The sequence below is a fragment of the Temnothorax americanus genome, unplaced genomic scaffold, assembly GCF_048541705.1.
Source record: "Temnothorax americanus isolate GAGA-0224 unplaced genomic scaffold, ASM4854170v1 Scaffold36, whole genome shotgun sequence".
Taxonomy (NCBI): Eukaryota; Metazoa; Arthropoda; class Insecta; order Hymenoptera; family Formicidae; genus Temnothorax; species Temnothorax americanus.
The window spans coordinates 314486-371299 of record NW_027509505.1 but is presented as its reverse complement, the minus strand read 5'-3'; the positions used below and the strand labels follow the sequence as shown (position 1 = coordinate 371299).

At 47.7% G+C, this 56814-nt stretch overlaps 1 protein-coding gene across 2 annotated transcripts; it reads left to right on the top strand.

Moving 5' to 3' along the window:
* Nucleotides 1–7122: 7122 nt before the first annotated feature.
* Nucleotides 7123–50179, top strand: LOC143901695 (RNA-binding protein MEX3B-like). 2 transcript variants are annotated; one of them, XM_077414122.1, is made up of 3 exons: nucleotides 7123–7260; nucleotides 8174–8511; nucleotides 39229–50179. In XM_077414122.1, exons 2-3 carry the CDS (start codon nucleotides 8208–8210, stop codon nucleotides 40209–40211), a joined length of 1287 nt encoding a protein of 428 aa, XP_077270248.1. In that variant the 5' UTR covers nucleotides 7123–7260; nucleotides 8174–8207; the 3' UTR covers nucleotides 40212–50179. The 2 variants fall into 2 exon arrangements, with proteins under 2 accessions (XP_077270248.1, XP_077270247.1); XM_077414121.1 differs by having other exon boundaries at nucleotides 7123–8511.
* The last annotated feature ends 6635 nt before the right edge of the window (nucleotides 50180–56814 follow it).

Below are 56814 nucleotides of genomic sequence, written 5' to 3'. Positions count from 1 at the left end.
TTTTAGGATCTTAGACGAGGAGCATGAATGGTTAATCGGGGACTTATTTTCTCGCAGGAGGACTCCTCTCATTTTGAATGATTCTCAAAAACTATTTTCCAAAGATTTTGTTCCACACGAAAGTATTTTCTAATCGTGTCGCATTGAAGTACCGTGCACCGCGGTGTGTTACTAGTGTTCGAGGCGTGCATTGTGCCGAGTGCAGTTGTGTATCGAATGCTGGGCCCAAGGCCCTCTGGGAATCGGTACGTGCCCAGGGCCCCGCACAAAAGAATGCTCAGGGCAGGTATACAGGCAGGCGTCGGTTTTCAGGTAAGCATAAGCGGGGGGGTACCAGGTGGTAACCTCTTTTTTTCTCTCTCCCTGCTTGCCCCCGTCCCCTCCCGCCCTGCCCGGCACCTCGCCACCTTCGACCAACAGCTGTTTCCCTCCGCGCGGGCAAGGGTCGCTCTCTCCCCTATTGTCAACCAGACGAACAGCCGTTCTCGCCCCATCGCCGGCGTGTATACGCGGGCACATGTCCCAGTTTAAATCGTTATAACTCGTCGAACACATGACTCGACCCGACGATCCATCCGGTCTAATCGGCACACGTACGGCGGTATCGTGAGTACGAGACGCCGCCGTGCCCGCCGTGGCATCGTCGACAACGGGAGTTCAACACCGAATGTGTCTCCTGCATCCCGAGCGATCAATAGCGCTATCGCGTGTTCTTTGCAATAATTTATGCACACCGAGACGACGTTCGGCCCACCGAGAAAACGCCGAAAGAGAGGCAACAATGGGAGCGGTGTATATATAAAATCGTGGAGCGAAATCGTAACGCACCAATCGCGAAATAAGCACCCGGCGATTTGAATAATTATAGCTGATTGACATATTTGCGATCGTTACCGAAAAGTCCACGATTCTAAATACACATCGCGGATTTCTCTAATAGGATGTCGCTTGGGATACGTATAGCGTGGAATTTAATTATATATATTGTATATACACTATATACATACATGCGCATTATGTATGTATAATGAACGTCGCGCATGTGAATATATAATGTAATGCGCATATCATGCGACGGATGAGGAATTGAAATCGCTACGGGACACGTCCCGAAATAATCTCACCGCGGCGTCCACGCTCCGCACGCGCGTGTATAATTCACGCAAATTTTTGCATCGCGCTTGAACGTCAAACACGACATTACGCTCAGTTATGCGGGATTTAATTCCGCGTCCCGCGCGCACGATTCTCTCTCTCTCTCTCTATCTCTCGGGGGCTCTCGATAGATTATTTAACGCGTGCTTGATCAGCTTGACGCAACGGCGATCTATGCGGTGGCGGCGACGACGGCGGCGTCGCATCGCGTGTAAAGACCTTATCTGGAGCACCATCGAAGATTACATCCTCCGCTGTCTTGGACGTAATATAGCCGATGTATAAATAGACGCTCCTCTACGGCGCGTTATCGATCTTTCGCGCAGGCAGTATATTCGACCATCGGAAGTTGACCGACTTGACTATACTATTTGTATCGGGGTTACTGGCCGCAAAGTATTTTGGATTTATCTCGTCGCGAAGGGACGCGGACGAGGAGACGACGCGATTTTTAAGTATCGTTCGACAATCGCGCGGCGAAAGCCGACGGCGAGTTAGGAAAACGACGAATAGGTGACTCGGGCTGTGGGCCTCGAAAAGGAGAAGAAGGAGGAGGAGGAGGAGGAGGCGTTTTGGTCCATCCAGCGTGTTTCGCACGGAAGAACAACTGCGGGACCTTCGACTTCCAACAACGGCTGCTATACGTAATCGACGTCGACAGACTTTCTCTCTCGCGGACCCGCGAGAGGAGAGGAGAGCGGGCGTGTGCCTATAACCGATCGTGCTCTTTCCATTTTCAACGGGTGAGAGAAACACACACCTATCTCTCCGTTTCCGTTTTTAACATATCCGATATACCGTTTCAGCACAAAGAGCACAATAATTACGTAAAGTATAAAGGGAGCCATTGTAAGGGAAGGTGAGAAAGAGAAAAATATTTTTAGCTCGTTTCCGCGGATTTAAACTTTCGTCGCAAGTCGCAATCGCCTGAACGGGTGATCGAATCTTTTCTCGTCACGACGCGTAATATAACGATGCAAATTACGTGCATCTCTTTGACTCTTCTGACTTCTGACGCGTTTGCGAATTACGTAATATTTTCTTTACAGCTATATGCTCGCGTGGAACAACGTATGCGAAAAATAACTATATTTTTATCCACCACGAGCCTCTTCTGATAATCGTCAACCGAAATTTTTTTTCGAGCTTCCGTTTCGTATCTGCGCGAGAAGACATGCGGGCACATGGGCCGATAGATCTCTCTTATTCCAGCCTGACTATATTACGGTTTCCGTTCGGCCCATTGTTCGTTTTCATGGAAAAAGAAAGAGGCACAATCGGGTCCGGAATGTATCGAATCGGTCTAAAAAGCTTCGGCTTTCCTTCGTCGCCACGTTTCCCTTTTGTATGAATGGCGCGCTCAGTTATTTTGCAGATTTTACAGCCACCAATGGAAACGTAAGAATGATTTTTCGATATCTACGATAATAACAATAGCTCGCGATAAGATAAATTGTTTCAGATTAATTTTCCCATCTATGCGACAATGCGAGGGAGCTCGATAGCGTATAATAAACAAAGATATGAATCAAGAAAGAGGCACGTGCGCGATGAATAAGAAATATTTATAAACGTTTAATCGGATATTCTAGAATATCGTCTATATTTATAACGTTCATGGCACATCGCGGCAAGTCCGTTATCGAATGATAAATTCGGACGTCTTATTATTTATGGAAAAATTCGAAAGTATCAGCTTCCACCGCAAAGAACACGTTGCCCGCGCATGCTGCATTTCGAGAGAGAGGAAGCGAAAATTCTTCTCCGGCTTCGCCAGGCCAAAGTTTACAAAGGACTTGTACTTTGTCGTCTTTGTCGTTCGACAATACAGCCGTAGGGGGTCCGACAAAGTTGTATTCTCGTAAAATCGAGAAGAGACAGTGAGGAATTTTCCGTTTTGCGGAGAAAGGCTTCGCCACGTCCGGACGCGAGTAAATCTTGCATCGGAAACTCTAAAATACTTCTGTTGCAGCCCCGGCATGCATCCTTTAACGGACCGTGCGATTTTTACGGTTTCCGAGAGCTTGCATTTTGCATTGGACTCTTACGAGACGGGCAAAATGGAGTTCGGGATTTATTATTCAAATCGTAATCTTCGTGTACGCATCTTATTTTTGCGTTCGAGATGAAACGGCCCCGACTGCAAGTCCGCGCGCGCGGGCAGGCTTAAGCGTGCCTCGCAGCTCGCAGGGAACTCTAATAAGCGACAAGTGTTGCGTCCGCGGTGAAGAAAATGAATTTCCGCGAATGGTCCGGGTGCACACCGGGGGGGGGGGCGTATCATCGTTTAACTAGCTATTCGTGTGTGTTTTCGCCGTTGCGCAACGGCCTCTCATAGTCCGCCACCGTCGCGGTCTCTCGGTAGCCAGTAAGGATATATCTCTGCCTGCTTCTGTGCGCGCGGGCGAGCGTGGGCGTCGCGTCCGCCCGCAAGATTTTATGGATAACCAGATATCGAATGGCCGGATCGATACCGGCACATTGCGCGATAATTCGAGCATCGCAGTCCTCCCGGAGTCGCCTCGAGGAACACGGGGCACACAACGCGTGATGGCGTTTAGTCATTCGGTTCGCGAAAGCCTTGTGTAACAGTTATCTATCAATAGTACGTAATTTCAGTACATTTCCCCGTATTCGGACAGAATGTTACAACAGTTTCATTTCATCGCTGCTAAAAGCTTATATCGAGTATAACGTAGATAAGAAATTCTCGTTCAAATGTTTTCGCGACTAATATCGTCGTCGTCGTCGTCCTCGTCGTCGTCATCGTCGCCGACTCAGAGGCCAGCAATGCGGTTCTCCGGCGTTACTGCACCCCGGCGATCGAAATCGAAAGAAATATCCTCTCCGCCGAGTGCTCGAGCGAGGCACCGTCGCGGTCGCTTCGTACTTATACCTTATATACGCACGATACATACACGCACGCATCGCATGGGCCGCGCGGCGCGGCGGTGCGTTTATCCGCGTGTAAGTACATCGGCGAGGACGAGGCGGCGTGGCGCGCCACGGGAGTCGCCGGGTTTCGCCAAAGCAACGACAATGATCGCAACGTGGAAGGCAACCGGTTGCACGCCGTAAAAATGCGACGAGCGACGCGGAACACCGTGGAGAGGAGTCGGTTTAACGCGTCGGAGCGGCCACGGAAAAGCTTCCTTTTCGGCGTCGAGGCCGTAGGTTCGGCCGTATCCTTTGACGCTGGGCATCGAGACGGTTCCATGACTCCCATGGGAGTCGTATTCTAAGTTAGCCTAAGTAGCAACAAGACGCCACGTGTTCGTGCGAAATTTTCCGTCGTTTCTATACCTTTCGTCACATTTTCCTCGTCGTGAAACGTTCCTCGTGGAATTTTTGTAAACTCGGTGCATGATTTTCATAAAATGTTTTTTTACAAGTCAATCAAATTCAATTTATCGGTGCTGCAAGACTCTTTTTCTCCAAAATAATTAGTCCTCGGATCTCTCGGTCGGCGGAGATTATCCGCGATCATCTCTCTCCGTGTTGCCCCGAATTGATCGACGCGACGCGGCGATCGGCAACCGCGAGCGTGACGCGTTTGCGCGAATATAATCCGTCCGTATAACGATTGCGTTTCGCCGTTTCGCGTGCGAGGAAAAAGACGATCGTGGAGGGACGGGAGTTTGTACGATAACGCCGAGGTATTTACGAGCGAGCCGCGAGAGCACGAGCAGTCGGCAGGTGCGATCGTTGGAACAAAAGGTGGTTGGTTGTCTCGAGACTCGAGACAGCCTTGAAGGAGGAGAAAGAAAGATCGGCGGCGACGTGCACACGGGTCGTTGCTTTCGGCATGCGATGAGAAACAAAATTAGTCGCTCGCACTTTGGAGCGAATTCATCGTCAGGTAGGCCGCGATCGACGACTCTCGCGCGAAAGCCGCGTCTCTCCCTCCTTATCGGATTACGCGATTACGTCAGAGCAACGGAGGCGCTCGCAAGGTGCGCTTTAACAAGCCGTCGCGGGTATATCCGGTGGATCCCTGGAATCGCCGTCCCTCGTCTGTCCTCGAGAATGGAGGACACGGGGGCCTCCGGACTAAAAATCGAGCAATCGAGTGCCCGCGAGTGCTCGGTCGGAGAGAGGACGAAGGGTCGTCGGCAGAGAACAATGGATCACGTTTGCGCCTCGGTTCAAGGTCCGCGCGAACGAGCGAGCGAGCGAGCGAGCGAGCTCGCTCCCGCGGGCCGCGTCTAGATCGGTTTTAGAGAGACGGAATCCTCTTTTCACTCTTACTTAACGAAACCGCTAGTCGGGCAGGTGGTCGGTCGGTCGGTCGGTCGGCCAGGCCCGGTCGTGATTCGCGAATTAGGGGGAGGGAAGGGTGGAGGGGGCCGCCGATTATATTGGGCCGCGACGGGCATTCGCTCTCGGCGCTCGGCCTTGTCCACGTCGGCGCGGACCAGGCATGTCGTGTGCGACGTCCCGCCGCGGGCTCGTCACCCGATAAATTCCGATTACTCATAGTTACGCATCTCACATATCGATTCGCGTCCATCTTTGCATGGGAATAGAAACGTATAGCTATAATATCTCTGCCGCGAATATATTTTATATTTTACACATTCCACATTTTACAAAGTGTAGAATTCGGAGGCTGATTTTTCCGATCGTAAGACTGCACGCGTACGCGAAGAGAGTGAAAATTTAGACGGGGAATGGAAATTCCCCCGAATGCGACATATTGTCAAATTTAGGACGGGCGATACGCTGAAATGGGATAACGTTCAAAATCCCGTTAGTTAAACAGCAGCGTTGAAATCGTATATTACGTTGATCGCGAATGGCCAAGAGTGGTAGAGCTGATGGCGGTAACGCCGGTGTCGTCGGCCAAGGTTCAAGGACGATATAATCGAGGGAACTTGGCGCGACCGCTGTCTGCGGAAAAAATCAATCGAGTAAATCGCGGGAGCGATAAACGCGGCGGATTCTCTCCCCGTTACGCTCTCCTGAGGGATATACATTCGACCGCGCGGGATATCCAATTCGCAGTAATACGAACGCGCGATTTACTCAACGCGACTCTCGCGAGTCGCTGTTATTTCGCCGTATTCGTAAACGTCTTTTCCCTCGCGTTCATCCCGCCCGCGCCGCTGAAACGGAGAGATAACCGCGTTAGCGCGGAAAAGTGCGTTGGCGCACCTCGCGCACGGATCGCGCGCGAAGCCCGTCGACGGCCAGCAGGGAGGAGAGAAGAGAAGAAAGAGCGTTATATATACGATCCACCTAGGTCGCTGCACTTTGACCCGTTCGACATTCGCGGGGAAAATCGTACGTATCGCCGCGGACGACGTTTATTTCGCCGGGAGATCTTAACTCTGTACATTCGAGAGTAACGCTCGATCGTGTCGCGCATGTTACAAAATCGGAAGGGAGAATCGATTCGCGATCGCGACGGAGGCGCGTCTCGAGGGTTTCGTCGAGAGGCACCCTCTCGAGTCTCGGGGCCGGCTCTCAGGGGATTCGCACCCCCGGCATCGAGCCAAAAACACGGTCGTGTTTTTTCAGTCAATCCCCTATACGAGTCGGGGATTCGTCCGCCCGCTCCGGGAAAACGGTGTAGAGTCCGGCGCGGAGGGACGCAAACGTTGGCGTTTCCACGGGGAAACTTGGCGAAGGCTCGAGCGGATGCACGAACGGAGGGGGTTGCGCGTGGTGCGTACAATCGAGAACGGGAGTGCACGCATTCGTAGCGTCGAAGGAGCCGAGGCCGAGGAGAACGAGCGCGACGACGCACCGCTCGCTCGCTCGCTCGCTCGCTCCCTCGCCGTTCGGTGTTTGCGTCGCGTTGTCGCGTTTACGTATTGCGGCGCGGTGCCGGTAGGTGCGCCGCGCTCGGTGGTGGGGAGGGGTGGTGCGTCCCACGTGACCCGGCCGGCCAATCGGGCGCGCGCATAGCCGGCGTCCGGCACATGGCGGCGCGCCGGCTTCGACAGCCGCCGCAGTCGCAGTACGTCGCAGTCAGTCGCGGTGGTAACACGAGCGAGAGGGTAGTTGCACGCGCCTGCCTTCGAGAGAGGAAAGATCGCGGTTGAAGAGAGGCGAAGAACGAGAGAGCGAGAGGAGCGTGGGACAGACGGAGGGAGCGAGGCGGTGAGGATCGCGAGCGGGAAAGAGAAAGAAGGGAGCGGACGAGCGCGCGCGCGCGCCCCTTGCCATCGTCGTTTTCAGTGTTTCGGTCTCGCGCCGCGACGGCTCGACCTCTCGAACGGCCAAGTCAGTCGGCCGGTGACAAGGCAGCCGTACAACGCGCGACGCGAATCGTCGTTACGTCGCCCGTCGGTCGTCGGTAGAGTCGGGGAGAGAGAGAGAGAAAGAGAGAAAGATCGCGACGGAGAAGAGGAGGAGGAAGTGGAGGTGGAGAAACGAACGAACGAAAGCATCGGTCGAAGACCAAGCGACTGTACTGTACGAGTAACGCGCGAGAGCGGAGCGGCCACGGGATCGCTCTTCGCGAACGCGAACAACCGCACGAACCACGCGCGCGTTCGGCGGCGGGACGAAGCAGTGGGGATATCGGGAAGGCCATTTTCGTTGCCGGTGCGTGCGTACGTGCGGCATAGACGACGCAGACCGGCGTGTGTGCCTCCCGGGCGAAGAGAACTCGTGCGCGACTGACCACTATTTTTCGCACTCCGCGTCGTCGTACGTCGTCGTAGCTCGAGCTCGAGATACGCGTTGCGAGCGGAAGAGGTAATCGTGCCGACGGCATTCCCGCTTCCGCGCGTCGGTGCGTCGAATTTCCGAGTTTTTTTTTTTTTTACGCGTACGTTACGGTCGCAGCGCAGCGTCGCGACGCCAGTTCCGGTGGAAGTTGTAATCCTTCGTCGCGTCGTTCCCCGCGCGTCTTCGAGGCAGCGCGGAACCGAACCGCTCGTTTGTTCGATAAAAGAGTCCCGGTGAACGGGTGTCCCGGTCGACCGCGGCGCGCGGACTCCTGGTGCAACGTTTTCAACGAACCCACGCCCCACACCGTCGCGTCAACGTCGTCTGTCGTCTTTTCCAGTGTCGCGCGACACGAGAATTTGTAACCGACCGAAATGCCGACGAGTTTGTTCAGCGAGATGGACCGGGGCTCGAACGGCGGCAGCGCCGGCGGCGTCACCTTTGAGGAACAGCGCGCCCTGCAGCTCGCCTTCGAGCTGTCGATGCTCGGCATCCCGGAGGGCTCGTCCGGATGCCCCGGCGCCGGCACCGGCATCAACGGCACCACCAACGACCCGGACCCGCTGCAGGCCGCGCCGGCCGTCTTCGAGGAGGCGCGTTCCAAGAAGAGCCAGAACATGACCGAGTGCGTGCCGGTGCCCAGCAGCGAACACGTGGCGGAGATCGTCGGCCGACAGGGTAAGTGTCCGTGCATATATATCTGTACTATCCGCGTGTGCGTGTGCGCGCGCGCGTATGGCTCGCCTGCGAAATCTTGCGTCTCTCTCCAGTCTCTTCGCGCCTTCTTTCATCCGGGCGAATTCTCTCTCGCGGCGCATTTACCGCCACACCGGAGGACCGTCGTTGTCAATCTCGACACGGCCGCGAGAGGCGCGGGGGGTTACTCGGGAGAATCTCGAAATTCTCCCGGATAAATGATAAAACGATCAAAATGGCGATCCTTGGAAAAAAAAAAGCCTGAGCGTAGACGTTGGATTTATCGCTATCTTCGTAATCGACGTTTTTTCAATCGACGTTTTTTCTCGCCGGTTAAACGACACCGTGAGAAAGGTGTCCCTAGGACGATTCGAGGTCCCATCGGTACTTTTCTCAAAATCGCGTCGCGACGCCGAGCGTCATTTTCTCTCTTTTTTTTCTCCCCCCCCTTTCTATCTCCTTCTTTCTCATCCCTCTCCTCTCGCGCGTCCCGGTCGGCGGAGCCGCGCGCGATTATAGCGCCACTGACAGTTCATTGGCACGGCCGTATAAACGCGACGCGCGACGCCGCGGGAAACTTGATACCGGCCACGATAGAGAGCAATTAAATCCAATTTACGTACGAATTTCGTTTCGCGCGCGCGAGCGCGCGTGCGTGCGACGTGGACCGGGCGGGAGATCCGGTCTTCCCTCTCCCCGTCTCCCCCGCCGTCTCCACCCATCCCGAACCTGTCGTAGGTCGCGGTCGTTACGGCCTCGTGCCTTTTCCTTCTTTTTTCCCCTCGCCCGTTTCTCAACGACCGCGGCGGAATAGTGTGTTTACGATTTCTATCGCGCGATACGATGCGACGCGATACGTCGCGCCTCGCGCGTCGACGCGACTCGTATGAATAAAGACGCGGTTATATTCTTGCGTAGCACGGGGGCCCGGCCCGCCGAGAGACCGATGACTCTCTCTCGGTCTCAACCTTGGAGGAGACCGGTCACCGTTCTGCGAAACGGCTAATTCGTCTCGCCGCGGCTTCTTTTATCCGTGCCGCCGACGAATAGTTCCTTCCCGCCTTTTTGTTCCGCCAACGTTGCTCCGCCGAGCGAAATCCTCGAAACGGCATTGCGTTTCGAACAGGGCCGGAAATGCAACCGGACCGCCCGATGTGAAATTCTCAATTGGCCCGGCTCAAAGCGAAATGAAAGTAAAGTATAACGATTAGAAAGGGCCTCGAGATGTCACGCAGCGCACACCTCGTTTTGCACTTTGCCCAAAGTCTTCCCCGGAAGTACCGGGCGTTTCGAGCCTTTTCAAAGGCTTAGGCTTAAGCGGGGAGCACACACTTTTGCGCAACGCATAATACGTAAGTGTAAGAAAACTGCGTGGTCCGTACACATGTGCGTAAGGAAATAGACCACGCAGTTTTCTTACGCTTACGCCGTATGCGTTGCGCGGAAGTGTGTGCTCCCCGCTTTATCATTAAGGCTACTCGTTTCGAAGTCTCAATTAACCTTCGCAATGTTTATCACGCGTCGCACGATCGTCGTGTTTACGTAGCCGAAATCGGAAAGTATCGTATCATAGACCACTTACTACGAGGAAAGAAGAAGAAGGTGTACGTTCTATATTTAATCAAGCGGCGCGCGAGCGATAAGAATCGTTCTTTCGTTTATCGAGCGATAATCTTGTCGACGAGGCAAGGAGGAAGAGAGAATGCGGGGGGAAGGGAGGGGGAGACGCGCCCCCATTGTCGAACGACGCGTCCAAGTTCGTGCGCGTCTCGCGGAATGTTTAGAAATTCAAACAACGGCCGCGGCACGTGGCCTTGCCATTTAAATCTCAACGTCTGTCAGCGGCGATTGCGCGCCGATCAATACCGTTCGGAGAGAACCGACGTATATACGTACCCCACGTCCCCCGTGCATCGTTCGCGCCGCGTACGTGTGTATATGTATGCGTGTATCTCGTGTGAAAAGTTTCGCGAATAGTCGGGTGAATCCGCGACGACGCCTCGTCGTGTTTCGGACGATCGATCTTAGAATTCGAAGAATGAACCGAGTAAAACCGCCGTGGCGAGATCGGAGACGACGCTTCCCGTTGCGTCGGAGAGGAAGGAAGCCGGGGTACGGCTTCGCGGTCGTCGTCACGACCGACCGCAGCTGATAATGATACTGGCCTGGCCGTGCGACGTAACGTCGGGCCCTCGGACGCTCGTCGCGCGGAGCGACGCGACGTTACGGTCCCGCGGGGTGTATATACGGTCCTTCGCGCTTGAAATTCCGCGCCTTGCCTCGAGAGTCGCGCCGCGCCGTACGTGCTCCGCGTACTCCCATATCCGCTGCCCTTCCGAATCCCGCGCGTGCTTTTTAATCGAACGTTTTATCGCTCCTCTGCTCCGAGGTGAACTAAACGCGGTCCAAATTTTTCCAGAATGCTGATCCGACTCGAATCGTCCGGCCTTCGAGTCTCGGATCTACGTACGCGCGTTTTTTCGCGCCGGTATTTGAGCGTGAATCGCTCCGTGTATTGCGTATTCCTTCGCGATGCGCTCGCGCGTCCGCTGCGACCATTGATCGACTCTCGTGAATGAGACGGTGCCACGACTGCACGCTGACTCGAGTTGCCACGTGTTTTTTTTCTTTTTTTTTTTTACGTGTTGCTACGAACGAACAGGCAGGTATGAATAGTCCCTTCAAGATTTGGCTCAAAATTCCACGAATTCTTCCGTTGACGCACCGTGAAACTGAATTGGACGATTTGCGCATATCCTGGCCTGGTTTCTCCGATACGAGATGCATTGCGTCTCGTAGATAGAGCCACGGTTCCCCGCCGCGGTTAGGCCGCGTCCGCCGCGAAACCAGTTTGACATACCTGGCGTGAATCACTGCGAGAGTTCTCCTGTTCGCGTGGCCGAGCGGGCCCGCCCCGACTCTGTTCCGGCGGTTTCGCTCGTCGATGCTCGTCAGGATCTCTCCCCCCCCCCAGAGATCGCGATCCTCCTGCGAAATGCGATTCGAATCGCGTCGATTCGACGATGACGTCTGATGAGTTTGATACGCCGTTCCATCGTGAGGATGTGGCTATTTGTTGATCATTTTCGTTCGCCGTGCCTCTCTTCGCCTCTCTTCTCCTCTCTTCTTCTCGTTCTCGCATTATCTCTCTCGGGTCTCTGTCCCTTGCTATTGGCCGTTGTTGTCGGTTCTCTTTCTCTATCTTTCTCTCTCTCTCTCTCTCTTTCTCTCTCTACTCGACTGTCGATTATATACATCTCTTTCTCGTCTGCTCGCGGCTCTCCTGGACCGGAAGTTGTAATGAGTGCCTCTGTCGCCAGACCCATAGCCTCGCGTAGCATCCGTGGCCAGCGATGACGTTACTTTGGAAATATCACGGCCGGTTATCCAGGTCGTTAGCTTGTGCACCGCGTGACTTCGAGAGGGAACTTGATTCACGAGCGAGAGAGGAATGGAAAAAAAAAGGAAAAATATGTAATTGCAGCTTCCAGGAATTGTGAGAGCGCAAGGAGCGGTCGTGTGCTATTCTGATGTAGAATCATCTATTTTGAATTCTTTTTTCTTTAATTCCAACACTTTGTACACACACGTCTCGTTTTTCAATTCTTGTATCGAGTTGGAAACTGAAATTTTCAAAATTATATTATTATATGTCTCTTTTTTAGCCTATTATTAAAATTATGTTCTTCGTTTTATGAAACATTTAGAAAATTAATGTTAAAAGATTAAATCTTTCAAGTATTTTTGTGAATTGTAAAACTTCTGTTTATGAACTCTACTTTGTACATTTCTCATGCATGGGTCACCTTAATCACGGGTAATCTTGAGCTCACTTCCGCAGTCGTCCTAAATTCGGACTACGGAAAGAGATTGTTTGACAATCGTAAAGTTGACTGATAAAGGTACCGAAAAATGCGCGCTCGACGTGTACGGCATATACATAACGTTCCTCTCACAAAGCCGTGGAAAATTCAAACATAAAACGAAAGAAGGAGAGAGAGATAGGAGGCGTGGCCTTCCACGCGTATTGTTCGCGAGCACGTGCCGCATGTCCGCGGGTCTCGCGATCCTGCGCCGCGCCGGCCAGGATTTTCTACCAGAAACGGAAGATTTGTGTCACCGATGAAATCGTGTTAATGGGTTCCGCGTCGTCGTTAACGCGTCCTCGTGAAAAGCAGGGGGAAAAGAGACGCTACGGCGGCGGAAGGAGAAAGACAGGGAATCTCCTTCGGTTTTTACGACTCGTTCGTGGACGTAGACCGGGAACGCTCGGATAGGGTATACTGGTTATGTACGCGGTAATCACACATACACACACACACACACACACACACATGCGCACACACACACGCATACGTACACATACGAATCTGGAAATTCTGACCTCACCACGTGCCGTCTAGGATCTACTCTCTCTTTTTGTGAAATATCGCAATCTTATCAGCGGGGAATATGTATCTTGGGGAAAATATTTGTCAAATGACGTGGTTATTTTCTGTTTTCATTTTAGTTCGATTTATCGATGAAATTCTCGTTTTACGTATTGTATTATATATATGCTCAAGATAATGTTTCTTGCATATCCAGATTTTTTTGTATTTTTTGTATTTCCACGCAACATGATAGCAGAAGAATGTATTTCCAACGAATGACTAATACAAGATAAGATTTAATATACTTAATAAAAAAAAGTAAGTTTAATTATCAGGCATTCGGCCAACAGATGTACGTCTGACGACTTCGGGTTCTCATTATTCCTCCTTCGCATCTCTGTTTTTACTAGGCGTTAATCGTCGAGTGAAAAGGGAAATTTTCTTATATTTTCTAGATAATCGCGCGGCTAACGGCCGAGAACGCAGTAAGGCTCGTTTGCATTAATGAAGAGCGTCGACAAAGTGCACGCGCCGCGTTCCGATTTCTTCGATCATATATTTTTACGTGGCAAGAGTGTGCCGGCCACTGTGTCTGTCATGGTGTCGATGGACGTATTGGGATTTACATTAGCCTGAATTTATGTCATTTAACAGAAATTAATACTCACGACTTTGTAGTGCGGCTTCTTTCGAGAGGTGCGGGAGAATCGCCTCTGCACGCGCGCATACAAATGTATTGCGTCGTATATTTCTCGATACACTCCGTGTGCACCGCGGTCGTTTTCAAAAGCCCTCCGATCCGGCCGGCCGGCCGCAGAAACGATGGCAAAATGAAGCGTTTCCGGCCGTGAAAGCAGAAACTTCGCTCGGGAGAAAGGGCCGGGTTACGCGAATATTATTACGCGCGTGTTTTTGGCTGCCGATATTTTGTTACGTGGCCCGACTGTCCGAAATCCGGCCTCTCTCTCTCTCTCTCTCTCTCTCTCTCTCTCTCTCTCTCTCTCTCTCTCTCTCATGGCTTTATTTACGGGAACGCCGTCCGTCCGTCCGTCCATTCGTCTGTCCGTCTGTCCTCTCGTCGCGCTCCGTTCTTTTCAGTTCAATTTGCGGGCGAAGATGTCGAAACTTCCCGCGCTTTCTCCGCCGAACCTTACGATCGTACGTGTCGACCTGCTTCTTCTCTTCGAAGATGATCTGAGAAGTAAAGTCTTGCTCGTTTGAAAATTTGCTTCGCCATCTATAATCAATCTTGCAGTTCTCTATTGACTAGCCGATCGATTGTAATTTACTTGAACATTCTGAAATGTTTCTTGCTCTCGCGTAACAAGACCAGAGTAAGAAATTTATCAGAGTAAGTGGGTAGGACGTTAAAAATTAAAATTATTTATATTTATTATATTATATATATATTAAAAATTAAAAATATACATTTTCGACGGAGTGTAATCTTACAAGTTTAATCACGACCAACAGAAGGGAATAAACGAGGCAATTCTTCAGTTGTTAGTCAGTCAGATTTATTGGATTTTATTATAGTCAAGATATGTATAGCGTGACAGAGAATCGCGTTGGGCTTTCGAGAGCAGTTTTCGGGATCGTCGTGCATACGCGGCCGATTTTTAGGCGCAGCAGCGGGGCCAGAAATTCTTTTTTTCACCGCAGGCTCCGGCTCTTTTCGTATCTCGCACAAAAAGATCGGCCGAACGCGCAACGCCGCGGCACATTTCGAGAATGGAAGTCCCTCGGAAGAAAAAACGAGAAATTGCTCGTCGGCGCGATGGCCAGGCCAGGCCAGGGTGGCGGTGTGGTGATGGTGATGCCGGGTACTGCCGGTGCCTCTGCACCGCGCCGCGCCGCGCCGGTGTCGGTGGTGATGATGATGGTGGTGGTGGTGGTTGATGCCTTTGTTGGTCTCCGAAGCAGCTGCCGACCCACACCGGGCCTTTCCGTTCTCATGCTCGAAACTCGATCGACACTCGACCCGCGGGAACAAGCGAGAAAGATAGAGAAAGAGAGGAACACGATAGGTAGGTCGAAGAGGAAGCGCCGGTCGCACGCAGCGATGAGACAGAGAGAGAGAGAGAGAGAGAGAGAGAGAGAGAGAGAGAGAGAGAGAGAGAGAGAGAGAGAGTAGAGCAATAGAGGAGAGATTAAAGAGACAGATAGAGACGGGAAGAGAAACGTCGACTGCTGCCGGTACGAATTTGTGTTTGAGAGCCGCTGTGGGCTTCGACGTGGTGCCTCCGTCTAGCAGATGTTTATGGCGCATTGCCTGAAATGAGCGGTTTTTCTCGTTTTCTATTTATTTTGTCTGCCATGTGTGCGCGGACTACCCTCCGGACTTACCGACCGGAGGTCCTCTCTTGTCTGGTGAACTTCCCTTCGGGATCCTTGGGATGAAATTTTCTTCTACTCGTTGGGCGGCTCTCGCGAGAAAATTGTTGAAATTATTTTCCGAAGAACTTGGAACGTTTTGTAAAGTGCTTTAGGATAATAGACTCGGCACAACATGATTAATAGAGTCATAACATGCTTATTAGCTGTCATCGATATACCTTATGGTATATTAATGACCTTTATAACGTACGTGTAATGATTTAACAAGAATGAAACGATTAACGGAATTCAGACGGAACGATGTGATAAAGAAATTTTATTACTCTTAATTATGCAGTCTGCATAATACGATTGCCACCTTCGAGGAATTAATCGACGCGAATGCATCACGTGAGACGCTGAATATATATCTCGATAGGATACACACGCGGTCAGTCATGTATAAAATGCGCACGTTTCCGGCAATCATTTTTTTTTTATGTGCCTGTTTGAAAGCGAATGTTTTTCGATCTTGAATTGAATTATTCTGCACGCGACTTTTATTACATTTCCATTTCGAATAACTAATACGGACGTTAAACCGCGCCGCGTCCCGCAGGTCAGGCGACTGTCAGCGTGCGGTTCATCATCCTCTAGCAATTTAGAAGCGCGGGAGAGAGAATTCGACAACCCTCGAACCCGCGCGTTTTTTGAAGGTATGAAGGACTTCTGTCCAGAGGAATTCTCCCAGTTCTCTTGACACCGCAAAGACGAATTTGCATTATCCACGAGATGATAATGAAAGACCGCGGTCACGCTCTTGCTGGTCCAACACGCGGACGAATAGCGGGCTGTTAACGTTAATTAATGACCGGAAAGTTTGCGAATCGGGCCCGGCCGGCGCGATATGTAAACTCGGCCGGTGTCGTCGATCAATTTCTACCCGCGATACGGTGTCCTGCGGGAGACAGGATAAGATAGAATTTCGCCCCCACGTATGTACACGAGATGTATGCGAGTGTCCTCGTCGGAAGTGGAGGACGATGTCTTTGTTTGTGCGCGCTGCCAAGCGGCGCGGGACAGTATTCGAGGATACATGGGGGATATCGAATATCCGAGAGAAGCGACCGGCCGGCCGAGAGAGACTTCGCCTAAGAACCTTCCTCGCTTTTCTGATGCCCTTCTGCCGCCGCCTCCTTCTAGGGTTCCTGCCGAGCTCGGCTCCTCCTTTGTCAGACCTCGGTCCCGGTCTCCGCGTGTCCTTTTCATCTCTTTATCACGCAGGACATATAGCTCGCATCCAGGACGGTGCACTCGCGGCGTTGCATATCGTCTCTGCGGAGCTCCATGGCGCTCGGCGCTCTGCAGCATGATTTTACGATTCAAAAGAAACGCGTAACAAAGTAATTCTGGGCTATCAGCATTCAGCTTTCAAAGTGCAAATATCACATGTGGGATCGTATACGATTAGAATATAATTCAAAGAGATATTTCAAGAGAGATGAATGATAAAATTAATTTCTATTTACATTGTTATGATTTTTTTAACATATAGGAGGTAAACAATTTTTCTAAACAGCAATTTCAATTATCTTGCATTCTTCAATCACTAGTTGCTGGTGACGATCACTGCACGTTATGCCACGGTTTTTTACAGTCTGTCAGAAACTTGTGGCTCGTGTAAAATTGAAACGGCGGCGCAAAGAACAGCAGCAAAGTTCGGAGTTGCCGTACGTGCACCGCGTGTGCGCGGGGAACGGGTTTCGACACAGTTCGTGTGTGAAAAAAGTGTCGTTCGAGCGTAAAGGGAACTCTTTTCTTTTTCACAACGGTGCACATCCTCCGCGCGACGCGGCACGCACGAGTATCCGATTATTCCGAAGACCGAGCGTACTAAGAGGAAGTGGTTCGCACAACCCACCCACTTCTGTCTCTCTCTCTCTCTCTCTCTCTCTCTCTCTCTCTCTCTCTCTCTCTCTCTCTCTCTCTTTTTCTCCCTCGTACGGCGCATGTAACACACGACTCCGCGATGAAGGCGTGAGTGTGTATTATGCACGGACGCGCGGGCGGTCGAGTCTCTCTCGCTCCATTTGGCCAATCCGCATCCCGTGTACTCTGCTCGCAACAATGCGCTCGACGTGGCACTTCCGTCCGGACGAGGAAAGCACCGAGAGCCTCTGTACTGCTCGCCTCGTTCCTCCGAGGTTCCGTTTAACGCGCCAACAGCCGCGCTCAATAAGCTCGGAGAAATGATATCCCTTTCGATAAAGATGCCATTTTCTTGCGCAACGATTATATTAGCTCGACACATGCGCATTTTCCTTTTCTCAATTTTTTAGAATGTACGAATATATAATTCAAAATTCATTAATTTATCAAGTCTATCTTTAATCTCGATTCATGTCAACGCGTTAAACTCGCGGGTATAAAACGCGCCGTGGGAAAGTATTAAGGAGTACGTCGACGGAAGCGCTTATTTTCGAGCCGCGAGTGCATTTTCCCCCCAGCTCAAGGAAAAGGCCTCGACCTCGCTCGCCCGTCGGTCGACCTTTCTTTCTCCGTCCTGGTGGTTGGGAATCGAGTGCGAATGTCGACTAAGCGGAGCGCGTAAGAGAGCCTTCGCGTAGTACGTCGAACTGTGACGTAGTCGGCGGTGCGTGTCCTAGGTCAAGATTCAAGACTGTCTACTGTGTTGGCCGACCGCTTCTTTCTAGCCGCGGCCGCGGCCGGGGCTTCATCCTTTCGCTACTTGGCTCGGCTTGGCTCAACTCTCGGCGTTTTATACGCGTGTGTGCGTGCATGCGTGTGCCTGAAGCGAGGAGCGAGACGGCTGCCGCACACACTCGCTCTCTATTCGTCTCTCTCACTTCTTCTCAGCTATACGATTATCTTCTCCATCCTCTCCTTTTCCTTCTCGTAGCTCACGCGTCATCCCACTCGCGACTCGGTCGGTCCCTGTCGCACAGTCATCCGTTCACTCTCGATCTCGAGATGAGGCCAATCGACTGTCCGAAACTTTTTTTTCCCCTCGTCGACGCGCGCCGTCTCCTAGTTTAACGAAATCATACGTCGCGAGCAGGCGACGCGAAATCGAATCGGTTTTCGAAGGTCAGCGCTTCGCAATTAAGCTCTTGACCGAAACGAGCGTTCCAAGCTCTTATTTATAGTTCTTTTTCTGTATAATTTACGGCTTTAATATTTCTATAAAATATCTTCCAAATAAAATATGTACTTTATTTACGAGGTGACTCATGGATCTGACACTGTATATTTATAGTTTTAATTAATAAAAGTAAATAGCGAGGAGAGAACGCGTGTTGCTAAGCTTTTAGACGAGGTTACCGAAAAGACCCCTTTGTCCGTAAATATCACGAGAAAGCTGTCGCCGGCACTCGCGTGCGTGGCACGTGCTGCGTGGCAGCTACGTTAGATACGTTAGCCGGTCTTTAAGGCTTTTGTCACTGTTACGCAATCGCAAAAGCCGCGGAAAGGGAAAGCGACGACGATGGCGACGACGGGCGGGATTCTGGCCGCTCTAACGAAAGATGTACAGCCCTCGGCGATTCGAGAGAGAGAATGATGACGAGAGAAGGTGACGAATCGCGCGGCACTGACCCACTTCCGCTCCCCTCGCGCGGCATCTTCCTTTTTTTTTATTCGCTGCAGATAGACGAATACGCGAAGATGTGTGTTCAGCAGTAAAATTACTCATTTCACCTTCTTCCGTCGACGAATACTTCTATCGACGAGCAAGTACCGTTTACGCTGCCGTAAACATCGCGCAAACTTGTAAATCGTGTGTTGTAGAATTGTGTATAAACATTACGATCATGCTCATATACTACTTGGTCATTAATTTCCGCCTGTTTCCGAGTCATTTCTCGACGAAAGCGGCCTCGCGACAAGTTATATCTGAAAAGAAAAGAAAAGATATAGCGCAATGTCCGTTCACGTTAGTCGAACAGTTATTCTTACGTCGCGGGGCGATTCGTTTTATCGTTGCGTGGCCGACGACGTGCGTCGCGCGTCTTTTTACTAGAGTCAGAAGTGTAACGGTCACATGCATAATTCCTTCCTCTGCTTTTTTGCATGCCTTATTCCCGACGACGACGACGACAACTACTTCTCGGTTGCGCAGTAGTAGCAACAGCGACGACGACGGCTGCTGCTGCGTACATACGCACATGTATATATTATGCGGCCGACGATAAGCGCGACTGTAAAGCCGAGCCTCGTGTTCCAATTATTCAGAGAGAAACTTTCGCTCCCGCGGTATTATTGAGACATGTAACGCGATCGGTATTAAGTTGCCTTTACGCTCGACATAACATTTTGTTCCCGACGTCCGCGCGAGGCCCGCGTGCGAAAAACGTGCGATCCGTCCTTACTTTTTTATTTTTTTTATTTACTCCAGAATTATTCTGGGCGCGACGTCGCGACTTTGTCAAAGATATATACCGTAACATAAAAAAAAAAAATTCCGTTGACCGGCTCGATCGAAATTGCTAAATGTTCCTAACGAACGACGCTTACCGACGTCGTTGTTCATTAACGCAGAGAGGCAGAGCGCGATGCGGGTCAGAAAAAAAGCGCTAACCCCGATTCTTCGCTAATTGTTAGTGAGACGCTAACGACATTAGAGCGACAAATCGCGCTCGTGGTTGCACCACGTGTTTCACTGCACACGTGTCATTCTCGGCAGTTAGATTGCTACGAGTTGAGAGAGAGAGAGAGAGATCATTATTCAAATTTAAATTTTAATGCTTTTTCCGATTATGAATGGAATTGAAATGGAACGCGCAACGTGTGTGTGTTTGCGCGCGCGCGCGATAATGGTGTACAATGTGAGAATCGAAATTTGTTTATAAAGGTAACGAAATCATGTGAAACAGATTAATGACAGTGTTCTATAAAGATTTATGATTTGAAGTGTCGGTAAAATGAACCATCACAACATTCTTTTTTCGGGAAAGATCTAGATTATTAAATAACGGCATTCTGTTTCTGTGTGTGTCTCTCTCTCTCTCTCTCTCTCTCTCTCTCTTGCTTTGTTCATATAATTGAGATTTAACAACCTGATGGAGAAATATTTACGTAAACAGCAATATCGAAAATCTTTCCACTCTCTGTGAGTATCTGAATGATATTTCGTCCGGGCGAGCCGACGAACGTTCCCGGCGTCGGTGACCTCAAACTCGATTGGCGGCGAGGAATCGAGAGAAATATCATGTCGAAATTCGCAAACCGCTTTTTCTCGGAACGGAGATCGGTCGAGATCGACTCTAACGCGGCCGATCTATCCGACAGTTACCGAAAAGCGTGAGAGAAACAGAGATCGCGCGAGCGAGGGAAGTGATAACGGGGCGCCTAATAGTTTGCGATTCGGCGACGTTCGAGCCTCTCGTAGACAACAAAGAGTCCGGCGACGAGTATAGGTGGGAGGGGGGGGAGGGTTCTCAACCTCCGAAGCGGTGGTCGCGCTGCGAAACGCAAGTCCCAAGTCCGTGGATCTCGCATACCCGTTCCTTTGTCCAGCCTCTTTTGAAGAACCGCCGCGAAGGAGAGCAGCTCGCCTTGAGACAAAGCGCACGCACCTACCGACGCAAAAGCGTGTGTGGGGGGTGCGCTACCTTACTACCTTCTCTGCCCCGCGTGCTCGCTGCTGCCCTGTCTCGAATGTCTCTCCTCCTCTCCATCCCGCTACGCTTGTCTCCTCTCTCTCTCTCTCTCTCTCTCTCTCTCTCTCTCTCTCTCTCTCTCTCTCTATTATTATTATGTTTTTGCGATTTATTTGTGTCTGCATCGCGGCCGATTTTCAATTTTTTTTCTTTTCCCTCCCGCCTACTTTTCTCCGCCTTCTTCGAGGAAGGAAGGAGTCGTCGGCCTCGCGCGCCCGTGCCGTGCCCTCCCGCGCACACGAATCCGCAGGTGCATCGGGCCTCACAAACTTTGCTCTTTCGAGAAAGAGAGAGAGAGAAAGATAACGGCCGCGTCGTCGCACCTGCACGCGCGTGCCCATCTTTTGTCAACGTCATTCGCGCCGGAAAGCAGCGCGCCGGTTAATCGGCCGCGTTAAAAGACAAGGTGTACGAACGCACGTGCCGCCACTTCCTTCGAACAACGCGGGCAGACAGGTGCCCGATGTAATTAAGCCGACGACCTGGCCAGGTTTGTCCCTGCACCACCGTGTTTCATCGTCGCGTTTCGCTCGCTCGCTCGCGCGCGCGTGTTTCGCGTTCCAACGCGTTCGAAATATTTTATTCCGCTTCGACGCACCGTGTATCCCGTTTTTTTTAGGTCTCCCGTCGGCGCGTCGCATATATTTGAACGAATTGCGCGATCGAAATCGGTATAATCTCGACGAGTTCGAATTTCGACGTAGCGAAACGCGTGAAAATTTTTCTTCCAACGCTTAAGGTCGGTAGCGAGGACAACAGGCGTTAGTTCCCGCGCGTGTTCGCAGCATCGAAGACTAAACTCGAGATTTTATCTGGGTTTTGAGAACCGTTACCGTTCGCGCACCGTGTGTTCCTACTTCGAAAGAGAAAGCGACGACGGATAGAACGGTTAGCCACGTCTGTCCTCCACAGGTAGCCGTTGAAAGTGGTGCACGTCCTTCCGTCGGGCCAGGGCGATTTTCGGGTATTATCGTGCGCCGAGGGTATATCCCGTATAGCCCGTGTCCTTCCGGACCTGACCTCGTCCTCACGGCCCTGTCGGCGTTATAATACCTGTCTTTCAACGGGGGGAGCTGTTATACCTGCGTTTCACGAAGCTCCTCACCCTTCGTGCGGTGGAACGTTTCGAACGATAATGGCCCGTGTCTAACAGCTGCGGCGAGCAAAAAGTACTTTGACGGAATTTTCCAGCCCATAGCTGCTCTCCCGCCGCTCTTTTCGTTCACTCTGTTGCTCTATCTCCGTAAAATCTTTTTACATGTTAACTTCATTGTTCTCGATATTTCCTCCTTAGATCTAATCGCAGAGTTTAATAATTGAATGGGCCAGAAGACTTTACATATATAACATACGTATATACAATTTTAAATACATTAGACACATTTCTGGAAAAAAAAGTAAAAACTGAAGCCAATATTTTCTTCCGTATTTTGGGATATACCGGAAAGATCCGTGACAGTACTGTCAACGAAGAACACTCCCAGGACACGCAGGAGAGGTACATTACGGGGTAAAATCTCCGGTAGGCGAGGCGGCGGATCATAGTACTTCCTGCTGATGACGAAGGAGGCTTTGAAAGTACGAGGGGAGAAAAAATTGGATGGCGTATTCGTTGCAACGAGAAGGTCGCCGCGATGGCAACCATGGCTGCGCTAGACGAGGACGAAGGAACGGAAGAAGCCTCGGATCGTGCCTCGAATCCGAAAGCTCGTTGGGCTCGTGCCTCTCTTACCGTTCCGTCTCGGTCGAGCGATCACTTCCGAGAATTTCCATCGATTGATTTACAAGAAACGCGTTTTAACTCTCCCGCCTGTCTGCGCCTGATCCGACACTTATTAACGTCTAATCAGGATTTTTTTAACTTCCTCCGGAAAATAGAGTTTAGTATACGGACTACGGAGGTGCGAAAATTCGACGCCTCGTGCTGCCGGATAGCGAAACAGTTTTATCGGAACGCCGCTACTTTCACGCAAAAGAGCAGGTTTTCTTGTCAAATTTCTTGGGATATCTTTATGTCACATCTTTTTGTCCCAAGAATGCGTTGCATTTCTTGCTGGCTAACAAGCCGCTAACCCAAAGCAGATTACAAGCCTCTTCATTTACATCTAACCGGTGTGGGTGGTACGAAAAAGACAACAGTGTCGGAAGAAAAGAAAGCGAAAATCCGACCTGGCCAGGTTGTGGCCGGTCGACCCGGCCTGCCGGCCTCATTCGTGTCGCTTTATCTCATTCAAACAATCCTACTATCAGAAGTCTCCCGAGTTCACATATCGCGTTTCGCAACCGGCTCGTCGTTTCGTCGCTCATTCCCCTTGTCGTTCTTCACGAAACGGCTGTGCGCCGCTGGCGCTCGCGTTGAGCACCACTGAGGCCTCGAATCGTTGAACCACGGAGTGGTTCAGTGGCTCCAAGGCCGGCGGAAACCACGGGTGGGATGTGCGGGGCAGAACGGCCCTTCTTCGACTGGAATAGTTTCTCTCTCCCGTACAGCGGCGCGAGTGCGTCTTCCTTCGTCGACCTCTGCTTCGTCGTGTAGCCTTCGTGGTCTCGCGAAGAAGGAATAAGCGGAATAAGACGACGACGAAGACGACGACGGCGACGAAGAGGTGAGTGATACAAGGAGGAGGAATAAGACGAAGATGAAGACGAACAAGATACCCGGATTGGCTCTCGCGAGTGACAAAAATGCGCCCGCGTGCTGCCTCGTCGTCGCCTCGTCTCGACGCCCGGCGTCGATGCGCGTCTTGTTCTCGAATCGTTTGTGCGGAAAGTGCAACGCGCCCTCCCGCGTGCCTATCTTTTTGCCGCATGACCGCGACGGAACTTGCATCGTATACGTCACGCCGATAGCAAAACTTTCATTATTGGAACGTGCTATTTAATCGATTGTTTAATTACTCGAATATTTAATGATGGTTTTGATCGAAGCGACATATTGTTTAAATATCGCGTGCTTGAATTAGGAATTTTCGGTAGCGCTATGTCACCCACGTGCAGCGCTGACATTTCCATTTGTTTCAATATCAGAGGCAATGCCTCTCGGGGCTTACTTTGAAGGAGACGGATTGTAGAGCGTTATAGAGTTGTTCGTGTAAAGAACTCTGTTAGAGCGATTAGAGTTCAACTAGACGTAACGAGTCGGGCGTGATTTGCGTTTTACATTGCGATACTGATGCGATTCATTCGAAAGTTACATCGCACGGTTTATATTGCTCTTCATTTGCAGCGAGCCGTGTTTCTTCGTACGTTGACGTATATACTCGGGGACGAGAGAGAACGATACGAGGACCGTGCGTGCCACCGTCGTCGGCGTGTCGGCCCCGAGCCCCAGCCTGTTTAGTTCCCCCACCCGCCCACCTTCTCTCGTCGAACGACCCAGACCCATTTTAGGAATGAAATTTGCGAGAGATTGTCCGAAGCCCACCCCGCCGAGCATGCACCAGTTTTCGACGAGCTGAAGATTCGCGGAATTCTAAAGACGACGGCCGGTCGTAGTTTCTCTCAGGAATCCCGCAAGACTGATAAGGACATCGTCGGATTTCGCTAGTTGATCTCGAGATCCTTGGGACGCGACGTCATCCGCCCGTAGGAGATCTTGCCCGCGTCGAAGATCCATCTCGCCGCGAAAGAGAAACGATTTAGCATCATTCTTGATTTTCACGCGCGGCGCGTCGTTATCTCGTCTTTCACGGAGTTATCGCCGACCCGCCGATAATCACGCGGGATTCCACGTCCCTCCTCGGGCTGTATCAATAGCCGTGATTAATTTCAGTTTATGTTACGCTCGATAACGATCGCGTTGACCGAGGAGCCCGCTCGCGCGCGCTCGTTGACAAGTTGAAAGCGGTTTGATTCCAAGTCGAAAGCGATTACGAGCGTTAGGCACGCAATTAGAAATCGCGGCATTGCGTTGGCCAACGCGTCTTATTACTGAACACATTTACTCAAGTATTGTGCAACTCGTGCCGTTCGACGACGCATGTCATACCGTATAGACTAATACTTACACGTACCTACGCACACAGGATAGGTGAAATCAAATCTGAATTCTATTCCCTGCCTCCTGCCCCTCCCCCCACGATCCGTCGAGCGATAGTTTGAATGTTTAAATGTCAAAAATTTCTGTCTCGTAATTTTTCTTTCTCGCTCGAGGAATTTACGGGGATTGTGTCGTACGTCGTGACAAATTTCGCAAGGGAGATTACCATGTTTCGAGCTCGTCTCTCGCTCGGTATTTTTGGACGATCTATTTCCTTCCCTTTGGTCCTTCGCCGAGGCTCCAGGAGGTTCCGCGCGTGTCTCTGTCGGACGTGCGTGCTCTCGCCGGTGGTCCGCGAGAATAATTCACGACAATTGAAATCGACACAGCTGCGCAGATGTCCATCGATCGGGTCGATCAACCTAACGTCAAAATTTGAAGCTGCAAGCTAGCCGAGTGTCCCTGAATTGTCTAAAAATGAAACGACATTCACACTATTACTTCTCACTTTCCGTATCAATAATTTCTTGTTTATCTTTCGCGGATTGATATTCCGCTTACGGTAAATATTTGATTCGCGTTGCGAGTCATGGTCACGAGATTACGTAGCTACCTATAGCGTTCTTGGCGAAGGTAAATTTTCGAAGTTAATTTAGTTTCGCGTGCAGGTAACGCGTAATAATGTTTGCGACTTTGTTACGTGCGGTGATCGGTCTATCTATACCCGTCTCTTTCTTTCACTCTCTTTTACCATCGTAGATAAACTATCGATCAACGCCATTTATGCGAACAGTCAGCTTGCTTTGCTCGCCGACGCGAAGAGATAATCGATAGCCGCGATATAAATATATCGTGGCAGTAGAGACCACGTAGTAACAATTATTTTTATTACGCCGTAAGGATGCGGCTGTAAAAGTGGCTCATGGCGCGCTTCTCCGATTTTCTTTCTATCGAGATATCAATTTCCCCGGCCGGCCGGCCGGCGTGCAAGTGCAAGGAACCACGCAGTTGCGGGCGGGTGTTTACGCTCGGTTCGCGGCCGCTCGCCGGATTTCGCAATGAATTCAAGGATATCGCTCTTCTCAAGGCAATTCGTCTGCTCGATGTCTGGCCATCGCGTGGAGTATGTCGCGATGGCGTGTGTCAAAGTGCTTCGCCGGCCGTAACGATTGAGAAATGATATCGCTCGCAATCAGAGGCGCGTTTGAATTGATTTGCTAATCGTATTGCACGCGATTAGCTGAGTATAAATAAAAAATGAAATCCGCGGAGATCTATCTTGACGTATGTATAATAAAAAGTAAAACAGTATAACATATATGTCACGTTTATGTATGAAATGCGACATAAATCGCAAGAACGTTTCGCGAAAACATTGAAACTCATTTATCGGTAGCGTATCGCGTACGATACACTGTGCACTTGAGATTTTAGTTATAACATCGATGTTTACCGCGCGACTCCTCGGCTTTACCGATGATACCGAGAGCGTGATACTCGTGAATTTTCACCGCTCGTGGTGTCTGACACCGTATATTGTTTCTCGCCAGTCGTAGAACTTGTAATGTGTATCGCGGCCCGCGAAATGAAGAAAACGACGTCGCGTTGGGAGCCCGACGTCATCGTCGAAGCATGCACCCGCCTCGGACCACCGCGGCTACGCTTTGCAGGAATTGAAACTGCGGTGCCCCCGAAAAATCGCGCGTGCACGCGTGCTAATTGCGCCGCGGTTTTCACGCACGGGCGCGATACAAGGATCGATTATCTTGGAGTTAGCAATTTTTCTCGGAAGAAAATAAAAGAGTTGTTCGATGATTTTTAAGCCTTACGCATCTGTTCGTCACATATTGTTTTATTTAATTTACACGCGATTAGCCGCGTATAATGTAAACGATAATAATAAAACCCCTCGAAATTGATGACGAGCACTTCCGTGGAAATGTCAATTTCCTTCTCGATTGAGAAGCCCGCCTTTACGAACGAGGACAGCGCGTAACATGAACGATGAAATGTAGTCGATATAGTTTGAAATGTCGACGAACGTGTACCAACAGTTTCATCGAATGTTTTCAACTCGCCAAATTGTTGGGTCGAGTGGCCGAACGATTTCAGGTAGCATCGAGATTCGATTGTGTTTGTCGAGAGACCCGAAATAGCTGGTCGAACGATCGCGTCTCTTTTTGTCTTCCCCCTCTCCTACTTATCTCTTTTCTTCAACGAAGCTTACTGGAAAAAATTTGAAAAAAATATTTGAGGATATGGCTCATCCCATCCATATAACGGTAGTGTCCCGAGCCTTTGTACAAAACGTGCCCACGCGGGCGACGTATTCTTCTTGTCTTTCGTAGTTTCGAGCCTACGATGGCTATGCGATTTTCTTTTTTAGGAAACGTACTTATATGGGTACGGATTGGCCCGGACTATCCCGAACAGGTCTCTATCCCTAAATAAGTTCCCATGGAAACCAATGGCGTAGTCGGTCGCTAATCTTTTCTGGGGCCGTTGGCACACTACAAGCATGCACCGCACGTGTGTGTGTACCTATATTGTGTGTGTATATATATATATATATATATATATATATATATATATATATATATATGTGTATATATATGTGTATATATATGTGTATATATATGTGTATATATATGTATATATATATATATATCTCGATCGAAGGGTGAGAGAAAACGAGCTCTCCGGAAAAATTTACTCGGGTAAGAAAGCACCAAGGTTAGTCAGGGATACGAAATTATCCGTGAAATTGTCCGGAGAGTCTTTCGGCGGCGACCTCGTAATCAACCGCGTGATACATTTACTTCGCGCAATATCTCGATATATATATACAGTCCTCCACCAGTTGACCTGGCCGAGGGGGTGTCGTCCCGATAGATAAACGCGCGCTCCGTTTTCTACGATGTCCGCGCAACGGCGCGACCAACTGAATGGGCGGACAATGAAGACGGTGCGTATCGCGGCAGCGCTTATCGCACGTGCGAAGATATACGCGGCGCACCGCGGGGCTCGGCCTCGCGCGCGCATCGCGAGTCGCGCTCGGCCTGCGTCGCGGATAATCAAACGAATTATTGACCACGAGGCGACAACCGCCGGCCGTTGATCTAATCGGCCGTTTTAATCGCGCCGGACGACGTAAACGCGACTCGGCACAATTATTGCTTCGGTGACTAAAGCGAAAAATTCACTCGCGAGCGTCTCGGTCGAGCATTGCACCGCACGTTACATCGAATGTACATAATATATATATTATATGTATGTATATATTACGTAATGACCGCGCTGTGGTGTAGTATGGTCGCGGATGATTCACTGTTAGGTCAATATCTCAGGCTGGAAACACCGGTCGGGCCTGTTACACGACGAGGGCTGTTTCTGTGAGTGATCGATAAGCCACGCGTGTACGTACGTTGTGTGTACGCGTATGTGCGCGCGTGCGTTTTATGTGTGTCGTCGTGGAGGGATCGTCGGTTATAGGTTTAGTCGACGACAACGAGGAGGGTTAGGCGACGCGGGATGATAACCCCGTTGCGTATACGCGAATAATTAATTTAATTTTCGGACGTTTTCACCGTTCTGACAAGGAAATGCGTTTTCGGGCGTGTTAGAGCGAAATGAGTTCACGAACTTTCCAATTTGACCGTCGCCCTGTCGACGATGCGACGTAATAATCGAAGCAGTTAGTGCAACGTATGTCCGGACATAGCATTTCCTTCGAAATAATCGACATGGTTAATTCTTTTACCGATAAGGTGGCAGGTTACCGTTATCGCAGTCGGAATAATCGGACATTCTCGCGCGTCCTTAGTACTATATAAATAAAATAATTTCGCAACGAGACCCGAGCGTGGAAAATAAGCGAGCCACGTCGCGTTATCGTATCGCGTTGAATACGAATATTTTTCCGATATTCCGTTTCTGCCTCTTTGTTTCTTATATATGTTTTTTCTACTTTGTATTTTTTCTTCATCGTTCGTTTTAATGTACATACGACCAAATGTAAATTATATTTCTTCTTGAATGAATCAGTGGACAGTGGACAGTGATTCTCAACACTTTTGTCCTGCGTTCGTCTTATATTTTACAACTTTTTTCTCTTATTTTACTGTCGAATACTGTGCAACGTTTTGTTGGATATAAATTAGAATTTCTTGTATACGACAAATCGAATAACGTGGAAAAGGCGTTTCTATTATTGTATTGTCTCTGATCGTGTTACGATTAGAAAGCCTGTCTCCCCACTGTGCCTTTTGCGTGAGTCACAATGATAATCCTCGAAAAAGGGGGTAGAGCATTATGAAACTACACATTTATGAATATGTATACTGTATAGTACTCTCGGCACCCTATAACGCTACATGCTTTACGGAACGTGCGTTCCACGAATGTGTAACGCGCTCGTTTGCTCGAATTCCCGGTAACGTAAAACCCGACGAGTCAGTCGCGCAATAATTAATATTTTGCTGGTTACAATGTATCCCGCGACTCGTTGTACGAAGACGATAATTAATGCAGTCTTGTCCAATATCGATTTTCTCCGCGGACGGGAAGGTCGAGAATGGAAAAAAAAAACTTCATGGGCGACCGCGTGTCGCGTCGACGAAGCGAAATAAAAAAAAAAGCGTCGCGTATCGAGGGATAGAGACATTTATCTAGATAACGATACCTTCATTCACGATATTACTTGGTATCGCGCGGTATCTGGACAATCTTTTTTGGCAGTGATAAATTAATAAAAACTAATTGTAGAGAAGTTATTGATGTATATTATAATATATCAGAAACGAAGCGTACGTTGAATATTATCGAAAGCAAAATCGTAGATATCGGATCGTATTGAAGTGTCGCAATTTGAAGTCAAAGTCGTTCGAAATCAGGGACGTATTCAACGATCTTTGCCATCTTTGAAGTTTCTTTCGTGCCTCGCCTAGATGCTCGATGAATGGACGTACTATGCGCTTGTAACGCATCCGCGTGGCGTGTGTAACGCTCCCGCAGGACGAAAAAAGGATTGAGAGAGGAGGGAAAGATACGCGGCGCGACGGCGTGGGCCGGCCCCGGCGCGCGTTTTGACATTAAATTGGTTCACCCACGCACGACTTTCTAACGTAGCTGCGTTTCCCAATTCGCGGCTCTTATCATACGGATTGTACGAACGTGTGCTTGCTAAATCTCTTTTTGGATTTATCGTCGCGCATTTTTAAATAGATTCCCCAACTGTTGAAAATAATTGCCAAGATAGTGGAAATTTTACTGCGCGCTTTTAGATAATAGCGTCTGACGAAGGATATTTCCCTTTTAAAGACAAGTTGATCGTCAAAATTTATCGGTGAGATGCTAGTCGTGATTTTTCGCGAAGTTGCCTTCTGAAAAATTTACTGCACAAGCTTAATTCTTTTTTTGATCAATTGATTTAGACACAATTAAAAATTTAATTTTTTAAATTTTTTTATTACAAAGATTTTTATTCGAATTGCAACATCAAAAAATTTGTTTTCCAAATTTAATTTGCTATCCTATTTCTCATTCCGACATGCCGGAATACTCGCAAATGCTTTACAGTTTACAAATGTAAATTCGCCCAGAGGTGAATCTCTTTTTTTTATCTTTCCTCTTTCGTCTCTTCGTGCCTCTTTCTCGTCTCTTCGTCTTTCGATCGCAATCTCTTTTCTTACCACAACTCGCGATAATCGCTATCGTATTACGCGTTGAACGTCTCTCTACATTCATACATACATTAAAAGCGCGAAATTAATTTGCAAAAGCCTTTTTTTTTTCTTTTCCATAATAACCTTTGTCGCTTCACGTATCAGTTCATCCTCGGTTTCTTTCGTGAGATTCCTTTCGCTGTTTCCTCAAAGAGAGCGGTCGATCTCGCGCGCCGCATAAATTGCGTATTCGTGACCTTGTTCTTTTAACGAGGTGACCCGACACGTTCTTCGCCTCGCGTTCTCAGCGAAATAAATTTCGCATTTATTGGTCGGACAAGATTGTCGCGTCAATGTCGCGTTCGACCGAGCGAGATGAAACATTTTATGCATGACCGCGTGTCGTCTTCTTTAAGCGTGGATCTAGAATATAATTCAGGCTCGACTGACCTCGCGTGATTTCCTCCGGATCGTGTATATTTCAGTAAAGAGTTAAGCAAGTGTACCGACGGTCGCTCCCTTCCCGAGGCTTCGCAATCGGTTCGCGTGGTATTATTTACGTTTCGGATCGAGCGATTTTCTCAGCGCGGCGAACCGGCACGCGTCTGTGCGCAAGATCGTTGCGGCTTCTCTCACGATTCTCTAAAAAACTAAATGGACACGCTAATCGATTCCGACTATTTTCTGCCTATTATCCCTGTGGACACTTGTATCGATCTAAAGTTGAAAGCCCCGAAAGAGCGACGAGAGGTAAGTTTCGCGGAATAACCGGCGGTAACCGATGCCCACACACTTGAATTTATGAAAACGGCACCGTGAGGACATAAATTAGCAAAGCGGCGGGGAAACGCGAGAAATAATCTCGTGCTTCTACTCATTGGCGGTTGAAACAGGAAATGCTAGTCTTGCACTGGGAGCCACGGCGATCTCTGGCAGCCGCTCGTGGCGTTAAATTATTCTTTTAGGACGATTATTTATGGGCCCGGTGTAACGTCAATTCCCTGCGCGGCGCGTTTTTCCGACGGTGGCTCGAGGGGATCCTTTCTGCGTCGCGGTTTTTACGCGACCGGTAGTGCGCATTACCCTCTTCTGCATATATCCGAATATGCGCACGTTTGATCGGGGTTGATTTTCACTCGACGAAAATATAAATCCCACGTGGATATACACGCGGGTACGAGATCGCGGCGCGCGTACGAGAGTCGAGGTCGAGAAACGTGGCTCTCCGCTGGAGGCGGACCGAGAGACTGTAATAATCTGGTGGCGCGTCGGCAAGGTGAAGAAAGAGAGAAAGAGAGAGAGGACGAGATACGAAATATGAGGAGGAGATACAGAGAAATAGCGGTAGGAAACGGAGGTCGTATAGAAACGAGATGCGACGCAATGCGGGAGTCGAATCGAACAAAGAGGCATTCGCATCTTTCCGATGTCGTTGAATGAGATTTTCGTGGAAAAATTGACTCGGTGTTTCTTAGAAAATTTGCTTTTCTCTTTCCCGAGGGGCAAGCGCGACGAATCTGGAATACCTTATTTATATATATTGTCTCATTTTTTCGGAACGGTCGATCGATCACATCTGGCGCTAAATTGCGTAACTGATGAGATTCGAGGCATTTCGTTCTTCGGCGCTCACGGCTGGAGCTTTTCCCGGGTATTGTCCGCTTCTTCGCTCCGTGAGTTTGAGGTAGGTCGATCGACGAATGACTCACCCTTTGGACTCGGGCGAGAGGGACTCTGGGCGGAGCGGCTTCCACGGTGGGCAGCGCATCCCATTATATCTACTGCGGCTCGTTAATATCGTGACATCCAATATCGCGTAATTATATACGTACTGCTTGGCCGCATAAGTCCCGAACGATGTCGGTTTTCTCGCAAACTAATAATGAATCATCGCAGCGGAGTAAATGCGCCTCGTTGTTGCTCCGCGCGACGCTTCTTTTCCATAATAATATTCGCGCGGTAAAGTGCCGTAAAGTAAATTTCAAAGTATGAAGATGCTCGCTTATTTCAGCGGGAGTAAAATTTGCTTTTATCGCGTGGACTCGTAAAATATATATATCGGTCGATACGCTTCCGGAAGACACCAACGATCGTGCGCCTGTCGTCTCTTGTGGCTCGAGGGTGTCCTTACTCTCTCTTCAAGGACCATCGTCTCTCTACATTTCCATAGAAGATTAATAGTACAGTCATTTGGTCGCAAAAGAAGCGGTTACCTGGAAAGTTTTCCGGGAGTTTTGAAAATTGGTAGATTTATATATTTTGATGTGCTCTTTCCGAATTTCAACTTTGCCACCTCGTATCTTTGCCGCTCGCGCCGCCATATTGGAAAAATGGCGCCTAAAAGCAGTTTTTTGACAATATCTCCTTTCCGACTCATCCCACGATAAAAACATTTATATACAAAATAAAACTAGAGAAAATTTCCTACAATTTATGTAATAACCATTTTTTTCGTAAAATTAATAGTTTTGGCGTACGAGCGCCGCAAAATGTAGTTCAACACGCGTTTTGGCCTAAAAACTCATTTCCACACCACCTTGAGGTAGAGTAAGCGGCGCGTTTTTTTTACCGTGGTATCCCCAGTAGGCCTAGTCCACATGTAATTTACTATTTTAAAATTTAGCGCATTCTTCTTCGCTTCGCTGTTCTTGATGGACCAGGTGCGAGTTCGTCATTAGTACTGATCGAAATTTCTTCCACATCATCCGCGATGGGATTATCAGTTTCATCGCAATTCTCTTCGTTCTCGATTTCGTCATACGTTTGCTCGAAAATAGTCTCCGTTTCTTCCTCTTCGTCGCTATCTTGTGATGGAACTTGCGAGTTATCACAGGTACCACTACAATTCGTGCATATAACGGAGCACTTTAACCCAGCCTTTCTGCATCCACAGGCTTTCTGACATCTTTTTTTGCATTTGCAAGAAATAAGATGAGATGTTGAACTCGCAACATCTGGGCTGCGTTCCACTTATCGCTCACAATGCTCGCGAGCATCATTTCGTTCTTGTTTAACATTTGACAAACAATATCCATCAAGAACAGCGAAGCGAAGAAGAATGCGCTAAATTTTAGAATAGTGAATTGCATGTGGACTAAGCTTATTGGGGATACCACGGTAAAAAAAACGCGCCGCTTACTCTACCTCAAGGTGGTGTGGAAATGAGTTTTTAGGCCAAAACGCGTGTTGAACTACATTTTGCGGCGCTCGTACGCCAAAACTATTAATTTTACGAAAAAAATGGTTATTACATAAATTGTAGGAAATTTTCTCTAGTTTTATTTTGTATATAAACGTTTTTATCGTGGAATGAGTCGGGAAGGAGATATTGTCAAAAAACTGCTTTTAGGCGCCATTTTTCCAATATGGCGGCGCGAGCGGCAAAGATACGAGGTGGCAAAGTTGAAATTCGGAAAGAGCACATCGAAATATATAAATCTACCAATTTTAAAAACTCCCGGAAAACTTTCCAGGCAAAACTACCAAATGACTGTACTATAACGGCCTGGCACAATCTACATTTTTCATCGTGAGATCTCGACCGGACTCTCATCGAGAATCTTCCCCGTACGAACGAACGTATTATTGTGAGAATTGCTGCGCGAGTCCGAAGAAAAAGAATGCATAGTGTGTGATCAGAAAGAGAAGCGGAAGAGAAAGAGAAAGAAGGAAAGAGTAGGAGGAGAACAAACGCCGTTGGGTCGCAGTGTCAGTGGAGTTCAATCTTAATATAGTATGACCTCCACTGCCATTCGAGACAGTGTCGGACGCGACGGCAGTTGCAACTGCGAGCGAGCGAGCGAGCGAGTTGTGAGTGAGAGAAAGAGAAACGGGGACCGACACACACACACAGAGAGAGAGAGAGAGAGAGAGAGAGAGAGAGAGAGAGAGAGAGAGAGAGAGAGAGAGAGAGAGAGAGAGAGAGAGAGAGAGAGAGAGAGAGAGAGAGAGACGGCGACGGAGCGAGAGTGATTAAAGAAGAAGAAGGGAGAAAGACGCGGGGGTAAAGGAGAGAGAGGAAGAGACGTGCTGGTGAACGCGTGCGTGCGTTGCACCTTATTTCCCAGTCCGATGAGTGAGCCTCGCCTCGGTTATTTCAGAGACATCAGTTTCGAGAGAGAAAGAGGAGAGAAGGAGAGAAGATACGGAGAGAATGCGCGTGGTGAGAGAGACGATGCGTGCGTGCGTGCGCGCGCGCGCGTATGCTTAGTCGTCGAGAGTGTCATCGATCTATTTCGAGAGGAGGCTGGAATTTCTGGCCTTCGCGAGGGGTCAGTAGAAGAGAGAGATAGAAGAATGGGGAGGATGAGAGAACGAGAGAGAGAGAGAGAGAGAAAGAAAGAGGAAATCTCTGTCGCGTAGGGGGAGAGAAAGGAGGAGAGGAAAGAGAAGAAAGAGACGACGCGACGATGGACGGATGGATGGACGAACGGGTCGTTACCACACCTGCGCGCGCACTCGCCGATCTGGATTGCCCGATGGTCAACGCACGAATGACTGCGTGCTCCTACGTCTTCCTCGCCCGAGCTTCCCAAAGAAGGAGATAGAGAAAGAGAGAAAGAGGGAAAATCACGATAAAGCTCTCGGATTGCGACGCTCTCTTATGCCAAGGAGACATCATTTCATTCACGCAATGCCGCTTGAATTTGAATAGTTTTTGGATATTAAAATTAAAATTGTTAATCGTCGATCTTCTGATGCACTTCATACATTATGTTACAGGTTGTTATAATATCGATTCGTATATTCATTGTGTTGAGAGACAGAGAGAAGCCACGATCTCGATTAATGTATACATCATTTTCTCGATAACAAGGTTTCTATACTTTTTTTTGATAATGTTTTCATGAAGAATGGTTGCCGAGTTTCGGGAGTTTCCCAGGTGCGATGTGAGAGATGAGGTAAAATGAGAGATGAGGGGATGATTAATCGCTTCCAGCGCGATAAGTCCACTTTGCGAGGGAGTATTTGTACAGAGCCGGCAGCGAGTTATCGACGAGTTATTGGAGTTTTCTCGACTGTGTAGCTCGCGCGCGTGTCGAGTGGGGTTACGTTAGAAGGGGAGGGGGGGGGCGACGGTGGGAGAGAAAAGGGATATGGATGGCACGCGGGAGGAAGAGGCGGCAGATCTAACGATATGGTGGGGGGAAGCGACGGTGGTGCTCGGCCGTTGCATTGTGGGGGTGTTGGCCTTCAACTTGGCGGCGCAGTTTCACTGACCTGCCTGAGAAACCCGCCAGCTTCGTGTGCTGGGGACCTACGGGCGCATCCACGACGCCAAAGGGTACCGCTACTTAAGAGTCCATCGAGCCCTAAACAAACCCCGCTGTCGCCGAACGACCGAGGAAGCCACGCATTCGAGATGTTAACTTTGTAGCTTCTCGACGCGGTTCGACGGCCGGCACGTGAAAAGCGAGTGTTTCTAAAGAATTTCTTACTGGTACGAATTTCTTAAAAGAGATCAAATATATAGAGACCATAGGTCAGCTATTTAGTTAAAAATATAATTTTCTAATAAGAGGAAAAATTAAAGAAACACAAGTAAACATATTTAGGTAAAATTTATTACAGTATATTTCTCTCTCTCTCTCTCTCTCTCTCTTCTCTTTCTCATATATTTTTAATACAGTAATTTGAAAAAATATATTTGAAGATAACATTAACATTTAGATGATAAAGTTGAGCCAATTCTTCGTTGAATCTCTCAAGTAGATCCAAGGAATAGTATCTCTTTGGGATATTCTGTGGGCGTAATTAAGGCGTAAGACGAGCAGATGGCCCATGAATGTCGCTGTTGGATCTTTTCTTCGTCGAAACATGTTACTTTGACCTTTCCAAGAAGTACAGTAGCAATAAGAATTAAACTTTCGACAAATTCCCTCAACCGACTATAATGTTAAAATAATGTTCGATAATCCGTCTCGGTACACCGACAATTTTGAAATAATTCAAGTAAGGATTATCAAAAAGAAAAGAACATCGATATAGGGTTCGGCACAAGGACAAATTTAGAAAAGTCGACGCAGCTTATATATTTGACGCCCTATATGCACTCGAGAGTTACACGGAGCGTCTATAATGCAGCCACGAGGCGCGTGGAAGCCTGAAACTATTGATCCTGCAGCCTTTGGGGAGCCGCTGCGCTGCTGCTGCTGCTACTGCTGCTGCAGCCGCTGCCGTTGTCGTTGTCATTGCTGCTGCTGCTGCTGCTGCTGCAGATTTTAGCAACGTCATTCAGACGCGTGACGTATCGTGGGAATGGAGAGACACAGCTCCATCTCGAATAGCATTCGTTCATGATTGTGTGCTCACAATTCCCGGGAAACCAATGTGTCTCATGTGTATCAGTCATGAATGACGAGCCTTCTTTAACGGATGGAAAAAATAAATTTGCAGTCACCTCGTTTGAACAAACTGAATTTTCTGGTCGTTGCGCAATCCGTGCGCTCGAACTGACTTGAGGTCGAATCCGGATTCGAATCCGGATTCGCTGGTCTACGATTCCACGGTACGTACGGAACACGGTGCGGCGGATCAAGAGAGACCGACCGAAAGGCCCCGGACTCGTTCCTTTCGATCTTCTCTTCTCGTCCTTTCTCGTCCCTTAGACGAGGCGAACAAAGCAAAGGGTCCCCGAGCAAGCAGCGTTCTCTCTGACGGACGGGGCCTTCTTTCTTTCTCCTCTCTTTCCCTCTTCGCTTCTCTCTTTCTCTTTCTCTCTCTTTCCTTTCCTCTCTTTTTCCCTATCTCTCCGTCTCGCCTCACCTTGGCCGCGGCCCTTCAACTGTCTACGACCCACGCCCCACCTCCTCCTCTTTCTCCGTTTGTGCCACCACCATCGGTACCATCACCAACCACCACATCGCCACCTTCCTCGAGGTTCTACGAGCACGGCAACCTTCCTCTCCTTGGCGGGTCTTCGCTCTCCTGCCGCGCGCCGTATACCTGTGCACAAGTTCGTCTCGCACGCACGCACGCGTACGCGCGAGTAAGCGCGCGCGCGCCCGGATATTCTCTGATCTACCTCGTCCACCTGCCTCTACGTCGCCACAGAGTTATTTAGCCGAACCGAAGCCGCTTCGGTTCGCCCTAGGCGAATTTCCGGAATAAGGGAGAGAGAACCTTCGAGAAGCGGAAATTCAGCCTTGCGAACGAGCGAGCACGCGGTTCAAGTTGCACGCGAGCAGAGTCCTCTTCGGGGGGTTTCCTACCTGATCTAGAAATACAAAATTTTATTCTGAGACTGAGATGTCTCCGAAAGACCTTAAATAGTCGACATTAAAGGAAATTAATATTAATTAAAATTAATATCTTTTTTCCTAATATAAAAAATATATTTAATAGATACTTAATATATACATGACATAAATAATATACGAGTTCTGTCGAGTTCTTCGCGCAACGTCTCGCGTGATAATATGAGTAAAATTGGGGTTCTAATAGCATTCACGACCGCGGGACGACTTCACGGCGTTCTCACACCCTCTGACAAGTCGTCAATTTCTTCGCCGTACGTGTCGCCAATTGTTCACCGCCACGTACCGCGTTTCGTTCCGTATCGGCATTAGGATTACGCGTCGCGGCGCACGGCGGCCCTGAAGAAGCGGAAACACCGTCCGTGACATTGTCGCGTGCATGTTGCGCTTACGCAAAGATATCTCTAGGCCTGGGGACGCCCTTCGCCTGACCGGCAGGCGAGTTTCCAAGCGCATTCAATCCGCGCGCGGACGAAATAATTCTGGAGAATTTATTCGTGGCCTTGCTCTCGTCCTCACGCTCTTTTGCCCTGAATTCTGCCTGTTTCGCTTTCTTACGGCGCGCGCGTTGGAAAACGCAAAATTTGATTACGAGGGAACGACGAGGAAAGGGAACAGAAGGAAAGAAAGAGACAATCGTATAATGGCGCTGGTCAGGAGGGAGATGAAAAAGCTGCGTGGTATGCGATGCAATGTACGTACGTCGTCTTTTCTCTCCTTCCATCGCGACGAAGGAGAGAGTGAACTGAATGAAAGGGAGGCTCGACGGAGAGGGGGAGGGAGACGAGGATAGAGCGAGATCGAGAAGGATAGAGACGGAGAAAGAGAAACGGAAGGTTCCCAGGATGAGCGCGAGAAGGAAACGACGGAGAGGAGCCAGGAGCGAAAGAGGGAGGAGTGGTTCACCTGCATTGCTAGCATTGCGCTGGCTCAAGGCCAAAGAGTCTGCGAGACCGAGGACCAGACCGGGTCGGGACCTCCTTCCTTCCAGTTTCCTGCACTCTGCTCTCACCGCGCCGCGCCGCTCCGCTCCGCTCTTGCATCGCGCGCGGCGTGCCTACTTCGAAACCTCTCCTTTTCTCTCTCTCTTCTCCGCTCTTTTCTTCGCGTTATACCCCTCTGTACGCAAACAATTGCATCATGGACGGACTGCTACTTTTGAAAGTTTATTGCGCGCGTGTGGGCGATTTCGTGCCCCGGCACGAAATACAAGGAATAAAAGAAAACTCGCGCGCCACGAGGGTACATAATAGCCTAAATTGTAAACAATTTTTTCTCATTACGGCACAACACATATCGATATTTTTTCAAACGTTTATTCAATTGCGTTTAAACATAGAAAGCGTGGACGGATAGCTCTGTTAAATTTTAATTTTTCACCGAATGGAAAGTGTTCGTGAAGTAATGAACGTTTCTTTTTTTGTTTGATTGCAGGCTGCAAGATCAAAGCTCTACGTGCGAAGACGAACACCTACATCAAGACGCCGGTGCGCGGTGAAGAACCCGTCTTCGTCGTCACCGGTCGCAAGGAGGACGTGGCCCGTGCGAAGCGCGAGATTCTTTCCGCCGCGGAACACTTCTCGCAGATTCGCGCGTCGCGCAAGAGCTCGTTAGGCGCTCTCCTAGGCGCGCCACCTGGGCCACCCGCGACGGTGCCCGGTCACATAACGATTCAGGTACGAGTGCCCTACAGAGTAGTGGGTCTGGTCGTAGGCCCTAAGGGCGCGACCATCAAGCGAATTCAGCATCAGACGCATACCTATATCGTGACGCCCAGTCGCGACAAGGAGCCCGTATTCGAGGTGACGGGACTACCGGACAGCGTCGAAGCGGCCAGACGCGAGATTCAGGCTCACATCACCCTGCGAACCGGCACCGCACCAGGCGTCGTCGATGATACCGATCTGCTAGGCGCTCTCTGCCGCGGCGGTCTTGGCTCGGTTCTCGGTATTCCAGGCATCGATCAACCGGGATCCAACAGCTCCAGCAGCTCTAACGGGGCGTTCTCGAGCAGCGCCAGCTGCAGTAGCTCGTCCAGCAGCTCCGCTGGGATGGGGATGAACGACCTCGTCTCCATTTGGAGCGGAATAGAGAGGGACGAGGGACTCGGCGAGTCGCCGTCGTTCGAGTCGCAGCCGACCTCGACATCGTCAATCTGGTCGTTCCCGAGCGTCGCGCTACCCTCGAGGCCGTCGCCGCCGGCGACGGCGAGCCCGGCATCGCCCACAGACTCACTTCTGGGCGGCGCACGGCGGGACTGCGTCGTATGCGGTGAGAAGGAAGTCACCGCGGCTCTGGTGCCCTGTGGACACAATCTCTTCTGCATGGACTGCGGCAATCGGGTCTGCGAGGGCGCGGATCCAAGCTGCCCGGTGTGCGCCAGACGCGTTCTGCAGGTGCTCCGTATTTTCTCCTAAGAGGGGCCCCGCCGAGCCGCCGCCCGTCAGTCTCCCGTGTCGCGACACCCGGCGTACACAGCGGCTGCACCAACAATTTACCACGAGGATGGCCGGCTAATAACAGTTCCAGCAGGCATGACGACAAAGCTGGAGAACAACATTGGCGCCCGCGACAACGACGATGCCTGCGCGATAATCCTCTCGGCAGTCCTCAAAGTTGGCCTTTTTTCTTCATCGCTGTCATCGCTGTCGTCGTTGTCGCCATCATCATCATCATCATCATCATCCTACCAAGCCGGTGTTGACGCAGTCGTCGTCAGGGGACCGAACGCGCACAAAGTCTCAATTCCACGGCTGCCAATAATCTCTTACGCGACGGGGATTCGCCTCGACGAATCGATCATTCGGAGCCGATCGTCGAGTCCGTCGAGTTCCCGCTGACCGGATACAACGAAGCCAGCTTTTAAGTTCTACGAGATATATATTTAAAGAGACAGAGATAGGGATGGAAACACTCACCCACTCATCGCCATCGCTTCCCCCTACCCTCTCTCCCGCTGTATTCCACTCGTCTGTTCCCCTCCCCCCTTATCCCTTGACGCTTGCATAGATTGGGCTCGCGGCTCGTCGAGTACTCTAATAAGCCTCGAGGTATGAGAGAGACGGTACGAGGGCACCGAACAATGTTACTCTCATCGTACCGTCCGGACTAACGTGCGAGATAAAAAAAAGCCTCTCTATTGCCCGCAAAAGATCGACGCCGCAATATTCTGCGACTGATATTACTAGTAGCGAGACTGATGGTTACCGAGACGCTACTCTCTTTTCTTTCCACCGCGGAGGCTACGGTCCGAAATTTAATCGAATGAGTCGCGGACCGATTAGCCTCATCGCCGAATTTTTGACTACACTCAACACCGCCGGTGTGTTTTGCTGTTAAAACTCTGCTCGTTCCTGAGATTTCTCTGGGTCGAACGTTTGCTGGGAACGGAGGCGGCTTGTCTAGCATGACGGATCTTAGAGCTTTGCCGATTTTCCTTTTTGTATTTTTTTTTTTACAACTATGACTGAATGGTGAATCACGTTCAAATCATGTCCAAAGAGATAACTTTCGATTTTTCTGACTGCTTCTAAGCTTCATATATCATATTCGGTGAAGAAAGCATGCTTATACGTTCGTATCTTCGACTGTCAATCTTTTTAATCGGTGTTGAACCAAGATGAAGATACGTATCTAACGTTTTGTTTGTCTAACCTGCGATGCTTGATTTGTGCCAAAAGGGCTAGACGAAAGAAAGATTATTGATAATTTCGCAACGATCGCGCGCTAAACAACCTTGCGATTTTCGCCTCACATATTTTTCCTATTTTTCTTACAAGAAAAAAAAAGCGTACAATATAATTTTGATCTCAGCGTTCGCTCGGAACGCGCGTAGAAAGTGTGTTAAGTTCATCTCGATCCAGAAAGGGTTTTCCGTTGCCGAGTGTACAATTACGAACTCGACGAACCTGCGAGCTGCGGTCGCTAGTGCGACAGCGTAGATTACCGAGAATTATCTACACGTACACGAGTCGCAGACAGAAACACGTACATACACGCGCATACAAATACCACACCACTGGACACACTGATAGATGATCTCGCACAGACATCCTACACGTGAAAAAGAGAGGGAAAAGAAGAGAGGGTCACGGGCCCCTCGATTCGCCACGAAATCACGTAGTGAATATATAGCGGACGGCGCGCGCGTTCGTTCCACCCGGCTTCCCTCGCCATTAGAGTATTATTTTAAAATAATATCTCTTTATATAAGCGAAATAGCAATGGATAAAAAAATAGCTCTAATATATTATAAATATAAACATATATATGTATGTATATAAATATATATAAATATATATATGTATATATACAATATATGTCGTCAGAAAGTCTGACAGTGGCACGGAACGAGAGAGAGAGAGAGAATGGGATAATGCGTGTGTGGATGAGAGAGTGAGAGAGAAAGAGAGATATAGGCGGCGAATGATATTTTGTCGACGAGATCTAGATTTTTGTATTTTTCGCGCATTTCGCCGATGGGACGACGGGTGGTCTTGGGCCGTAACGCCATAGAGGAAGAAAGAGAGAATTATTGACATATTACCTATATGTTGCACGAGTTGCGTAGAGAGAAAATGGAAAATTGCAGAAAATTATGAGGATAAAAAAAAAGAGAGGGAGAGAGAACGCAGCGCGTAAGTCGAGGGGCCGCGCGTCTGCTCTCGGACAGGAAGAACGAGCGCAAAAAACGGGGTCGGTCGATGGCGCCGGCAGCTCTTGCGAGTTGTATTTTTCAACTCGCTGATAATCGAGCGGATCGCTTAAACTCGACGCTAAAACGATATTCGTTTCACGTTTAGGGATCGACGATGCATACGTAGTAGTGTCTTTTTTTTTTCGTTTGAAAAGACATAATCATATATTATCGCTATATTACCTTGCATTAATATAAATATATATATATCTATATATATATATATATGTACATATATATATATATATATATATATATGTATGTATGTATATCGCATGGATGTATGTCGGATCGCGCATCCGCATATACGTTCATATTATTCTATATACATATACGATATGTCACTGTACCGCTTCCTCTTTGAGATCGCTGGGAGGGAAGGACGAGTGCTGAACGTCTCTCATTACCTTCAAGAGACAAAACGGAACTATGACTGTCGTCCTGTCTCCCCCGTTCTCGTGGACGAGCATCGTGCTTTCGCAAAGGGCGATCTTAAGGGGCTCCCCGTTAGACGCGAGGGTGCAGAACCGCGACGTTCGTCCTTATATCCATGAGAGGGAGCACGGTACGTGTCCCTACGACCCGTTTCTGCATATATAATCTCGTTTCGAAGAAAGACGAAAGAGGGGAAGAAGCTAATCAAACGGGGGTTTTACAATGGGGCCCTAACGCGCGTGACAGGAGAGACGATACTTCGAATTTTTACTCGAAACAACAAACGCGATAGCTTAAACGTTAACTGCGGGAGGAGTGTACAATTCTTCCCGCGCATTTCCGTTTTCCCTCGCTTCGATATCGAGTTTTAACTCCACGTTCCACTTTTCTTTTTAGCCCCCGTCATCGTTCCCCCTCGAGTTTTCTCCGCTTTCTCCTCTTTCCTCGGACCTCTCCCTCCCCCAAGTCTCCTTCGTCGTTGTCTGCATTTCTATTTTTTTATCAAAAGTTCTTGTCAATCGTTGCCATTTTTTAAACGAATATATGCTCAAGTCGCAGCTCCGAATAAGTCGAGATACATAATACATATTACTATATATTATATAAATATATATATTATATATATTTAAATCGCCCATCTCGTGATGGACGTTGGAAGATGAGAGAGAGAATATTTTTTCGATTTTTCTGAACACGAGTGACTCGGCCTTTTTGTTTATTTTTAATTTTTTTTTTTTAAATTTTTGTCGCGCGCGAAAATGTCGCCGCCGCGTGCCGCTTCATTTCGTGTTTCTCCACACACATACTCCAGTTCCTTTTATTATTTCTCCGTATATACCGCGCGATCTTCGTTCTAGACTCTTCTTTACACATACGTACGCGCACTCACGCACGCGTGACACACGAACGAAGAATCGCACTCCACTCACGCATACTCACTCCGCACGCGCTAAACGCACGCTAAAAATAATTTCGCGTACGCACGAGCTCCGGAGGGTGCGCGATAGACATGCGCGAACGATATTTGTATATTATTATTTGTTTCTTGTATAACGTCACACAAGCAAACACTTCACGGACACAGACGAGAATGAACGTACACACGCATACATACTACACATCCACGCGTAACACACGAAAGACACACCGAATAACACGTTGATGCATAACAGAAGCGTATATTTATATATTATAATAATCGAGAAGTAAAGAGAGAGAGAGAGAGAAAGAAGTTTATTTTATATTTAAGTTCGAAGTAAAATAAATTCTATATTTTTTCTATGTTAAGTATAAAGAAAAATAAGATGTGGTAAAAAAAGTATGGTGATGTGTCACACATACACACACACATATATATATATATATATACATATATATAAATTATATTATTATATTATATATATATACACACACATAATATAAAATATATTTATAGGTATTCTCTTTAGCATCTACGTTCCGAAAGACGCCGCGCAGCCGCGAGCGCGAAATAATGGCAGGCGGCTGGCATACATGTGCGTATATATTGTAGATCGTGTCATTAAATCTCTCATTAACTTTGCTATAAGTCTGAGAAATCCGTTCTGGATCTCGCGGGCGTGCGCGTGTGCGAGATTCGGGAGGGTAGATGAGAGGAGGAGAGGGCGATAAAACGGGGCAAAGAAGGGAGAGACGGGCAAAACGCTAATGAAACGACGAGTTTTTTTCAGCGGGAAACCACTTTAAGAAATAGAGACAGAGAGACAGAGCCGGGAGGAAAATCTCATCAATTCCACGTATATATGCGTGCGTTTATACATTTCGATTAAATCACTGAGCGTATGGAGAGAGAAAGATATTACAATAATATATTATATATTTAAATTAGCGATCCTGAGAAAGAGAGAGATAAAATAAAACAAGACGCCGATATTACTTATTGTTCCACGGCGAAAAGTACGGTCTCTATGGGCGCGCGAAGAGAGAAACACACGCGGGCGAAGAGAGAGAGGAGCGTGAGAATGTTCGGAAACGGAAAGACGGAAGCTTGAATTTAAAAAAATAGAGGGTTTGTATAGAGAGAGTATAGCGAAAGAAACGATAGTAGGTTAAACGGGAACGAGAGAGAGAGAGAGAGGGATGTAGGATATTGAGTGTAGGGTGCAGGGTGATTGCCAGAACTCGGAATGAAGCCAAAGTCAAACGGAATAACGGCGCGTGTGTGGGCAGGGAGCTGGAGAGGGGATACGGAAGACGGATTAAGTTTTTCCTTTTTTTTTTTTAACGATCGCGTCGGATGTGCTGTGATCGATGGCGGAGTCCGGGAGTTTGAAATATCGAGACGAAATTCCGACACACATCCTCCGATAGGAAAATATATAGATCGCGCGAAATTTTAGCCTCTCTAATCATCCGTTACTAAGTGGTGCTTTTAGAAACGTATCGAAATATATAAGAAATTTGAAAGGAATACATCGCGCGCGTCATGAAAAATCCAACATACGTGTATAATTTGCGTATCTTTCGACGGTTCGAAGTTCGGTATCGAAGTTCTCGTTTGATTTTTATCGCGCGTCGAGAGCTGAAATTCTTCAAAGAACGCGTCGTTACTCGGTCTTCCTTACGGTCGGTCCTCATTAGGTTCGAACCGTGTTTCGGCAACTCGCGAGAGGAGTACTCTCGAAAGTGGTAACGGCGAGAAGAAAGTTTAAGACTAAAACGTTTGAAGGCGAATGGAAATAAATATGTCGTAGGGCGAAAGCCTCGTCGAGAACCTCCGCTAGACTTTGGGACAATCCTACTGTAATTAACACGTTAATCGCGAAAAAAAGTACACATACAAACGCGCACAGGAATACGAGCATTTAGGTAGTCTTCACTTTGGCCGAGGTTCCGACGTCGCAGGGTCGTCGGTGTTATCGTTCGTCATCATAACGTACACGTGCTCGCGTCATGTGTATAACGCGTCTCTTTTCCCGGCTTGGTCGAATTGATACTCGACACTAAACGTCGTCGCGATCCAACGTCTCGAATTTCCACCGGCTCGGATAAACGCGATCACGTCGAGCTCTCCCGTTCACTCACCGCGAAGACGTAGGGCATCTATGATCATCGCTTCATCGCCGTTCGCTATCGGCACCGCAACAGGGAAACGAGGAGGGACAGATGTAAATTCGCGTAACTTAACATAGTGCCATACGTAAATCAAAAGCTGACCGCGCGCGCCCGCGCGCCGATAAGTGATAATAAAACGGGCGTTAGTTTAGCTAATCGTCAATGGTAACGAAACGCGAGTCGGGGAAAAAACGCCATGATTATTTCGCGGCTATCGATCGTCGATAGTACGAAGGAAAGAGAAAATTCTTGACATCGCTCTCGCTTCTTCGAACGAGCATTTGCTCCTCTTCTCGCGTATTTACGTACGTTCATTCGTGCAAAACCCGTGTGCTCGCTCGTGTCGCGGGGACACTCGCGTATGATGCTGTCGAGACGCGCACTCGCGAAACATATACCGATAAATACGGTTAAATAAAAAAGGGAGACGTGGCGCGTCTAGTTTTAGAGGCGTTCTATAATGAGTAACTTAACTGATAAGGAGTGTCGCGTGACGTAAGATTTTAATAAATGTAAAATATTAAACTTTAATGATTATAATATAGCCATTGGCTGTGACCGATAACTGCCATTTTCTTAATCAAGAAATAAAAAAAAAAGAGTAATAAAACGCGAAAGCGAAAAAGTAGTAAGAGGCACCGTACTCGGGCCGTAGATACACGATTGTATGCACACACTTGCGAAAAGCGACTGGTACACTCATATATATATATATACACATACACGAAGTACGTTGTAAGGACACAAGATACTCTCGGGCGCTTTTACGATCTTCGCGAGAGGAGAGACGCGGAAAACGTTTCGCGACGTGAACGCGATGAGTATATCGAACGGGATAATAAGCAGAGAAGAAAATCGATAACGAGCGTATCGAGCGTGACTTAACGACAACGGAAACGGAAAAGGTCAGTTTATCGGCGACGGAGGAAAGGGAGAAGAAAAAAAAATGGTTATCGTATATCGAGCACACGAGCAAGCGCCGCGCGAGAAATCGTCTGTCGACCCCTCTCGGCTTCGATCCAGTAGCAACCCCTATTCACCCTCGCAACGTTAAAAACTCGAGTAAGGTAATAAAGCAAAGCGTATTGTTAAGGATGTAAAAGAGAGAGAGAGAGAGAGAAAGCGCAGACATACACACATTTTAAACACGACGATACATATCTCCAAGTATAATAATTAAATGTAAGAAAGATTATATAACTTTAGTAGATGGCAGAGTAATAAGGAAATTTACAAAAAAGAGATGATTTAACTATAGGAAAATATATCGATGGATATAAATAGATATATATTAGAAAGAGGAAAGAGAGAAAAAAATTAATGATCGTTGTTGCTTGATTTAACTCTATTTACTATATGATTATATTCTATTGAATAGGTATATTTAACTGATTAATATTATTATATTACTGCTGATTATATTAACATTATTATTATTAATGAGTTTTTATTGCTTCAACGCTTTTTTATCACATGGATATATTATTAATTATTAATATTATTATCATTATTATTATTATTAGTCTATATATATATAGTATATATTTCATGTAGTTTTTTGTTTGTGCATAGCACGTCACGCAGTATCGAGTTGTCTCGCGCGATTCTTCACGGAACGACTAACGATCTTTCAGCGAGATTGTTTTATTCGTTAATTTTCCGCGCTTTTTCTTCGCGCCCTCATCTCGCCCGTTTCTCGTTCGAGCGCTTCCCGGTGCATTTCTCCCTGCGAAGGAAAGAATTCAACGTTTCTCTCAGCCTCGCGTCCGTTTTTTTTCCTCTTTCGATCGTTTCTCTCCCCCTTCTCTTCTTCTGTTTTATCGTTTTCGTGGCTTGCGCGAGCTATCGACCGGCGACGATGGATAGTGATTGGACATGAGTGAGAACGTTTCGATATCCCTAATATATTATACGTATATTATAAAAATATGATATAACACACAATATATATATATATATATACACACACACACACACACACACACCCATACACACCCACATATAAACACAGCGTACACACACATATATACATATTTCTACGTCGCGATTACTGTCTAAAAGAGACCGCGCGTTCGAGAGCACAGCTTTTACGATCACTATGGATTATTCTATCGTTATTCCTGCATTATTGGGAGCGTCGTCGCTACTCATTTAGGCCGCTACTCGTATACTCGCAAGCGTCGGGCTCCAAAATAATCGTACGGATCGTGCGAGTCGCCGGAGATTGAAGATAGGCAACGCTCGTGAACGTGCGTGACCACGTTTCCTCTTAATTACTTACCACGTATCTACTTAATTATCTTAAAGGAACGTAGCTGGGTCCGGGCGGGGCCACGTCCTCGTCAAGATCGCGTCTGTTTCTCCTAGACTGTAAACGTTATTAATAATTCCCGCATACGAAACGCGTGTGTTTCTCGATCTCGATACGAGCCCCGTCGATTCGCGATCGTTCTTATCGCCGCCGTAACCCGGACCGATGATGGGAACGACGAGCAGCCGATCGAGAAGGGCCAACGTGTCGTCGGTGCGCGGCTGCGTTTTCAGCTCTCAGCCCACAAACTCGATCTCAGAAATGAAACGAAAACTGTCCCATCAGTTTTTTTGAAGCTCTCTCTTTCTCGATTAGCTTGCTTCATGTGATTTCGTGTACGCGGTATCGCGTTAATTGGCGTAAATTCTTTTTTTTTCTTTTTTTTTTTTAGACGCTCGCGTCGATGTGTGACGTCTCTTCATTCCTTTTCTCGCGCTTCGTTGATTCGTTCGTCGTAACTTTACTCGTTTCGCGCTTTTCTCGTCGATTTTACGCCAGTCTTCGTAGTTTTTTTGTTGTTTTACATCTATATAAAGAAATATATAAGTTAATTATCGCGTGAGGAAAAAGATCAGGGGGTTGCACTCTTTTCTCAGGTTACGCGGGCTTGAGGAGGTTTTTTTTTTTAAGAGCAATAGGCTGTGTGACGCGAAGGGACTACAGTGCGGAACTTTGTGACGCGCGGATCCGAGGGAGGCAACCGCCCCTGAAACTATAGGAATCAGTATTTCAGAAGAAAAAGATATATATGAATACGTATATTGCTATTATTAATATTATTGTAATTGATATATTCTTATTGTCGTATACAACTAAAAGATTGAGGATGTCTGAGCCTCGTTCCTCCGACAAGTGGATATAAAGCGTGAGGGGAGAAAATTAAGCCGCACTGAGTAGTCGTGCAAAACAAATCAGAGATTGTCGATCTTATTATATAGTGAGATATTTAGATTTGATTATAGTGAGATGAGGTCAAGAAGCGTGTCTCATTAAGGCAAATGTTGAGATGCATTCGACTGAGATAAAACATTCGAAAGAGGAAAAACGTAAAAAGGAACAAAAGGGAAAGAAAGAATGAAAGATAACTGAGAAATGGGAAATGATAATTTTGACTTAAAAATGACATTAGGAAAATTCTTACTCTTTAATTAATCTTTAATTATATATTGTGCATGAAATATATAAACGCATTATTGTAGTTATCGCATTATTATGATTACGATTATTATATTATTATATCATATATCATATATATTGAATGTTGTGCTCAGTGTTTTTTTTCGTGGCCCCTGCAATGCGACGATGTGGGGGCTCGACGGGAGGGAGAGAGAATGAAGATCTTTTTATCAGAGAGATTCTTAATATATGTAACGCGAAGATATTTTATGTTCGATGTTTTAATTTCAGTTTAATTGTGTATCTATCATTTAAGTATGTGTAACTATTATTGTGCTAGTATTCCCGTTTCGTGCTTTCATCGTTCCCTTTCTATCTCTCTCTTTCTCTCTCTATCTCTGATCCACTCCTCTATTTTTCCTGCACGTATTAATTCTTTCCTCATACCATTTTGTTTCCTCTTTCTCGAACAATCCCCGTGGATGGAGGACCGTCGATGGTGGATCGACGATCGATGATGAACCGCGCGTCGATCGACTCATCGTAACCGGATAATATAGAAGGGAGAGAAACGCACTATCGCAGATTGTTTGGGCATTAGTCTTAAATCGCGAAACCAAAACGTTTCGCTGCTCTTCCCTTTGTTATTATTGGGGTTGTCGAGAAAAAAAACAGAGAGAGAGAGAGAGAGAGAGAGAGAGAGAGAGAGAGAGAGAGAGAAGAAAAAAAAATAACGTCACATCTCACAAGAGAGCCAGGTATTTCGTCGCGCCATCGCAGTGTCCAGCGACGCCGCCGCTCGCTCCTCGACGATAGCTATAATCAATCTCTCCTTGTAATAATGTTAACTAAAGCAGCAATAATCCGCGGCGGCGTCAAGTGCACTGTAGCGGCAAGAGTGATTCGGTCTCTCCGCGTCTCCCCGACGTTCTATACTTCCCTGCGCGATCGCGTACAGCGTACGCACGAAAGAAAGGGCCGGCCATTTCGTTGGCCGACGCCCTTAATCTCCAATTGAGAGCTGTCAGACTCGATAGACACTGAGCGCGAAATTAGCGCGACATTCTTCTCTCGCGCATCATGTACACTGTACGCGGAACGATGATATTAATTATATGATCCTGAGCCCATATTTCTATCCCGCTCCGCCGTAAACGTAAACGAAACGAAACATACACTCCCCCCCTCGTACACAATCGCAGCAAATTCGACATGTATGTATACTAATTATAATTACGACTACTATTATTATTCCGGATAGATTAGGATCCTAAAAGCCACGAGCGCGCGTGCGCGCGCGCAAGGGCGAAAAAATGACAAGAGACATGCAAGAATTATTTTTTAGAGTACTGTACTCAAATCATTACGAGAGAGAAAGAGAGACAGAATGAAAGCGACGACAGAGAGCGAGAGAGAGAGAGAAAGAGAGCGAGCGAGAGATAAAAGATAAAACGAGATAAATTATAGAAGCAGCAAGGTTATTATTTTCTATATTTTTTTATGTAATTTTGTGGACGCGCGATAATATATTACAACTATTATTATTATATTATGAATATTTTAATATATAATATGATTTTTATATAATGTGTACTTATGTTTTCTTTCCTGTGTTCTTGTCTGGTTGTTTGGAGCTTTGTGTTTGGTTAATCAGTTGTTGCTTTTCGAGCATCAGAATCGCTTGATTACGGGTTCTTCGTTAAGAGGATTATTGAATGACGATTTAACACTGAAGCGATCAAACACACCGCGCACAACCGACTGTCCTATATTAATCAACATTATAGATGTATATGTATATTTCATCATATTACTATTATGTTTCTTATTGTCTTTTACGATATATTATTATTATTATTATTTTTATTATTATTGCTACGATAAATACATTTATACAGGATGTTCCACAGTTATCGTTACTCTGTCAAGAAATTTTAAACCAATGCGATCGATTCCTCGTTAATGAGAAAAAAAAGAAGACTGTCAACGACAACGTTTCTTCTCACAATGCTCGTGTTCTAATATTTTGCGATTGACAGAAGAGTAGCTCTGGAGCAGCTTGTACAACTATGCGATCATCGTTCACGAAAAAAAAAAAACCATGTCTACAATGAAACAGTATCCGATTACCACATCCGTAATGCATATTTTATCTGGTACATTTCCTCTTTTTCTTTGAATTATACTTTACGTTTATACATAGACAAACATAATATTGCGACGAGCATTGTTTCTCAATAATATTCCGCCGTCTCACGTGTCAGTGGCGCCGGATGTCGTTTCACCCGCATTATCGATATATACCCATCGACCATCGCTCTATCGTCAAAATACGTTTATTTTTATACGAGACGAATTACACGTTGTTCATTGTAACGACGAGCCGCAATGTGTAGGCTTGCATTTCTACTTTGTGCCGACATTCGACGCACGCGAATGGCGGATTCGTGACGACTCGAACGACGAGCAAAATGGAAAAAAAAGAGAGAGGGAGAGATTGCCGTTTAATATACATATATTTAAGGATTCCTACGCTAACCCGTACCAAAAATATTTTATTAAAAAGGAGGAATATATGAGTCTAGGAACGACGCGTACACACACTTGCATATATACCTACTGGAAACAAATTTAATAAAATGTTACGTGATTTTTATACATTAAATATCTAATTTCTCATTATTTTTTCTGCGTCTCGCGTTATCCGTACCCCTTCTTTTTTTCTACCTCCCTCACGTCTGTTCCACTCTTTTATCACTTTTCGGTATCTATATACGATCAGCATACGGGCTTACATTTCCGTATATCAAATTTCCATTCCGTTATTCTTATTTTTCTATTTTATGCCGTCTTACACTTTAATCGAGTTACGTCGTGTACGATCTCGCGGAGCGTGCCGCCGTCGGTTGCTCGCGCGCGCATAATTTTAGCGGTGCGACACGAATACGGGATTTGAGGGTGGAAATATCCGCGGTTGCCCACCCTCGTTTCCTCCCGCGTTTCCTGATCCTATACCAACGGTCGCGTGTCGAAACGGCGCGGCGGGACCGGTCGGCGCGGCGGTATATACGATACGCAGGAACGTGCCACGAAAATCTGTCTCGTCGGCCCCTTGGGCGTCTCGGCCGCACAAGGGCTGTTGCCCGTTGGGATGGCAACGTCGCATTGCAGCGTTGGGGTTGCGGTCGATGCCGTCCTCGCGATGGTGGCCGAGGTTACCGTTTCACGGCCCGACGCTCTCCGATTCTTCGGATATCGGGATTATTATACTCGCGGGGAGTTTGCGCCCACGAACGAGAGACCGGTTCCGTTCCCTCTTCGGGCACGTTTCTCGCGATTTTCCGCGGTTCAAACCTCCCCCCCACCCTCTCGCGATTACGACTCTTTTTCGTCTTTTGATCTCTTCGGTCCTTCCGCCTGAAAGTTCCCTGAAAGTGGTTAAGATGTATCTTCGGGGCCGAGAAGATCTTTCGGGATGAATATAAAAATTATCGCGCAAGCGCCGTCCCCCCTCGACCGCTTTACGCCATTGACGGCGTAGAAGCGTAATACGACTCGCGTGCGTTTTAAATCGCCGTGAGTCATATTCCGTTGCGTCAACTCCGCGCGATGATGGCAGCGCGGCGCACTTTGTCCAATATACGACGAGGTAGTCCGCCGGCCCGCCGTCGCCGCCACCGCGCTCCTCGTGGCTTCCTCTTTCTCTCTTCGCCGTCTCCAACCCCCGCAACCATTTCGCGCGCTCTCTCTCGTCAGCCTCTATTGCTCCGCAGTAGATCGATAGCTGGAACGGCTCGCGCGCTCTTGATGTATGTATAGGCCGGCATACGTTGCCGCTGGAAAATCGCGGCGAACGCTCCGCCACCGCGGGGGGGTTGAAAGAGAGCGCGAGAGGGTGAAGCGATGGAGAGGGAGAGGAAGAGAGAGAGACAGACGGAGGACGGTCGCCTCGAGGCCGATTTCAGGCCCGTACCTTATTCCATTCGCGCCACGTTTCTCCGTTTCTCGATCGTCAGAAGGTCGTCAACAAATCCATCGAAAGGCCTATCCGACTGTCACGCGACATTTCGGTTCTTCTTGCGATGGATTTGGAGGATCTACGATATTAGATTAAAGAAACCGGATAAAGTCCCGGGAAAAGTCTTTTCGTCACCAATTTCGTGTTTTATTGAAATCGAATCGAGGCTCATTTGAAGGAGCGCGGGTTCTCGGTTAAATTGTATCTTACGCGAATTTAATTTGTCAGCCGAAAATCGATCTCTCTGTCCGCGAAACGGTCCTCTCTCCGCTTGACATTTTCCTAATTACGACAGTTTCGTCCCGGAACAATTAGAGAGTTGCGCGCCGAAGAGAGAGAGAGCTCCGCGCGACTCCGCGGAGATGGGACGCGATATTCGAGAGGCAGCTTCGAGTATTCGCCGCGGGCTCTGTCGGGATCTTCGTCGATCGATATACCTGGTTTTCTTTCGGAAGTTTCTCGAGAGTAGGAGAGCGCGCGATATACATAAAGTACCAAGGACTTAGGAAATGCGCAATAAAATGTATCTCGCTCGAAAATAATTAACGAGAAATTGGATTGTGTTAATCTCGAATATATTTCGCAACAACGAGCATTTCTTCCAGCTGAAAGAGCGAGGGAAAATCCGAATCTGCAATCGTGTCGCGTAGGATGAAACTTAAAGATGTAGCAATGAAATCCTTGCTCTCTTTCGCCGTGTCTCGCGCACGAATTTTTCCAAGTGTTCGTATACACGTGCATCATAAAAATCTTCCCAAATTTTCTCAATTCTATTGATTTCCAAATTGTTTTTCTTCATCCCTGACAAGCGCTTTCACGCCGCTTTTATGTTTCCTTCCGTTCTACTCTGTCTCTTTCTCTCTCTCCTTCTCTGTCTGCACTGCGTCGCCTTCGACACTCTTTCTCTCTCCTCTCTCGGTCGATAGCTCGTAGGGGTCGCGGAGACGCGGCGACGCCCTGCCCGTCCATCCCCTTACGACTTGCCACCAGGGGGTCTCAACCTTGATCAAAATATTTTGTGATCTCATTGCCAGACAGCCGTAATGGCCGCGCGACGCTGCAGCTGGCTCTCGGCACCGCCGCTATTCGCTTATACTTACTATTGATTATCTCGGCGGCTCGAACGCCGAATATCACGCGACGATGGGCGCCGATCGTGGCGCGTTTTCGAAGCCGCTGATGATGTTTTATCCGCATACAAAGGTCGGCGGGTATTACGCATCGCCAGAAATTGTACTACCACTTCCGGTTCCTCCGGTTCTTCTACCCCGACTCGGTTTTGCGATCTCGTCACGTTCCTAAGACTTGTCGCTATAAATTCGTTTTAAACGACAATATCACGCCGGCACGGATCGATGGTATGAATATAAACAGCCCTCCGTTGGTCTTTTTTTTATAACTACGGAATGCGCAGCAGTAGTTATAGACAGACTCCGATATAGTTTTCAAGACGAGCCGTCAATACTTCTTATGCTTCGTATTTACGATGAATTTTAAGCTCCTTTTTATCCCGACGAGACTAATAAGATCGCGTAGGCGGCCGGAGACACTAGCGTGTATTTCAAATGCGTTTTAAGGGTGAGGCGTGTCGTGTGCATATGACAATGACGTTCGATAAATAGATATCTGTCGCCAGTGATTCTCAGCTGTTACGTGTGACGGGAAGCAATGCGATATTGCAAGCGCGACACAATAATGCGATTATCAATATAATGATATAGGCATAATGCACAAACGTTTATGCCGTGCTCATCATAACGCAATACCCCACACATCACAATTAATCTACATTTTCTCTGATTCAAACAGAATGAAAAATGAAATGAATGTTCTGAAACGTTGATTTATCATACGTGGGTAAAAGCCCGCGTATTTTGTTTAAATTAATTATTCCCAAAAATGGAGGATGTGCGTGTGTGTGTGTGTGTGTGTGTGCGCGCGCGCGCGCCATTATTACACTGATTTATTTTGCACGGAAGAATGGCACGTGGAATGGAAAATGATAGATTCGAAGGAAGGAACAGGCTTCTCTCATTTAGTTGTAAACGGCCGATACATATACGTATATCTGCGAGCATTATTAGATAAATACAACTTAGTTCCCGAATATACAATTCATTTCAGTTTATTCGTATAGAACAATCGCGTGTGGTTTTAGAGCCAAAAAGGAGGAAATAAAGGACGACGTAGAGTCTTTTTAGTGGCAGTGCAGCGCCAGATATATCTGAGAGGTGCGGTAAAATTATACACATAGGACTAAGCGAGTATAAAAATATATAAATATATTATCTATATATATACATATATGATGTATGTACACATTCGAAGGCGCGTATTTGCATAGATATTTATATATTATATATATAATAATATATGATACAAAAATATTATATATAATAGCATAGAGCCATGACCTCTGATAAGAGAATGGGGGTTTTTTCTATTTTATTATGATAGCGATTCTTAGGTGGTAGAACATTTTATCTATACGACACGTTTCGACGAGAGGATGAAAAATGAAAATTATATCCCTTATATCTACGCATATTATTATTACCTATATCTGTCGAGTATGAAAATACACGCGTACATACATGCATATATACATATTCGTATACACATACGCGCGTATATATATAATATATATAAATGTAATTAAATATATATTATATATATAGACATTGAAAGAAATGTCATTGTAATATCACCTGTCAATGTAAAATCTTAAAGGATGCGGCCGTGATTTCGCAAATTGCGGCCGTATCCCGATAATTCAAAATAATATATGAAAACGTACAGACGATGTTATTGAGAAAAATATTTAACGAGGGAGAAAGCTTAAAGTCAGAGAGAGAAAAAGAGAAAAATCTAGATTAAAAAAAAAAAACCAGCCAAATGGCCAGCACACGCGGAAGCACAAAAACGAGAGAAACGATTATTAAACCAAAACTGGAGGGAAATTTGGAGAAAGTGTGAGAGAGAGAAAGAAAGAGAAGGAGAGAGAAAGAGAAAGAGACACGAAAATTAATGATAAAGAATAATTAATTTTGTACTTTTTTGTGCGCGTTGCGAAATGCTCAAACAAAGAGAAATCTTATCTAACGTAATTAATAAAACTGGCGCGTATGTGACTGATATATATTTGGACGCACGATTCGTGTTGGGGCTCAACGGTGAAATGCGATGCTCGGCGTTAGACGTCTCGATGGGCGATAAATAAAGATGAACCGTGATGCTGCGAGTGATGAAATTGTGCGATTATGCGCCGTGGATCAACGTCCAGCCGTGGCGGAATAGCTTACGGTCGGCGTGCCGCGAATTTGACATCACGCTTTTCGCAATCGCGAAAGG

Excerpts from the sequence above, each read along its gene's own strand:
- LOC143901695 (XM_077414122.1), top strand. The coding sequence starts at position 8,208 with ATGCCGACGAGTTTGTTCAGCGAGATGGACCGGGGCTCGAACGGCGGC. Across the intron at positions 8,512-39,228 it reads GGAGATCGTCGGCCGACAGG|GCTGCAAGATCAAAGCTCTA; the intron begins GTAAGTGTCCGT and ends GTTTGATTGCAG.